The 72,089-nt window shown below is 36.9% G+C and overlaps 2 protein-coding genes across 2 annotated transcripts; one reads left to right on the top strand and one right to left on the bottom strand.

The window, feature by feature from the left end:
• Positions 1-47,393: 47,393 nt before the first annotated feature.
• LOC120092106 lies at positions 47,394-48,978 on the top strand. The gene is made up of 2 exons (XM_039050314.1): positions 47,394-47,584; positions 48,067-48,978. Exons 1-2 carry the CDS (start codon positions 47,563-47,565, stop codon positions 48,390-48,392), a joined length of 348 nt encoding a protein of 115 aa, XP_038906242.1. The 5' UTR covers positions 47,394-47,562; the 3' UTR covers positions 48,393-48,978.
• A 1,440-nt stretch (positions 48,979-50,418) lies between these two features.
• Positions 50,419-59,916, bottom strand: LOC120090188 (probable rhamnogalacturonate lyase B). Its single transcript, XM_039047720.1, has 17 exons — positions 59,791-59,916; positions 59,559-59,686; positions 57,648-57,723; positions 56,725-56,846; positions 56,544-56,594; positions 56,266-56,385; positions 56,036-56,155; positions 55,809-55,944; positions 53,665-53,835; positions 53,403-53,558; positions 53,226-53,332; positions 52,662-52,752; positions 52,108-52,249; positions 51,869-52,025; positions 51,659-51,775; positions 51,448-51,574; positions 50,419-50,945 (listed from the first exon to the last, which is right to left on the bottom strand). The coding sequence occupies exons 2-17, from the start codon at positions 59,669-59,671 to the stop codon at positions 50,706-50,708; spliced, it is 2,046 nt and encodes a 681-aa protein (XP_038903648.1). The 5' UTR covers positions 59,672-59,686; positions 59,791-59,916; the 3' UTR covers positions 50,419-50,705.
• Between the last annotated feature and the right edge of the window lie 12,173 nt (positions 59,917-72,089).

Below are 72,089 nucleotides of genomic sequence, written 5' to 3'. Positions count from 1 at the left end.
GCAAGAAGAGACCTCATATCTGCTAACTTAGCAGCCAAAGAGGCAACGGTAGGTTGTGCCTGCGATGTCTCGCCATCAATGTTTTGGGGTTGGGTAGAAGTGCCTTCACCCAAATCGCGTGGGTCATCAACATGCGGCAGTGGAAAGGGAAGTTGCAGTGATGATGATGAAGGTGATGATGGGGCTGCTGGAAATGCGGTTGTAGAATCTGGGGGAAGGAGAAGATTGGTAAAGTGCTCAGGAAGGGATGAAGAAGGTTGTGCGGGAGGGCTTGGAGGGCGGATTATCAAAGGTAAAGGGTCCAATGTCTCTTGATCATGCATTGGTGATTCTTCGACTTTATTCTTTCCTTTGTCTTTTATGCGTTGTCTCATCAGCTTGGGTTCTTGCGGCACATTGAGATCGATGGTGGGCCTCTTCAAAGGGAGCTCAGGGTAGTGTGGGGAGAGTCTTTGAGGGCATCCTCAGAATTCTTGATATATGAGGTCGTGGACTTCATGCATGGGTTCTTCCTCAATGCCTACCAACCCAGTGGATAGGCATAAATTTGAGACCGTCTATGGGAAGAAGTACCTATGTGCCCATTCAAAGCTCTGGAGACTGTTGGCGATCAACTGGCCCACGTCAATTGGAATGCCACGCGCAATGTAGTATGCGGCCATGACGCGATCCCTTGAAACTGTCTTGTCATGCGTTGTTGGGATCAGCCGCTTTTTAACCAAATAAACCCAAAGATATCCCTCTAAGAGAAATGACTTGGACGCCAGGTGTTCGGATGCCTTTTAATGAAACCATCCACTTAGTGCCCTGTTGCGTTAATGTTTTCCAGCGCATCTTTCAATCTGCTCTTCAGTAGGGTCATCAATGATTTTGTTGCCCGGTGCATTCGAGTTATCCTTCATCTGTATAGTTCATGAGTCCCTTGCGCTGAAAGACACCATCTCCCCTTCATGGTGACCACATCCTTGGTGCCATGTAGCCGTCCGTGGTAGAAGTCGTACCTTTGGAATGACAATGGATGGGCACTGGAAAAACATGTCTCATCCATGTTCTACTAATGAGCTCGTAATCAAGTCTTGTAGTGGAGTTGGCGTGGGGAAAAAGCCCATCTCATCACATATCATCGTTCTTTCTTCTTCTTCCTTGATGGACGCCCTTGGCCAATGCGGACTCGCTGCTTCTCCTATTACTGCTTTCCCTTGTCAAGGCCAACGTAAGGCGTATCTTTGCTTTTGTTTTTCTTTCCCACTCCTTGTATTGTTCCTCCTATTCGTCAACAGTTCTTTTGCCTTTTTCTCTCTTAGGCGCTGAACATTCGCTCGGTGCTTCTTCTTTTTCTCCTCTTTCTTCTTTTTCTCCTCTTCTGCCTTCTTTTTCCTTTGTTCTTTTTGCCTCTTCTCTCATTTCTTTTTCAAACTCTTGTTCCAAACTGCTCAGAGGCCAGCAAAATGTGTTTGATCCTCTTCCAGCCTCCTGATTCCTTCGACTCTCGATATTTCATTATTGCAGCGCACCTTCTCAATCTTGTAATCTCTCCCTTCGACTACCTTCTGCATGATGAGTCATCATTTTCTCTTACTTCTCTTCCTCTTCTTTTCTCCTCCTCTCCTACTCTTCTAATATGTCAATCAAAATTGGAGGGTCAACGGTTGACCCTTGCAGTGAATTCTCCTTGCGACACCGCATCAAGAGGGTAACATTTCTTCTTCTCCTTCGTCAGTGCAACTGTTTGTGTGTTTCAGGTTGCGCTGGTTCTCTGAGTTAGCTGATTCCCCCTTGTCCTCCCTTATGGAGGTGGATCCCCATCTAACTCTGGGCTCGCACCTCTTTTTCCTTTCTTCTTCCTTCTTCAGGCGCCTTTTCTCCTGCCTGCGTTCTTTTCATTCACTCCTTTCTTTCATCTTCTTCAGTCGAGCCTCTGCATCTTCTTCATCCTCCTTCTCTTTCATTCTGCCCTACTTCGATGGGATTTCTCATCTCCTTCAGCCTTTTTTTCTTTGCTCTTCTTCTTCTTCTTCTGCTTCTCAGCCACCTCCGGCTGCTTCTCTGCCATCACTTTCTCCAATGCAACTCTGGAGGGTCCTTCATAGGATTCTGCATTGGCAGTCTCCTTAGGATCCACGATGGCCAGAGTGCTTTTCCTTGACTCTTCCTCCCTCGCCTCCTCCGTAGGTAGTGGTTGGTTCACAACCCTAGCCTCGGGTAGTCCTCCTCCTTACTCCAGGTTGCTGAGAATGCTCCCAAACACCTTCTTATCGTCTTATCTCTTCCTTTCACTTTCAGATGAGAGTGTTGGGAGTGGGGTGCTTTCAGAACTCTGCCCCCTCTTGAACTGGAGTGGCCTGACTACTAAGGGGTTTCGTCGGGGTCTTCCGGAAACTCACGAGAGCTTACAAGAGTGGCTCAGCGATGAAGACTGGCAGAACTGAACTTTCGGTTGCATTTTTGTGAAAATTTTCTTGATCACCTGCATCCTTCTAACAAGCGGCGGCTTGGAATCAGCAACATGCGGCAGCTTGGAACCTATAACACGCGGTGGGTTGGAATTGGCACCACGATTCTATGGCTTTTTTCTGATGAATCTGAAAATAGAAAAGCATTTTTGGTGTGGGAGATGAGGACGGTGACGGAGGTACGGCAGGAGTGCTTGAGAAGCTACCAGTGGAGTCACGAGAGGCGGTGGTGACGGCAGAGTTGGCGGAGGAGGATGTATTGGAGAAAGAGTGAAGACCGATGTCATAACCAAACTTAAGAGCAGCCATCATAGAGATGATAATCACCGAAATCATCTTGACCTCGAATTCAACCGTGGTCGGAGCCATGGGAAATGGTACTGCCAACAAAGTAATTGAATAAAGAGATAAACCAAATAATCAAGGGAGAGTGGGATTTTGAGATTGGTTTGAATAGTTTTTATAGGCTAAGAATGGAATTGGAGATACCAAAACTAAACCTATCATCAATATATTTACGCTTGATTCTCTCGTCTGATTAAATCATATCATATAAATTTGAGGCAATTTATGATTGATTAGTTGAAATTGTGGTGGTGATGCCTTGTTTGGAGCTTTTGTCCGAGGATTCCACCATGGTAAGATGGAATTTCATTTTCCACTGCAAATTCATATAATTTTAGTATCATTGTTCCTCCTCCTCTGCATGCAAACTCATATGCTCATATATATGGTAAGTGTTCACCAATATTTTTCTATATTTGAATTTTGAAATTTGTAACGATTTGATCCTCTATTTATCAATAAAATATTATTGAGTATTTTATTCAATAAAGTCATTGATATTGCATTTTATAATGAAAATCCAATAAACAAATCCATGGCTATAGTATGAATACTTTAACTTTATGTGGTGACATAAACAGGATCAAGTTATAGTTTATAGCCTAAATGGTCTATAAGTATATGGATGAAGTTGGGTATTTCATCCTGTAACACTATTAGATGCGACCCATTTCGTATACTGATACAAATGATGTGATCCACAAATCATTCATGTAGAGACATGTGAGTGGAGGCACCTTATGCAATGAGTTTGCATAAGACTGAACCTCAAAATAGTCACTTTTCTTTATAAGGACCATTTACTATTATTTCAAACTAAATGACCTAGGGTAACACGATCTTAATCCTGAGCTAACTATGAAGTCCTATTTATTTTTGGATTATCCTTTGATCTGCATAGGTGAGAGTAGTCCAACAGCACTACTCAATAACCCTTGCATTTTGGAGATAAGATCAGGTAGATAGCTGGGGACATAACTATGCAAGATGGAATTCACTCTTACCAGACATAGAGTTAGCAGATTGGTTGTTCTCTTAACTGTTGATGCCTAGTGTTGAACAACGGGGCCCCGTCCTCTCTTGGAAGAGTGGATATGATTTATAAATGGTATTACAAATCAATTGTTCAATAGAGGGTCAGTAGGACCTTAAGGTGCAAGATGTATTTGTAGGGGTAAAGCAGTAATGTTGACCTAGCTTTAAATACGAACGACCTATGAAGGATCGACTTACTAGTTATGGTTGAAATAGACATAATGCATCTACAGTGCGGAGAGGGCAACTATTGAGCTATAATGGTTTGCCTTGATAGTTAACAAAAAGTAACTAATGTGGTTTAAAGAGTTTAACTGATTAATTACAAATCGTTGGAGCTCATGATCTGTAGGTCCATTAAGTTCCTCTGCTGGCTCATAAATTGGAATAGCAAATTGAGTATTAATTGGATGGATTTTGGAATTAGGGTTATGAATTTGAAATATTCAAATTCAATTATTAGGATTTTCAATTTATTATATTTGATACAATTAAAAAAATGTTTAATTTAGATGAAATTAAACGAAATTGGAGAATCAATTAATATTTATTTAAATATGAAATTGAATCATATTGGTGGAATTTGTGTTTTATTAATTTAATATTAAGTTATGAAATTAATTTTCTATTAATTAAAAAGTTTAATAAATAGAATATTAGTTTTATATAAATTAGTTTTCAAATATTAAATAAAATAGTTTTATTTAAAAAGAATACCAATTTTATGAAAATTGATTTTTAAAAAACAAAATTAAAGAGATTGGATTTTTCCAATTTTGGGAAATTGGGGTTGATGCCCTAAAGTCTCGTGTTCTGTAGTTTGGAAACAGTTTGTACGAACACTTGTGTTGTATAATATATCATATTTACTTCATGTAAAAAATTTTGCTGAGTTGCATGTTTTATTTTTCTTTACCACAAACCATTAAATATAAAACCCATGGTTATCTATATATGTAACTTAAGCATATATGTGGTGACATACAAGTGGATCATGTCTTGAGTGATAACCAAAATGGTCTGTAGTATATGGATATAGGAGGATATAGGAGGGAAACCTTATCCTGGTAACGCTACGAATGTGACCCGCTTTGTGGAATGGTCCCAAGTGTTGTGACTTGTCACAGATGGTCTGATCCTGATCATTCGTGTAGGGAAAATACGAGTGGGGACGTCCTATACAAAGAATTCGTATAAGACCTGACCACGAAGTGTTAACGTCTCGTTCTATAACACCATTCATGACAGAGACTTCACTTCTCTAGGATGTTAGAATGTATGTGTTTTATTTCGGTCACGATGATATCGGAAAGATCCGACTGCGCTCATGGATGCTCTTCGTTAAGAGTTCCTTCAATTGGTATCAGAGCCAGGTTCTAATATTCCAATTTCATTCTTGCAACGAATAACATATACATTCTTGGTGGGTATGATAACTGGTAGAAATACAAATTATTATAGCTCAAATTAGTAAAAAAAATAGGAGAAAGCAATGGTAAAATAGACAATATTATGTTTGAAAGTGCCAAACTAAAAGGAATTGCAATCGCTAATGCTCGTCACATAAAAGCAGTTAATTTTCCTATTCTGTGCAGGTACAGTATGAAGGCACATATGAAATTGTGATCCAAGGGCACAATGCAACAGCGCGCTTAAATTTGCGATCGTGAGAAGTTTCTCAAAAGCGATCGCATAAAGACCTCACATAAAGGCGACAGTATAATAAATCATGATGGGACATAAAACTGATAACGGTCAATTTTGAAATTCAGTTGACAGCCGTTAAAAACCATACTATTGCAAGTACATTGAACTTTCGGTGTCTTTCAGAGGTGCAACAGAGTAGGGAAATTAATGTTGCCCGACTTTGCAATCATTAGTAAGAAGAGATGCTTCACCTTGAAATCTATAAATACCCAATGCTATCAGAGAGAGAGAGAAAACAGAGAGGGAGAGAGCAAAGAGGCGAGGCAAAGCCAAGAGAAATCTCTTTTCGGATAGACCGAGAGACTGCTGGAAAACAATACAAAGGAGAGAAGTCCAACCCTTGCGAGAGCAAGAGTCTGCAAATCGGAACAGAGTTGAAGTGATAAAAAGCAGTGTAAAAGGCCATGAAAAGCAAGACATTGCTTACCTGGCTTGTTATTTCTCAATCCATTTGTTGTTTTGTACTCAACACTTTATTTGCAAAAATGGAAACTTCATTTCAATTTATGTTCAGTCTCTCCACACCAGACATGAGTAACTAAATTTGTGAACGGGTTGAGAAGTACTTAGTTAGCATGACTTAAGTTAGGCATTTTATGCGATCATCTTATCTTATGTATGCATCGTTCATCATTTGGAAGTACTTAAGAGAGTAGTCTAAAGATAGAATCTAGGCTTGAGAGAGTCAGATTAGATAACATAAGCAAGAGTAGAGACTTAGAAATAAGTATTATCTTATGCTTTTCATATACATCACATGTGTCCTAGAAATAGGAAATGTGGCAGTATGTATTGAGAAGCTAGTACTAATATTTGTGTATAGCATGATAGCATGACTTGTACACAATCTTGAGAAATGTTAGCTAAATCTCTTCTCAACCCTTTCATCGCAAACTTGTTATAACACTACGCTTTCAGCACTCTGCGTTCAATTCCACTGCATAAGAAAGTCTAAATCAAAACACCATCTACTTCTTTATCACCACCGCAATAGAACTAGAGAGTCCGTCGCATGTCTATTTAGTCCCTATGTTTGACCCTGAACTTATCAAGAACCTAAGAAGGCTTATACTTGGGATTTGTTAGGAAAACTTGTATGATCATCGCATCCAAGTCTCTCTACAGCTGAAGAATGAGCGTGTTCTTGGGCCATCGTAGAAACATAGATAGGGTCGACGACGGAACGAAGAACCTCTCTGTACTGTTTGCCTATCGACTCACCTCCATTCGTCCTCGGGGCTGAAGGCAAGGAAGTCCCATCCGGCAACTGCTGGCTGGCTTCAGATTTGGCTTAAGCTTCGGATTCTTAAGATTAGAGGGAAACAGGAGCAAACGAAGCATTCAAGCCCTCAACTGAGGAATTTTGTGGATTTTGGAAGAAATTGACTTCTTGTTTTGTGCCCCAAGATTCTTCCAATGTATCATTTCTGGGTCCAATGAAATTCATCAAAGCTTTTTGATTTGTTTACTCAACTCGTAAAGGCAAACAAAGAAGGGATCCGCCTCGAATCACTTCCACTTGACACCTATCGTGATGATAAACGGCTCAGAACGCCCCATATCTCGTGACATGCGGAGCATGGCTAAAGATGTTCAATTGGGTTTCCTCATTTCTAGTCTATCTGTTTCTATTTCTATATATATGGAAAGTGAAAAAATCATCCTCGACTGAGCAGTAGTTCCCCACGGCTGACAAATAGGAATTTAGTATAGCTTTGTTGGGGGTGAACTTACTGCTCCTGGCTGCAACTGAACAGCTAGCTCGAGTGTAAGGAGAGAGGTATTTATCCCCTCTGCCCCTCATCCCATGGCGAAGTGCGGAGATCATTTCTTTGGTGACTTTACTTCACATAGCTTTTCGTCTCCTTGATAGCTGGAAGTTCTCCAAAAGTATGAAAAGCAACATCATCACATCCACATACCATCGCATGATAAATCATCGCATCAAGTTTTTGGCGCCGTTGCCGAGGACAACAGTAGGAAGGATCTACATTGGTCAAACATTATGCAATCTTAGGGCAAGCATAAACTTAATGGCCCTTTCAATCTTCAAACAATTGAATGTAGGACAGCTAACACCTACAACGGTGACTCTTCAACTTGCAAATAGGTCCCTAGTACACCCCGAAGGAAAATTAAATGATGTCTTGGTAACAATAAACAAATTCATTCTACCTGCAGACTTCATGTCTTGGTAACAATAAACAAATTCATTCTACCTGCAGACTTCATTATCTTAGATTATGAGGCAGATAAAGATGTTCCAATCATATTGGGATGACCATTCTTGTCTACTGGTCATGCTCAAATAGATGTGAACAAGGGAGAAATCACAATGAGCATCAATGGAAAGAAGCTCAGGTTTAATATTATTAAGGCAATGAAGTTCCCAGAAGAGGAAGGCTTATCAGATTCCGACGATGAACACATTTGCGTTGAAGATTGGGAGTTCGAGGAAGAAAATGTAGAAAGAGAGGAAGTGACGACATCCTTAGAAACCTGCCATGCAGTAACAGAGATAGTGAACAATGAAGAAATGTTGAATTTGGATGAAGAAAGAAAAGCACAGAAGCCCTCCCTAGAGCAACCACCTACATTGGAACTAAAAACTCTACCAACCCACTTGAAGTACGTTTTCCTTGGTCAGAATGAAACCTTACCAGTCATCATATCCTCTGCGTTACCTGAAGAAAAAGAAACTGTGCTACTCAGTATTCTAAAGAAATATATTAGAGCAATTGGATGGACGCTCGCAGACATCAGAGGTATTAGCCCGACGTATTGCATGCATCGAATTCGGCTTGAAGAAAACGAGAAAGGCTCGATAGAACCTTAACGCAGACTGAACCCTGTGATGAAAGAGGTTGTCAAAAAAGAAATCATCAAATGGTTAGATGCTGATATTATATACCCTATCGCAGATAGCACGTGGGTTAGCCCCGTGCAATGTGTTCCCAAGAAGGGTGGGATAACAGTAGTTCCTAATACAAACAACGAGTTGATCCTCATGAGGACTATCACAGGTTGGCAGATTTGTATGGACTATAGAAAACTCAACGGGCGACAAAGAAAGATCATTTCCCTTTACCTTTCATTGATCAAATGCTCAATCGATTAGTAGGGAATGACTATTTTTGTTTCCTTGATGGGTACGCAGGCTATAACCAAATTATGATCACACCAGAGGATCAAGAAAAGACCACATTTACATGTCCATATGGAACGTTCGCCTTTCATCGCATGCCTTTTGGACTATGCAATGCGCCCAGTACATTTCAAAGGCGTATGATGGCAATCTTCTCCAAGTCCTTAAAAACTCAATTGAAATCTTTATGGATGATTTCTCAGTCTATGGGCAAACATATGAAATCTGTCTGTAAAACTTGGAGAGAATACTGAAAAGATGTGAAGAGACTAATCTGGTGCTGAACTGAGAAAAGTACCATTTCATGGTTAAAGAAGCAATTGCGCTTGGGCACAAGGTTTCAAAGAATGGGCTAGAGGTGGATGAAGTAAACATTGAAGCTATAGAAAAACTTCCACCTCCAGTAAATGTGAAAGCTTTGAGGATTTTTTTAGGACGCGCGGGGTTTTATAGAAGATTTGTAAGGACTTCTCCAAAATAGCTCGACCGTTGAATGCATTGTTAGAAGCTGATAGACCTTCTGACTTTGATCCACACTGCCTCACCGCATTCAAAGCACTAAAGGACGCCTTGACTACAGCACCAATTCTGATCGCACCCGATTGGGTGAAGCCATTCGAGCTGATGTGCGATGCAAGTGGAAATGTGATGCGGGAAATCTTGGCACAAAAAGTAAAGACAATGTTACACCCCATCGCATATGCCAGCAGAAAATTAAACTCGACACAGGCAAATTACATCACTACCGAGAAGGAACTTTTAGCAGTAATTTTTGCGATTGAAAAATTCAGACCTTACTTGATGGGATCAACAGTTATATATAATGACCAAAAAAGATGTGAAGCCTAGACTAATCCGATGGGTTCTCTTACTCCAAGAATTTAATATGAAGATAATCGACCGAAAGGGAACAGAGAACCAGGTCGCTGACCATTTATCAAGGTTAGAGAATCCTGAATTTGATCGCATCCAGTCAAAGGTGAACGCATCGTTTCCTGATGAGCAGTTTCTTAAGATTGAAGAACTACCCTGGTATGCAGATACTGTCAACTTCTTTGTCTGCAAACAATTTCCTGAAAACTACACATCCCATCAAAAGAAGCGGCTCATTCATGAATACAAATTTTACTTCTGGGACGAGCCAAATCTCTACAAAAGGGGACCAGACAAGATATTGAGATTCTGTGTTCCAGAGACTTCTTTCCAGTGCATACTTTTTCAATGTCATGAATCACCTATGGAGGGCATTTCGGGGGACAGCGCACAGTGGCAAAAGTTTTGCAATGTGGGTGTTACTGGCCCACTCGATTTAAGGACGCACGAGAATATTCCATGAAATGCGATAGGTGCCAATGTACTAGAAGCATTTCAGAAAAAAATGTGATGCCAATGAACAACATATATGAGGTGGAACTATTCGACGTCTAGGGTATAGATTTCATGGGACCATTTCCATCGTCAAATAGTCATAAATACATTCTATTGGTCGTCGACTATGTTTCTAAATGGATTGAAGCAGTTTCATGCATTGCAAACGATGAAGCAATAGCCTCTAAGTTCTTACAGAGAAACATCTTTGCTCGTTTTGGCACTCCACGTGCCATAATAAGTGACGAAGGGACCCACTTTGTGAATCGTATTATTAACAAATTGTTGATCAAATACAATGTTCACCATAAGATCACCACCGCATATCACCCCCAAACAAACGGTCAAGCAGAGGTTTCTAACAGAGAAATCAAGTCAATTTTAGAGAAGGTAGTGAATCCATCGCGGAAGGATTGGGCCATGAAGCTTGACGATCCCTTGTGGGCATATAAGACTGCTTATAAGACACCTATCTGTACTCTCTGGCACGATAAGTCCGCCTGTAACTTATGTTCACTCCATATCTCATCGAACATCCTTAATTATATCCCGCGGGCAGTATGTTTGACCAACTTGTTCGTATTTGGACTTGATTAAGTGTCCAATAACCTAACTTTTTTCTTGTCAATAATTACCCATTCTAATTTCAACAGACATGTACGTTCGCTTGGATATTTAGTCACTTTGAAGGAATCACGTTCGTTCTTTTTTTTTCGCACAGACCCTCCAGTTGCATTCCGCCACTGAATACCGAACAGTTAGCAAGCTCTTTGTTGACTTTATTACATGGTAGTCAAAGTTCTTTCTTATTGCAAGCATCGATAATTTAACTGACAAATCATATTTCGAAAAGAAAATTTGACTGACCTTTATATCCTCATCATTCAGACAATCATGAGATATTGTGATGAAGTCGTCATACGATGGGCCCTCTGATGGTCTGGGTATATCCACAAATGGTTAGGTTAGAATGATGGAACAAATTTGAACCGAAGGCATCACAACTGGTGGGATGAGAGCAAGCGGGGTTGGAACATGGATGTAAGGTGTTGGAGAAGTTTGTAATCCTGAAAATTGTCCATATTCATGTTCATTATCGAACTATGAAATACATCTGGGATTATTGTTATGACCAAACCAAGCTTCACTTCAGTCATCTCCAAGTTTTGACTGGTTGAAATGGGCTAGTCGGTTGGATTATAATGCTGGTACATATTATCTGTGTGTACTCCATGACTTTCGCAAGGTATAACTAATACAAATAACGACATTCAGGATGCATCATTGCCTTCTGAAAAAAGAGCTAAGGTCTTCATTGTCGATTATGTTGATCGGGAGAGTTGGGACCAATAAATTGTAACAATATTTGATGTGTATATCAAACATATCCGGATCGATATTCAGTCACTGGCGCATTACACTCACTAATTCACCGAATATTAAATCATTTCTGACTTTCTGACCTTTCATATGACCTCCAAATTAATTTTTTCTCACCAAATCATACGAAGATGCAAAGTAGCGTCATTGATCTACAATGAGATAAGCAAATCTCAAGAAAATATTTTAATTTATGACGGATCATTTATATATATACACACAATTGTATGCTAAGTTATAAACGATCGTGTAGTAATTTATAAACGATTGTTCGATGTAATGTAGGTGTCGTTAATTCTATCTACCCAAAACAAATGAAATTTATTTGTACTCTAACTACAATTAGAACTAACACATAGTAATAGTGGAAGTAAGAGGTCGATCCGAAGAGAACCGCAAATAATTGGCCTAAAAATTGACTATTTGAATTCCTAAATGCAAAAGATTAAATGGGGGGTTTGTTTGTTTTAAGAACTAAAAGAAACTAACTAAGCAAAAGACAATAATTGATATAGGAAATTTATTCTTGAGAGAAATAAGAAAGAGATTGTGAGATTCAATGGAAATTAAATCTTAGGAATTTTATATAACTAAGCAATTTTGTCATTGACTTAATAAGAAATCATGCAATTAGCTTATTAAATAGTTCATTAATAATAAATTCCTAATGCCATAATTAGCTAATTTCACAATTAACCCTAATCTAGGTCTTAATTGCTTCCTAGAGACATTTCACAACTAATCCCTAAATTACATTAAACTCATCGATTTTCTTAATTATTCCAATCTTGAAATGAAATGACTGAAAATTCAAGATTGATTACATGAATGTCTTGAATTAATAGATTCTTTAAAGAAAAGAGGAAAAGAAGTCCACATTTTCTATCAAGACTACTAATTCTTGGAACTACAATTATAATTTTGTTATAGAACCATGTAATTTTTGTATATAAAAATTGATTAACTTGATTCGTAAATTCAAGCTTAATCAAGTTTATTCTAAATCTCAGCAAGAACATTCAAAAGAAAGTAATTACATGAAGAAAGTTCAAGAAAATTCTCAAGAAAATTCCTAATTACAAAATACCCCAAGAAAAAAATTTACCTACTCATGGGTACAAAATCTACTCAATCTCACAGAAAAATTACAAGAATCGCTCTTGGAAATCGAAATCGCTCTCTAAAAATGTGTTTTTCTTCTTCTAAGTTTTTCTCTCAAGAAAATGATAGATTTTCTAAAAAATGATATCTCCCCTTCTGAAAAACTGAATTCTATTATATCTACAGGAAGTCATCGCGGCGCGTGCGGATGGGTCGCGTCAAAATCTGGAAAGAAGAACAAGTGCATCGAGTTTTTCTATTTAATACTCGCTCCTCGATACTCAACGGTCAATACTCGATCATTGGCGCTCCAGATGCTCTTTACTCGATTGCCTTAACTCGATGGAAAATGAATCAGACTGAACTCAATAACTCGATGGGATATGGTTGGATACTTGATAGTCTGTACTTGATTTTTTTAATAGTATTCTGCTAAATACTCAGTGCTTGATAATACAATAGCTTTACTTGATGCTCTCCTAGGCGTTTACTCGATTCTCATGCTTTTTGTTGATTTTCTTAATCATTTTTTTTAGTCTTTTTGGCACAAATTTCTTGTAATGACTCTAAAATGCTTCTGGGATCGTTTAATACTACAAAATTAGCAATTAAAACAAATAATCAACACAATTTAGGAAGAATTAACATAGAAAATATACATCCTTTAAAAACCAAACAAAACACCCCCAACTTAACTCTTGGTCGTCCCGAGCAAGCCTAAATTAGAAATATGCATAAATACAAGCAAAAAAATGAAACTTTTTTTTATTGTTTAATCAAAGTTTCATTTTTTTATTCAAAAATTGACAAATTCAAGTTGATACACCTTCATCTTCACATCCAAATGATCTATACATTCAAGTATCTTGCTCACAATGAATTGATTTTCATCTCTTTTCTTAACAATCAAGGAAATAAGGATATATGTAAACATTTCGAAATTCAAAGTTTTTCTAGCAAAAGCTTGAAGCTTATTTTGAAAAGAAAATGTTGTTTTCGTGTAAAATCATAAAAGAAAAGACTATCTAGTTTTAGTTTACTTAAAGGAGATATCATACTTTCAATTCCTCTTCACCCTACACTGGCCCGATTATCGTTCTATGATGTACCTAGATTACATTAGATAGAGGCAATTCTAATACAAGGGTGCCTTTTAAACTCATACACACAAAACATAATTGGCATTTCTTTTACTTAGAGGGACAACTTTCACACTTACACCATCGGGAACCTATCACTCTTTTCTCACACGCCCTAACAGAAACACGATGAAGGTAGTTCTTTTCACCTCTACCCACGCACACACACACACATGTTAGTGAAGGTTATATTATTTTGTTACGTCAATTGGCAAGCTTGTCCCCCCTTTTTTTTTGTGCTAGCAATTTTATACACTAGGCCCTTTTTATTCCTCTACGTCTAGACTTTGAAAGAGTAATATAACATGCAGCGGAATAAATCAAAATCAATAAGTACTCTAACTACTCTTAATTTAAGTTTTAAACATGTTATTCAAGTAATATTCATAGAAGGTTTGAAGCAAACTTTACCTTTGAGGAAAACTCCACGAATTCAGCAAGAAATCCAGAAATTTGAGCTTGAACCTTTAAGTAGACCACCATCAAGATCTTCTCTACTAATCTTAAGGAGGATTGTGTGGTGGGGACACTCAAATTGAGCTGAATTTTGGATGAACTTAAGTGGGTTTTGTAGGTTTTCACAGTAGTAGTTTTCTGTTTTAAAATCACAGCATCTCTACTAGATTCTCAGCATGGAGCTTCAATTTATAAGTTGAAAATTTCATGGAGATGGTGTTTGCATGGAGGCCAGCTCCAGCTGCACCAATTTAATGAAATTCAAGTGGGATTTGATGATTAACCATTTAATCACAAAGTGGATTTTTCTAAAAACATGGAAAAATCCACTCAATCCAATTTTATAATTTTTCAATCAAATTATTTTAAAATGATTTTATATTTAAATATTATTAATTTTTTAATCAAATTATTAGAAAAGTTTTATATTTAAATAAAATTATTTTATTTAATATTTAGTTTTACAAAATTAGTTCAAAATAATTAATTTAAAATAAAAATATTTTTAATTTTAATTAAAATATTAATTTAATATCTTAATATTAAATTAATAAAACCAATTCCACTAATATGATTCAATTTCATATAATTAATATTTAAATCAAATTTTAAATATTAATTGATTCTCCAATTTTATTTAATTTCGATAAAATTAAACGTTTCAATTGTATCGTATACAATTAATCGAAAACCCTAAATTGAATTTGAACACTTCAAATTCATGACCCTAATTTCATCCAACAATATTCAATTTATTAATCCAATTTACGAGCTAGTAGAGGGACCTAATGGACCTACAAATCATGAGCTCCAACGATTTGTAATTAATTGGTTAAACTCTTTAAACCGAATTAGTTACTATTTGTTAACTATCAAGGCACACCACTATAACTCGATAGTTGCACTTTCTTCACTGTAGATGTGTTTCTGTCCATTTCAACCATAATCAGTAAACCCATCCTTCACAGGTCGTTTGTATTTACAGTTGGTTCAAAATTACCATTTTACCCCTGAAAATACATCTTACACCTTAAGCTCCCACTAACCCTCTATTGAACAACCGATTTATAATACCATTTATAAATCATATCCCTCTCTACCAAGAGAGGGCGGGACTCCGTTGTTCAAGACTAGACATTAGCACTTAAGAGAACATCCTATCTGCTAACCCTAAGTCGGGTAGGAGTGAATTTCATCTTGCATAGTTATGTCCCCAGCTATCTACTTGGTCTTATCCCCAAAATGGGAGGTTTATTGAGCAGTGTCGTTGGACTACTCTTACCTATGAAGATCATAGGATAATCCCAAAATAAACAGAAGTTCATAGTTAACTCAGGATTAAGATCGTGTTACCTTAGGACATTTTAATTTGAAATAATCGGTTTTAACAGTAAACGATCGTTATAAAGAAAAGTAACTATTTCGAGGTTCAGTCTTATGCAAACTCATTGCATAGGATGCTCCCTCTCACATGACTCTACATGAATGATTTGTGGATCACATTATTTGTATCAGTATACGAAATGGGCCGCATCCAATAGTGTTACCAAGATGAAATACCCAACTTTATCCATATACTTATAGACCATTTAGGCTATATACTATAACTTGATCATGTTTATGTCACAAGTTAAAATATTCATATTATATCCATGGATTTATTTATTGGATTTTCATAATAGAATGTAATATCAACGACTTTATTGAATAAGATACTCAATAATATTTTATTGATAAATAGAATGTTTAACACAAAAAGTACGAACTGCGAATTCTAGGATATTCCCAACAGACTTGCCTCTAAAACAAAATGGTTGTTCTTATACCAAAGATTGTCCTACCGGAGTAACAAAGAAAATTAAGTACATATGGCATTTCTAAGAGTTTAAAGGTTCTAAACAAATCTAAAGACTAAGTATTTAATTTTTTTTAATGAATTAAAAAGAAAAGAAAGTTTCTTTTGAAAAATGAGTTTCAAATTTTCATTGAAAATCTAAAATTTTGTTTGTATCCTTACTAGAAAGAATGCATCATCAAAATTTCATTGATAAGAATCAAGAGATTGAGTAAAAGCAATTAATGCATAGAACCAAAGTGAATGAGATTCATGAACATGCAAATATGAATTTATCAATTATGATTTTATTGAACTCAAGGCAAAAATAGTCTTATGAAGAATTAAAGTATTCAATAGACATATCTATTCACATATAGCAAAATCTATGTAATCAACAATTTATTAATCCCGAGCTCAGATGCCTGAGGAATCCAGTTATGCAAAAAATTTAGGGGGCTATTTTAAGTTCATCAAAGAATAGTCACAAGAATAACAAAAAAAACATGCATTGTTTATCCACCTCTAACTGAAAGATGGAACATTGTCCTTAATGTTTAAAACAAGCAAATGAATTCAAGTGAGCCAAAAATAGGGATGTAGAGAGAAACTTCCATGGTTTTGTTGTTGATCATTTATTTGCTTGAGAGAGACTTTCCTTGTTTTTGTTGGTTTTTTTTTTTTTTTTAATTTGAGGGTTCCTTTTTCTTTTATTGAGATAACCTACAAAGAAAAAGAAAATAATCAATTATTCTATTTATGCTGAAAATAAGAAAGAAAAAAGGAATGAAAAGAAAGAAAAAAATAAAAAGAAAGAAAAGGAAAATAAAATTCGTCCTGTTTTTGAAAATTTTTATCGTCGTTTTCTCGATGCTGGTGAAGAGGGGTATCATGTGTACGAGGGATTAGCTAAACGCAAGTCCTTTCTTATCAAACCTTTGTCATGAATGATTTTGGTTTTCTCTTTGTAAATTTTTGAGTTTTCATAAGCATTTCTTCTTAGTTCTTCTAATTGTTGCAATTCTAAGAGTCTTTCCTTTCCAGCTTGGGCTAAGTTCAAATTACATTGTGTAACCGCCCAATAGGCTTTGTGTTCAACCTCTACTGGGAGATGGCATTCTTTGCCATATGCAATTCTATATGGGGTTGTACCTATAGGTGTCTTATACGCGATTCTATAAGCCCAAAGTGCATCATTTAATTTTGAACTCCAATCTTTTCTTTTCAAATTCAGAGTCTATTCTAAAATGTTTTTCACTTCTCTATTTTAAATTTCCGTTTGGCCATTTGTTTGGGGATGATACGGGGTTGCTACACGGTGGTGAACTCCATATTTCCTAAACAATTCTTCTATGGTTCTATTACAAAAATGTGAGCCTTGATCGCTAATGATGGCCCTAGGAATTCCAAATCTATGAAGATGTTATTTTTAAGAAATTTTGAAACGATAGATGAATCACTCGTTCTAGTGGGGATTGCTTCGACCCATATGGAAACATAATCAACCGCAAGTAAAATGTACAAGTATCCAAACGAAGAAGGAAATGGACCCATAAAATCTAAGCCCCAAATGTCAAATATTTTGTATACAAGAATGGAATTAAGGGGCATTTCATTTCTTTTAGATAAAGATCCAGATTTTTGACATTTTTCACATGATTTGCAATATGCATAAGAATCTGCAAAAAGAGAATCCCAGAATAGTCTTGAATCTAAGATTTTTCTAGCAGTTCTTTTTGGACTAAAATGACCACAACATGCTTGTTCATGTCAAAAAGACAAAACAAACTCAAATTCTTTATCAGGGACACATCTCCAAATTATTTGGTCAGAACAGAATTTCCATAGGTAAAGAGGATCCAATACGTAGTATTTAGAGTCGCTTTTTAGTTTAGACTTTCTAGACCAAGACATGTTAAGAGGAAACTTAACAATTACAAGGTAGTTTACCATGTCAGCGTACCAAGGTAAGATGAAGACATCTTGAAAAGATGTTCGTCTGGGAAGTATTCTCTAATTGGAACTAATTCTTCTTCTTGCACAATTCGGCTCAGGTGGTCGGCTACAAAATTCTTAGATCCTTTTCTATCTTTGATGGTTATATTGCACTCTTGTAAAAGAAGGATCCATCTCACAAGTCATGGTTTAGATTCTTTCTTCGTCATTAAGTACCTGAGAGCGTCGTGGTCAGTATAAACAATAATTGAAAAACAGAGTATGTAAGATCTAAACTTATCTAAAGCAAAAATAATGGAAAGAAATTCTTTTTCTGTTGTGGAATAATTGATCTGAGATGAGTTGAGCGTCCTTGATGCAAAACAAATTACATGGTGTTTCTTATCAACACTTTGTCCTAGTACCGCTCCCACTACTAGGTTTCTAGAATCACACATGATTTCAAATGTAAGCCCCATTGGGGTGGTTGAAGTATTGGAGTTGATGTCAACTTCTCTTTATGTGTGTCAAAATCTTCCTTGCATTCTTTTTTAAGAAGGCTAGATAAAGGGAGTGCAATTTTGGAAAAGTCTTTAATGAACCTTCTGTAAAATCCTGTACTACCAAGAAAAGAGCAGATGTGAACCCCAAATCCTAATTTCTCTACTTGAGTAAACTCCCTACTAAGACTAGTGTGGTGAGTAAGTTGATATGGAAACTAGTGTGTAATGGTAGAGAAAAGAGTGGAGATTAGAAGAAAAGAGGGAATTTGGAAGTTTGACTTTTGGAAAAAATTTGGAAATTTGGCTAAGTATAGAATTTTGTGTGTTGATGCATTGGAAGGGTGGTGTTGATGCGTTGGAAGGCTTATTGGTGATGGCATGTGGCTAAAGGAGGAAAAATGGAGGTGACGTGTTGGAAGGCACAGGGGTAGGCTAGGCATGAGTTGGAAGGCTGCCCATGCGTTGAGCAGCCTCGGCCAGATTGCCTTGCCATGCATTAAGCGGCCATGCCCATGTGTTCAGCACCCTACCGAGCGGCCATGCCCATGCGTCGAAGCTCCCTGCCAAGCATCAATGTGTCGCGCACAGCCTGTGTGGCCAACCATGCCCATGCAGCCAAGCGCACAGCCCATGCGACCAAACACGCCCATGCAGCCGAGCGAGCGAGCAATGGCTAGCCTATGCAATACGCCCATGCGTCAAGCGGCCCAGCCTAGGCAGCACGCCCATGCATCGGTGGCCAGCACCATGCGCCCATGCCAAGCAAGCCGTGCGATGCTACCTAGTGAGCCATGCGTGAGGATGGACGGTCACCCTATGCGTTGGTGATGGCTAGCTCTTGTGATGGCTAAGTTGGATTGCAATGGTAGTAAGTGGCTTGCTATGCATTGATTATAGGCTATGCGTTGCTTGTGGACTATGCATTGAACATCCAAGAGTTGGACGCATATAAAGGATGAGATCACCTAGAAAACGTCATCAAACCATGTGTCTTCTTAGGAGGAAGCCTTAAGCCTTAAGAATTTGAGGTGGATGCATCAGAGGACATGCAATTTGAAGCTCATGCTTGGCTACATAGGAGGAAGACACTTAGATTGCGCTGATAAAAAAGATGTGTTGGTAGTGTGAGGGAGAAACACTTGGACACGCAGCCAAGTAGGTGGTGTCGAATTTGGAGAAGGTTTGGATGCCTATAAATAGGACCAAAGACTTCATTTTTCAGATCACAATTCAAAATACATTTAAAAAGAGTAGGAAAGTTGAGAAACCTTGCGTTGAGAGCAAAATCCATGCGTTGAACATAGAATTCCAAAGAGGACGCATTGGACAGTGAAGTCTGGAAAGCAGCATCAAATTGGGACGAGAAGTTCTCCCAATTTACTCGTACGTTTGGAGTGATTCTAAATCCACCTGAAAGCTATGGAGGTCTAGTTTTCAGGGTAGGGCTGCTGGAGGAAAATCTGTAAGGGATCGGGCTGGAAACTGAGAAGAAGACAGAAGGGTCAAGCTATCGGATAAGCTTGGGCCAGTCTTGGAGATTCTGTGATTCCAGCCAAACCACGAGGAGTTATACACTCAAATTTTAGGGTAAGCTTTCGGAGACATTTTAGAATATGTTTGTAGAAGGAAGTATCTCAAAATAAGATCTAGAACTATGACTAATCTGAGCTATAATTTGAATCTGAATTTTAGGGGTGAAAAGGGAGCCCGAGGTAGAAAAGGAACTACTAGAGTGAAAAGTTCCTAAGCGATCGAGGTGAGTGACTAAAACATTTTGACTAAAATTTTTGATTTACAATGTTTTACAGAAAGCATGTTTTAAAGAAGATTATTCTCATGCCAGCTAGTTTTACAAAGTGATTTCCAAGGAAACCATGATTTATGTTTTAAACGCATGCATGTGTGGAAAGTTTGTTGAAAAGCTATTTATATGTGTTAAATATACCCAGCATGCGTTAGTATCTTTAAAGCTATGTTTTTATATGTGTTATACTTTACATGCTTTAAAGAGAAAGTCATTTATGACTAGTTTTACTTAAAACGTGATACCGAAGGACATTAGAGAAGGTATCCGCCCAACTAGATACTGAAGGACATTTGAGAAGGTATCTATTGGTACTGAAGGACGTTTGAGAAGGTACCAAACCAACCGGATACTAAAGGATGTTTGAGAAGGTATCCTAGTAGCTCGATACTGAAGTACATCTGAGAAGGTATCTAAACAGAAGTACCTAAGGTATGACAGTACTTAGTATGGCCACGTGCACGTAGGTAGTTAGAGTCAGAGATTGAGCAAAAGGGTTCTCTCTCGACTAGTAGTTGGTGTTGGGATTAGTTTTACCCAAAGTGGGGTTACTTTCAACTGAGAAATAGTTTCACTGTTTTATGATTAAAACAGCTTTATATACTTTATGCTTGGAAAATGTTTATATTGCGGTATAAGGTACTGTAGAAAGCTTATATTTCAGTTAAACCTGTTATTGAGATTTTTGCATGAGAATCAATTATCTTTCTTAAGTCACTCACTGGGCGCAAGCTCACCCCATTTTCAATTTTTTTCCTTTCCCCCAGGTAGCAGTCAAATCCTCAGAAGATAAGCTCTGCATCTGCTCTGCCACTAAAGGATAAAGATATTTGTAACCCGGGTAGGTGTATACCACGGGTAGGTGTAGATCCCCAGATGGAAGATCGAGTGTTTGATAGAATCGCTCAGAGATTGGCGGCCAGTGTAGGATTGATTCAAACCGATCCAGAGAAGAAATTCGGCGTCGAGAGGCTGAAAGCTTTAGGAGCCATGACATTCGATGGAGCAACAGATCTAGTAAATGCTGAGGTCTAGTTGGACTTGATTGAGAAATGTTTTAAGGTTATGAGGTGCCCTAAGGACTGTAAGGTCAAGTTAGCGGCATTCTTACTGCAAAAAGGGGCTAAGAAGTGGTAGAAAGTAATAGAGGCTAGAAGGAGTAGTTTGGAAACTATGACTTGGTTTGAGTTCAGACAATTATTTGAGGATAAATACTACCCTTGTACTTTTAAAGAAGCGAAAAGGGAGGAATTCCTTAGGCTAACTCAGGAAGTGATGACGGTTGCTGAGTATGAGCAAAGATTTACTGAGTTATCTCAGTATGCCCTTCCGATCATTGCAGAAGAGAAGAAGAGAAGTAGAAGATTTGAGAATGGCCTAAGAAGGAAGATACGTACACTCGTTACCTCTACATCCAATTGGGTGAATTTCACTCAGTTAGTTGAGACCGCTATCCGAGTAGAGCAGAGCGTAGCGAGGGCAGATATACTCCAGCCAGATGCGGGATAGTTTAGGACGCCTAGAGAAACAAGAAGTAAGAGTTTTAGACCCCTATTCTCTAGACAATTGGGTATGAAGATTTTTGGAGGCACGAGCCAACAAAGTTCACGTCGAAAGAGGTCAAGACCTGCAGCTGAACCGAGTGGTAGAATGGTATCAGGTCGTGCTAGTGAGTCCGTAGCTAGTACAGGAAGGAGACCACTTTGTGTAAACTGTGGTAGACCCCATACAAGAGTATGTTATGGAAATAGGAATGTGTGCTTCCAGTGCGGACAAACGGGGCATTTCAAGAGAGATTGCCACAGCTAGGTCATGGAGCACAGAGTGAGCAAAGAGGAGTTACCCAGACATAGACCAACCTAGAGCGACCGGAACTAGAAGTAAAGGATCTGGTGTAGCTAAGCAGAAAGAGGTAGCTGGACGACCCCAACAGCAGCAGCAGTAGGGTAGGGAAGGTTAAGAGGGTGGTCTGGGGCAAGGTGTGATAGCAGATTCCATAATATTTTCAGGATAGGGAAGGTTAGCTATGACATTTATCTTAGCCCTATCAACTTCTATGCCTTTAGATTATACAAGGTGTCCTAACACGATTCCATGTGAAGCCATAAAATGACATTTTTCATAATTCAAAACTAAATTTGTTTCTATGCATCTTTTAAGAATAAGGCTCAAATTGTGTAAACAATCTTCAAAAGAGCTACCATAAACAGTGAAGTCATCCATGAAATTTTCTATGTATTTTTCAACATAATCAGAGAATATGCTCATCATACATCTTTGAAACGTACTTGGGGTGTTACATAGTCCAAATGGCATTCTTCTAAATGCATAGGTACCATATGTGCAAGAAAAGGTAGTCTTTTCTTGGTCCTCCTGTGCTATAGGTATTTGATAGAATCCAAAAAAACCGTCAAGAAATAAAAATATGGCTTTCAGGCTAACCGTTCAACCATTTGATCAATAAAAGGAATAGGAAAGTGATCCTTTTTTGTTACCTCGTTTAGCTTTCTGAAATCTATGCACATTCTCCAACCATTCTGCACTCTCATTGGAATCATCTCACCTTTTTCATTCTTCACAATAGTCATGTCAGTCTTCTTCGGTACCACATGTATGGGGCTTATCCATTGGCTATTTGGAACTGGGTAGATTATACCGGCTTCAAGTAGTTTAAAAATTTCTTTGTGCACTATCTTCTTTATGGTTGGATTTAACCTTCTTTGAGGTTGAATGGTCGCCTTGGCTCTGTCCTCTGGAACTATTCTGTGCATGCAAAGGGATGGGCTTATCCCTTTGATATCATCCAAAGTCCAACCAATTGCCTTTTTTGTAGATCTTCAAGGTTTCCACCAATGTGCACTCTTGGGAAGATGTGAGTTCTCTATATATTATCACTGGAAAGGCTTTTTCATCTCCAAGAAAGACATATATGAGGTGTGAAGGGAGAGCCTTAAGTTCGATCCCTTGAACCTGAGATTCAACAACATCATTATTAGAAAATTCATCATTCAAATTCAATTCATTAGATGTAAACAAAGAATCAATCGAAGATTCATCATCATCAAGATCAATAGAAGGGCTAAACAAACAATCCAAAATTTCATCTGTATTCAATAACAATTCATAAAAAATATCACATGTGTCTATAGAGTAAAGGGACAAGTTTTCCTCTGGAAATTTCATTGCATCATATATATTAAAAGATTTTACTTCTCCATCAAATTCAACTAACAAAGACCCTTTATCTACATCTATTCTAGTTTTTGCAGATTTTATGAAAGGTCTTCCAAGTAGAATATTAGAAGAGGAGGTAGAGTAAGGTTCATCCATTTTTAATATGTAAAAATATACAGAAAAGATTAATTCTCATACTCTCAACAAAACATCTTCAACAATGCCTAAGGGTTGAATATATGACCTATCAGCTAATTGTATGAAAACATTCGTTTTTTGTAGGCCATTCAATTTTAGATCTTCATAGACATGAAAGGGCATTACATTTATTGATGCACCTAAGTCTAGCATGGCATGAGTAATTATCCTGTCTCCTATTTTGCATGGTAAAGTAAACATACCCAAATCTCTACATTTTTTAGGCATATCTTTTTTAAGAAAAGCAGAGACATTCTTGCTAATAGTTATTCTCTCCTTTTCCTTCCCTTTTCTTTTCTTAGTACACAAGTTCTTTAGAAATTTAGAATACCTAGGTATTTGTTGAATCGCATTAAGAAAATGGATATTAATTTGTACCTTTTTTAACATCTCAATTAGCTCATGGTCAACATCTTCTACCTTAGGCCTCACTAGTCTACTAGGGAATGGAGCCTTTGGTACATATGGTTCTACCTTAAGGGGAGAATAATCACATACTTCGGGAAAAATAGGAGTCTCTTTTGGCTCAGTTACCTTGCTCTCTTGTTCTTTCATTACCTTTTCTTGCCTCTTGGGAGGGGATTGAATCGAGGTTGCATCTTAACAGGAAGATGGGATTTCTTCACCACTTCTTAGAGTGATCGCACTCAAGTTTGCATGCTCCGGTTGAGTGGGAAGTTTTCCAGAAGATTTACTCTCAAGCTTGCTTACCATAGTTGCACGTTGTGTAATTTGAGTGCCCAAGTTTGTTAAGCCCTTTCTTGTCTCTTGTTGAAAGGATTTAGTGTCTTGTTGAGTTGCTTGGTCTCTTGATGAAGTTGAATGTTATCCTTTTGCAAATTATGAAGTTCCTATTGCAATTTTAATGAGTGGTCAGCAAGAGTTTTTACTACGTCTTCTAGAGACATACCTGAAAAGACTGAGGAAGATGGTGGGTTACAGTTCTAATATGGTCCTTGAGATCCCCACTTGAAATTGGGATGATCTCTCCATCCTTGGTTATATGTTTGACCATAGGGGTCGTATTTTCTTTGAAATCTACCTATGGCATTGACTTGGGCTTGTGGGCAAGCCTCATAATTGTGATCGATTAATCCACATGCCCCGCACGGTATGACTTGAAGAAGGCCTCCTTGGGCTACCTGAGTAAAAAGAGACATTAGATTAGATACTTGTGATCTAAGCTCACTTACCTCACTAGATTGAACAACAGAGTTATCAAGAGTCCTTGTCCAAAAGTTCTAAGACTTCTCCACCATGGTTGATATGAGTTGGCTCGCTTCGGTCGGTGTTTTGTCTGCTAGAGCCAAATCGGCTGCTGCATCTATATTGCTTCTCTCGAATGGGAGTAAATCTGAATAGAAATATGAATTAGATATTGCTCAGAAATTTTATGGTGTGTAAAAGATGCACATAACTATTTGTATCTTTCCCAACATTCATACAAAGATTCTCCTACACTTTGTTTATGTAAACCCCGAATTCTACATTTTCTATATAAGTATGTTTAGCCATGAGGATTTTATGTTAAATAATTGATAAGTGAAATTATGGTTAAACACAGGGAACTAAGAAGAAAAGAAGAGAAAAAAAAAGATTAAAAGATTAATTAATTAATTTTGGCCGAATGCATTTAATCATTACTGAGTGAGGTGGCAGTTTGATAATTCGTACATGGGAGGTGGCCGGAAGTATAAAAAGGAAGATAAATTTCAGAAGCTCGATTTTGGCAACTAACTTGAGCGAATTAAGTGATATTTATGCCATTTGAAAGCTGGGAGAATCTAGTTTTTGTGGTTGGATTTGCGGAGAAAGATCACACAGGAAGAAGGTCGAAAACTGAAGAAATTACAGAAGGGCCAGGTGCTCGGATTAATCAGGGCCAGTGGTAAAGATTGGACGCTCCAGGCCAAACTACAAACAATTTAAGGCTGAAATTTAAAGGAAGTTTCTTGAAAAGAGTTTTGGATTTTGGGTTATAAATTTCTAAAGTTGAAATAGTAATTCGGTGCATAAATAGGCAGCTGCTTGGGAAGATTAAGCAAGTAGCTCACTCGAGGGAGCGAGAGCGAGACAAAGAAGATGTAATCTCGCTCAGAATGAAAATCTCCAAGGAATTTAATAAGGAATTATGTCGTTTCAAGCCAAGAGGAGCTGGGAGAAGCCTACAAACCATTAAGAGCCCAGACGAATTGTGAGTGACTAAAATGAACTTAATGTTTTCAATATTTGTGCATAAAAGACCATGAAATTTCAGTAATGTTTGATGAAAAGTTTATACGTTCTCAAGCAACAAATGTTTTATGAATTACATGGCACCTCTTCTCCAGCATGTATATGTTTTATCGCATGCTAAGGTTATATGTAAATTCATTACAAAAGTTAAGCTTCTATGATAAAGCATGCGTTTCCAAATAAAGGCTATGATTGAATGATTCATAATGTAAACATTTTACTTTTAAGCTTGATTTGATGCTAGAAAAGAACATGGTACTGAAGGACTCGGAGAAGGTACCTGGGTAATAGTACCTAAGGTGTTGACAGTACTTAGTAAACTCCATGTGCACATAGGTAGTTCTGAATGAGAGGCAAAGGATGGGTGATGCGTTATTTTATGAGGTGAAATTATGGAATGAAATGCGGTGATGGAAATGTGTTGAGCAACAAGTTTTCTCAATAGAATCCAAGTATAAACCCCACTGAGTTTCCTGGTAAGTCCAGGGTTGGACTCAGGGACTAGGGAAGACAGTATGCGGTGATAATTTCTAAGAAGACTTTGCGGTAACCAAATAATCAAATAGTTGTTTGGGTTGTTGTTTGCGGTATAAAATAAATGTATGCGGCGGATTTGAGAAAAGATCGATTATGCAGTAGATACATTGAGTATGCGGAGGAATGAGTTGAGAACGTCTTTTGCTAACGTTTCCCAAGAATGCGTCAAACTATGAGATCATGCTACACTCATGCGACCGCAGATCATTTTCCAATGCAAATGCGGTGCTCCTAGTTCTAGGACGCATGTGTTGAATGAAATAATGTCCATAGAGCTTATNTTTCATTTCGAATCGGCTTCCATCAAGGGCAGGCCTCATGATTCCTAGAGAGAAATCATAGAGGTTTGGCGATGCATAGTCCCAAATGGGCCTATTACGATCATTTTCCAGTAGGATTGGATTCGCCATGACGTTGTTTCCGTTTGGTGCTCCGTTTCCAGGCTGCTCCGCCATATCATCTTTATCTGGTTGTTGTTGTTGGCAGCTGTTTCTTAGTCTTCATCAGGACGTCCTCTCAATCTCCAGGTCATAATTCGCCAGAGATTGAGAGCTGCAAAGAAATCAGAAAAATTACCATTAGCACACTGAATTTCCGAAGTCCCCGGCAACGGCGCCAAAAACTTGACGCATTATTTTATGAGGTGAAATTATGGAATGAAATGCGTTGATGGAAATGTGTTGAGCAACAAGTTTTCTCAACGGAATCCAAGTATAAACCCCCTGAGTTTCCTGGTAAGTCCAGGGTCGAACTCAGGGACTAAGGAAGACAGTATGCGGTGATAATTTCTAAGAAGACTTTGCGGTAACCAAATAATCAAATAGTTGTTTGGGTTGTTGTTTGCAGTATAAAATAAATGTATGCGGCAGATTTGAGAAAAGATCGATTATGTGGTAGATACATTGAGTATGCAGAGGAACGGGTTGAGAACGTTTTTCGCTAGCGTTTCCCGAGAATGCGTCAAACTATGCGATCATGCCACACTCATGCGACCGCAGATCATTTTCCAATAAAAATGCGGTGCTCCTAGTTCTAGGACGCATGTGTTGAATGAAATAATGTCCATAGAGCTTATTCCTAAGACTCTACTCTTTTCCTATGCGATGATGTAAGATGCACACAAAGACAAGGTGACCACACACAATCATATCCTATCTCTAGGATACATGTGATGCGTTAATAGCAAATAGTGTTTATTCCTAAGCTTCTATCTCTTGATTATGCGTTCTAATCTGACTTTCCCGAGCCTACATTCTAACCTGACTTTTTCAAGCCTAGATCCTATCCTTAGACTACCCTCCCGAGTATCTCTAATGAACGAATGATGCATACATAATACAAGATAATCGCATAGAGTGAAGATCCTCAGTTATGCTAGCTAAGTGCTTCTCAACCCATTCAACAGATTTAGCAACACATACGTAATAAACAGAGAGTGAACAGATATAAAAAAGTAAATTCCATTTCTATAGATGAGTTTAAGTACAAAATGACAATGGAAGATAAGGATAGAGAGCCTGGTAGTAATCCCTTGCTTCCTAAGGCTTTTACACTGTCAACTCTATTCTGTTCAAAAGATATTCCTGCTTCCGCAGGAGCTGTCCCTTTCTCTAATCTCGACGCTTCCGGCACTCTTCCAAGTTCATTGAAACGATCTCTCGACACAATCTCGCTTCTCTCGCTTCTGCCTTAAAATAAAAGAAACTCTAAGAACAAGACTATTCTAACTATGGAGAAAGTTATCTAAGTGTTCGAACTCTTTTTCTAAAGGTTGCCTTCGGTATTTCTAGAGTTTCGGGGTAAAAGGCGTCTTCTCTCTTATGATTGCACCGATGGGATGACTTTAATTCTCTGTCTGATGCGCTGAATATTTGTCATCGAAAATCTGAGTGTACTTGCTATCGTTAGCGGCCTGTCAACTTAATTCGGACTCGACCGTCATCGGCTTTCTGTCCCATCGTGATTAATTATGCTTTTCACCCAGATGCGCCCACCAAGTTGTGCCGGCTCTATGTGGCAATCCTTCTTGAGCAGATACTTGCGAGCACAAATCACCGAAAAGCCTTGCGGTAACACTGCATTCGACCGTTGATTTCTCGTGATCACACTTTCCGTCTTTTGTCAACGCATATCCTACACAAAAATACAAAAGTTAACTGTTTTTATGCGATGAACGCATGCGACTGCAATGTCATGAACTTAATGCTTTTTGGAGGCAATCTTATATATTTTATCAACGCAAACCTGCATTGTTTAATAACTTAGCACTATAATAACATGAATTTTTGCCCGTTATCACACCCCTAAATTTAAACATTGCTTGTCCTCAAGCATAAGCTAAAGATTTCTTTTAGAAAGTCGACCGTAATCTCTTTTCCTAGATTTCTCAAGATACTTCATTTAGATCCTATACACCATAATTTCCTTAATTCTTATTCAAGTCTCTTCTTAAAATATTACTAAGATCTAGGGTTCGTAAGTTTAACCTTCAAAAATACTTTCTAGATTCCAAGACATCGCGTGATTTACATCAAAAAAACTTTTTCACTGGGGTGTTAAATGATTTTATCCTTGCATATTTTTTACATTATTATTTTTCTATGACCTTGCACTGATCCAAGTGCCTCGCCTTCGTTTTGGCTTGCCCCCACATGTGTCATGCGGACATCCAACTACGAGCAAGGCACACTTTCTCAGACAAAACTCATACCTACATGGCAGCGGAGTTGCGGTCATTTATTTATGCGTTGATCCTGATGACTTAATTTCGTTTTGGCTTGCCCCCAAGTGTGCCATGCGGACATCCAACTACGGGTAAGTGCCCTTCACAACTTAACTCTTATCAACATGGGTTTCCCCATTGCATTGGCAATGGAGTTTTTATTCTCAAAATGTTCCTCTTTTTTTTTTATAGAGCTAAAAATAGCAAGGTCGAAAAAAAATACCTCACCCCCAAATTTAAAATGCGACAATGTCATCATTGCCAATAGATTGAAAGAAGTCATGCGATGTTCTTAGAAAGCTACGTAAAGAGTCAATTTGAAAGAAAGCTAGCAGACCACTAACTTCTAGAAATATTTCATGAGGTGACTGTCCTAAAATTAATTTGACTCTAGTATATACGAAAAAAATAAAAGCATGTGTTTCATCATTGAAATCATACTTGGCAAAGAGAAAGCATTCAGTGACTTATGATAACTTGTAGAAATACAAGTTATTTATGCCACCTTATCTAGATATTGCAGCCAAAAGATAGTGAATATGCGCCGATTGTATTAAAATTAGCTTAGAATTACAATAATTATAAATTATCGCAATTACACCCACTAACATCTTTATGATGGAAGAAAAGGAGATTTTTACTCTGTTTTACAGAAAACCGAGTCATCACTTGCATTCAAGGCTCAAGAGAAACTGATCAACACATATCTGTCACATTGTGCCCGTCAATCAACAATGAAGAGACGATTAACGCAATGATGCCGTAATGCGACAGTCGATCCAGAGCTGACTTTCAAACGCATGCAGTAATAAAAACAACACCGCATGTGAACTCACGATCAAAAGATGCAGCTGAGCAATGCAAAAGTGGAGGATTGAGACACGTGTACAACTAACGGTTGTGCAGAATTGACGGTCTGATTGCATAATAGAAGGAATAATATCCCTCCATCTTTGGAATTTCCATAACAACAAGTGGGGACCACAAGGCCAGAGTCAAAGATCCTCACCTATAAATACCCCATAGATTTCATAGAAAAGATATACTACTGGATACGGGGCTAATTGCTGCTAAAGTGTTGAGAGAAAAGGCTGAGCTGAGTGCTTAACTGAAGAAATCCAGGAAGAAGATGAGACAAGGCCGAGAGGTGAGTCTCAATTCTATTCTGCCAAATACCCGCCGAGAAGCTCTGTGTTGAGAACCCTGCTACCGGTTGAGCAAGCCTGAGAGGGAAGCTCATCCATCCATCTGATCCATCTAATCCGGCAAGCAGATCTCCACCCTGTCTCTTATACACATCTAGATGTGTATAAGAGACATCCCTGCTACCGGTTGAGCAAGCCTGAGAGGGAAGCTCATCCATCCATCTGATCCATCCAATCCGGCAAGCAGATCTCCACCCGAATCGATGCCAAGACGTTGGCGCTTGTTTGTATCTGTTCTATCTCTTTTCATCATTGTATTTCACTTTCTTTATCTCTTCATTCACACACCATGTATCAAACGCATAATAGATATATTAAATGTTTCGATTGCTTTCATATTCCATTTTCTGTCTACTTCCGTTCCTCCGTTAATCACTTTCTCCATGATGTCTTTCTTAATCCCCTGGTAATTAATATGAATTAAACGAGTACTTAACTTGTGTTAAAGAGATAACTGCGTTTAGCTTAGGCATGCTAGACGGCATCTTCACCTGTGACAGCAGAAGTGAAGATGCCATTCTGATCTATCGAGAGAAGGTTAGACGAATGCATTAACTAAAGCGAGTAGTTCTTCCAGACATGGAATCAACCTTGCGTTCATTACATTCGTCTCTGATTCACCACAGACATGTGGGAGTGCGGCCAATCACTGAAAGGTGTACGCCAAGAGAAAAGTGGAACCGTACTTGTAGCTTCAACGCAATTAAGAAACTTGCGCAGTTTGTATTTGTTATCTTTCTCTTTTTGTTTTGTATATAAGACTTGTCGCCACATTCCATGTTCTTTACATAACCTTCACAGCCAGCCTAGACCCCAGCATCTTGTATCATGAAGCCTGTATCTTGTATCATCTAGCTTAGGTTTACTGTACTTATTTCATTATCGCATTTTTACTACTTTCTTTTACTTTATCGCATTTTTATATACTTGTTCAAAACACTCTTTAAAGATTGAAAAACCTGGTTGCATATATCACGAACGTAAGGAAACTTGTGACAACGCATGGCATACTACAAGAACATTCATAAGTAACGCAAATCTAGAAGTAGTATCGCATCATCTCGTGCATAGCAGAACATATCTTTAGCATCAATATCATTGCCAACAAGTTTTTGGTGTCGTTGCTGGGGATTGGTTAACGGTTTATTGTTTGAGTGTGTTTCTGGTATTTTGCAAGATAAATCTCATTGTACTGGCTGTTCAACAGAAAGAGCAGCTTAACGGTTTATGAGTCTTGGTGCTGAACCAAAATTCGAAGTTGACCCTGAGATCGAGCGTACTTTTCATGCAAGGTCACGTCAAAATCGAATTAGGCGAAAGAAGGCAACAAGCATGACGGAAAACAATGATAATGTGGTACCGGGGGTTAATCAAGTGGTTGTTCGACTAGCGCAGATTCCTGTCTTCCTGGCTGCTGATCGCAACATCCCGATGAGGAATTATGTGGCACCCAATTTGTATGAATTTTCGCCTGGAATCTCAAGGCCTACTATGGTGGAGAACGCGTGGTTCGAGATTAAACCGGTCATGCTACAAATGATTCAAAATGTCGGGCAATTCCGGGGTCTGCAAGGTGAAGACCCGCACGCCCATCTGACCAGCTTTGTCGAAATGTGCGGCAACTTTTCCTTACCTGGCGTAACCCCATAAAGTATAAGACTTTATCTGTTCCTTTACACCTTGAGGGACGAGGCTAAGAGGTGGGCTCACTCATTGAAGCCAAATGAGATCACTTCATGGGAACAGCTGGTACAACAGTTCATGAAGAAGTTCTTCCCACCTGACGTCAATGCAAGGTGATGAAAGGATGTGCTGAACTTCGAGCAGATGGAGAATGAGACCCTAAGCATCACCTGGGTGCTATTTAGGAGACAAGTGAAAAATTGCCTGCATATCGAGATCCCCGATTGCGTTGTGTCTTGATGGAAACTTTTTATAATGGCCTGAACTGAGCAACGTAGGCTGTTGCTGATGCCTCCGCAGCAAGAAGTTTTATGGATAAAATATACACAGAGACTAAAGTTATCCTCGACCGCATCTTGCGGAATATGGATGACTGGATCGACGATGGATATGGAGGCCGAGGCGCCGAGATAAGGAAAAATGAAACAGCGATTGTCCTTGTGGAAACGATGACCACGTTGGCCACTCAGATGGCCGCGGTGACCTCGATCCTCCAGTCAATGGCAATTAACCAAGGAGCCATTGCTCAACAATCAGCGCAACCTGCTGCACCGGCTCAAGTGGTCGCAATTAGTTATGTTAATTGTGGAAGGGCTCGCGGAGCTAACATGTGCCCATTGACTCTTCAGCAAGTATGCGCCATCCAGAATAACCTCTTCAGCAATTCCTATAATCCGAGCTGGAGGAGCCATCCTAACTTCGGTTGGGGAGGCAATCCCAACCAAGGGGGGCCAGTTAACCATCAAGGAGGCAGTAGAGGGAATCCTCATTTTCACCACAATCAAGGGAAACCAAGGCAATCGCACAACCAACAATCATCATCATCGAACACCTCAGGAAGCTCATTGGAGACACTACTGAAGCACTACATGGATAAAAATGACGCAGTGATGCAAGCGCAGGCGTCTTCAATAATGAATTTGGAGATCCAAGTGAACCAGCTGGCCTCTAAGCTGAGAAGTCGAGCATCGGGAACTTTGCCCAGCAATTCAAAAGCCCCGGGATCTACATGAAAGGAGCAATATCCTTAGAACATTGGGTAGACAAGTCTGATCGCCTGTAGAGATGGGGATTGCGATCACTCATGACAACGCAATTTTCGGTCCATATCTCACCACTATGTTTAATGCTTTCTTAAATTTCTATCTATTTGAATTCTGAATTTTGTCTTTGATTCCCAATTTAATTCATTCTTGACTTTATGAATTTATTTCCTCATTTATTTTCTTTGCATTTAATTCTGTCTCGTCTTTAATTCTTTGAGTTTTTATGTAATTAATGCATTGAGCTTTAAATGGTGAATGATTGAGTAATAAAGAGAAAATTTATTGCCGCAAGTCATAACAAATTACGATGATGAAAAAAAATAATAAAAATAATAAAATAATTAACAACAAATATGCAAGGCGATAATGGACGCATCTCAAACTAATAAGAGATGCTTTACGTTCACCTAACTCAACTGTATTGAGTTAAGGGGTGTGTTGCGCTCATATATGTCATTTGCCCGTCCTTAGCTAAATGCACTATGTTGAGGTATCCTCCAGAAATTCGTTTAGTTAAGGGGTGTGTTGCGGGGATATATGCGTTGTTGCCCGTCCTCTGCGAAAATGCATTTGCGTTGGTGAGCACAATGCGTTAATCTTTTTCTTGCGTCCATTCAAATAAAATATTAAAGAAAATTCTTTTTGTAATTTGGGGGAAGTCCAATCGTTTCGTATCCCCAAGCAATTATGATTCAGCAGATGAAAAGACAGCTTTATTTGAAATTCCATAAATGAGGGAAGTGGAACGACGCGCCTTTTGAGCTGTTCGAAGCCTGAAAATGAATTGGCTTATTCGAAAAAAGCTTTGTTCTTCGCCGCAAAAATCGCGTTGGGCCCACCACGGCCCAACCTATAAATAGAGTTCATTCCCTCGTTGGGAAACTTTACCTCATTTTGCAAATCAAAAACCGTAGCGCCTTAGCATCCAGACCTACCTTCTTCCCCAGTAGCTCAAGCAATTTACTAGTCCTCCCAAGTTCGTATCCATGGCTGACCAAACTCTCAACCAATCTGCTTCACCATCCACCCCTGACCAAGTAGCCATGTGAGAGGCAGCATTTTTGGCTGCCAGTCGCAGACTCGCCACCCAAGCCCACACTGTCCCCAGACGCGATGATACGGAGGTGTTTGGCAACATTCTGAGTACCTTGGAGCTATGAGGTGGACTGCCCGAGGAAGGGGTTGTAAATCAACCACTACCTACGGAGGAGGAGATGGTGGTGGTGGGCGGATGAAGTAGTGGTGGCGGAGGCAGTGGCGATTGAAGAAGAAATGGGAAGAGGCGTTCTGGCCCTAGAGATTCTTGAGGTGACTGCCAACGCAGAAGCCTATGACAGACCTCCAAGAAGAGAAGAAAAAGAGATTGCAATGGAGGAGGCCAAGGAGGCTGAAGTTGTGTTGGAGGCCCCAGAAGTTGCGTTGGAGGAGGTTGTAGTAGAGGCACAACCAGAAGTGGCTGAAGAGAAAGAGAAGAAGAAGAAGACCAAAGGAAAGAAGGTTGGGGGGGGCTGAATTTTCCCATCATCGCAAAGAGAAGAAGAATAAAGATAAAAAGGATGATGATGAAGATGAAGAGGCCAAAAAGGAAAGAAAGAAGAAAAGAGAATACGCCGGCGTGAAGAGTGGCACTTGAAAAAAGAAGAGGAAGCGAGGAAGGGGGCTGCGAGCCCGGAGATAGATGGAGAATCAACCTCCATAAGGAAGGATAGGGGAAACGGCACAGTTGATGGAACCGGCGCAACCCGAAACAACGCAAATGGTTGCGACCGATGAAGGAGAAGAAGCAGAGGGTACCCCCCCTAATGCAGCGTTGCAAGAAGAATGCGCCGCTAGGGTCCACTATTGACCCTCAGAGATTAATTTTGGCATTGGAAGAGAAAGAGAGAAAAATAAAAGAGGAGGAGGAGAAGCAAGAAAAGATGGAGAGTGGCAAGCTCATTATCGCAGAGGGGAATAGAAGAAGAAGATTGGAGTATGAAGAAATGCGACGCAACAATGAGCTTGCCAGACTTGAAGGGATACGAAAGCGCGAGAAGGAACAGCGTCTATTGCAGGCCTCTGAGCAATTTGAAGAAGAATTTGCGAGAGAAGAAGGAGAAGAAGAAGAAGAAGAGAGGAGGAAGAAAGAAGAAGAATACAGATTATTATTGGAAGAGAAGGAGAAAAAGCGCGAAGCTAATAAGCGGCACTTATACAAGAAAAGGGGAAAAGAACTCGCAGAGCGCGAGAAAAAAGAACAGCACAAGGAGCAGGAAAAGAAAGAAAGACAAGCAGCCCGCCTTGCATTGGCAAAAGGCAAGGTGATCGTAGAAAGCAGCGAACCCGCACCAGCCAGGAAGCATTCATCAAAGAAAAAGGAGAATGATGACATGTTGATCGAGATGGGCTTCTTTCCTGAGCCGAATCCACTACCTGACCTCATCACGAGCGTAATTGTGGAACATGGATGGGACACGTTTTGCCAGTGCTCATCCATCATCGTGCCTCAGGTAGTGCAAAACTTCTACCGCAGGCATCTTCATGGAAACAGGGATGCATTGACCTTTAAAGGAGAAACAGTCTCCTTCAGCGCAAAGGACATCAACGAAATTTATCAGACGAGGGACAACCCTAATGCACCAGAGAACAAGATTATTGATGATCCCACAGAAGAATAGATGGATGATGTGCTGAGGGTATTAACGCAACCGGGCACGAAGTGGTCGGTCTTGCTCAAAGGCATCTGCACTCTAGAGTCCAAGTCCTTGCTACCGGAGGGAAGGCTCTAGGTTTACTTGGTCAAGAAGCGGCTGATTCCAACAACATACGACAGAACTGTATCAAGGGATCAGGTCATGGCCGCATATTGCATTGCTCGTGGCATTCCTATCGACGTAGGGCAATTGATCGCAAAGCAGATCAGAGCATTGGTGGGCATATCCGGGGGCAGTACTTCTTCCCGTGGATAGTTTCAAGTCTATGCCTGTCTATGGGTGTAGGCGTTGATGAGGAGCCCATGCCAGAAGTCCACGGCCTCGTTAACATCAAAATCTTGAGGATGCTTCTCAAAGACTCCCCGCATTGCCCCGAGCTGCCAGCAAAGTGGCCTACGATCGATTTGAATGCGCCACAAGAACTAAGGCCTAAGAGACAACGAAGAGAAGACAAGGGAAAAGAGAAGGTCCAGGAGTCACCAATGCAAGATCCAGTACCTATGGACCCTCTTCCCTTATTTATCTGGCCTCCAAGCCCTCCGAGCCCACCAGCGCAACTCTTTTCCCCTCTACACGAAAATTTTACCAACCTTCTTCTTGTCCCCAACTCTCCAATTGTTCACCCAGCAGCCCCTACTTTACCATCAGCTTCATCACCACAACCCACTATTCCCCCGTCGCATGTTGATGACCCACGCGATTTGGGTGAAGACACCTCTGCCCAACCCCAAAACGATGCTGGCAAGACATCGCAGACACCACCATCCTTCACCTCCATGGCTATTGAGTTAGCAGAAATGAGAACCCTCTTCTCTCAACAACAACAGCTTTTCTCTTAACAGCAACACTTCTTCAACCAGCGATTTGAGGTAGTAATGGAGCGCATTAATGATATTCAGCGCAGTGCGGCAACATCAAGGGAGGCACTCATCAATATGCAGTGCAGCATGCATAGAATCTTTCTGCACCAAAGACAGATTGTGGAGCGTAACCAAGAATATTTCAATTTCTTCATCGTATATCTGCATGGTTCGATGGTGCCTCCGCATCTTAGGCAGCACTTATTGTTTGATGATGCTTCTTTTGCACCACCTCAACATCCTCTACCAGATCCCCCTGCTCCTTAACCTTGATATTTACATTCTCTTCAAATATTTTTTTTATGCGGCCATTCTATATTGTGTATTTAATTCATTTATTCTTTATAAGTTAATCAAATTCATTGACTTGTATAGGCAACAGAAATTTTTGTATTGCATTCATTTATAATTACTTGTATACTTTGTTAATATTCAATACAATTGAGTACATATTCACTCTACTTTTTGCCTGTGCCTTTTTCTTTATCATCCTTTGTCAATATTTACGATATTCTCAATCTTTTACTTTTGTGTTCATCATTGCGTTGCTATGATGTATCATATGTTTATACTTAGAAACATTTCCCATATCCCATACTTAGTAAATTTTGACTAACACATAGTTAATTCTTAGTTTAGTGGTACTTTACCTTTTATCTTTCAAAGTTCTGCTCAAACCTTCTTTTTGAAATTTTCTTCTAAGTGTTTGTCTAGTCTATCCAAACAACGCAATGAGGACCTTGCTCATCTTTAAATTTGGGGGTGGGGAAGTTCTGAGCAGATGAGATCAAGAATATGCAGTATTTAAGAAAATGCGTCCATTTTCTATAAAAAAAAAATTATGCAAAACTCCAATGTCAGCACAAAGGAAAACATAAAAAATATTCCTAACCTGATAAGAGTTTAGTTGTGAAAGAAACCTGCTCGTAGTTGGATGTTCGTATGACACTCGTAGGAGAAAGCCAAAACGAAGGTAGGTTTCCAAGAACAACGCAGTATGAAAAGAAACAATAAGGAAATAAATAAAAAATAAATAAAAGAAAGTAAGAGACAACTCCTCTGAATATCATGAGTTAAAGATGAAATTGGCACACAACCGTAGTTGGATGTTCGCATGACACCCGTGAGGACAAGTCAAAACGAAGAATGTAACCATGATCAACAGTCTCTAAATAAATGACGCAAAGTTTTGCTCACCGCATATAGATACATCAAGTGGTTTTGACAAAGAAGAGATAAACATTCTATTTTGAAAACTAGAAAAGCATCGTTGAGCAGAATTTGTTACATAGAAGAATAAAGTAGGGCTTTGTTACGAATTAGAAGGATAGAAGGAAATTGCGATGTCAAGTAATGTGCCTAAGTATAACATTCGGAGTAACCAATCATCGCAAAAATATAGCATAGGAATTGAGCATGATTGCCTTAGTAGAAGATATGTTTGAGGACAAGCATATATCTAAATTTGGGGATGTGATAACTTGTAGAAATACAAGTTATTTATGCCACCTTATCTAAATATTGTGGCCAAAAGATAGTGAATATGTGCCAATTGTATGAAAATTAGCTTAGAATTACAATAATTATAAATTATCGCAATTACACCTACTAACAACTTTAAGATGGAAGAAAAGGAGATTTCTACTCTGTTTTGCAGGAAACCGAGTCACCGCTTGCACTCAAGGCTCAAGAGAAACTAATCAATGCATCTCTGTCACATTGCGCCCGTTAATGTAATGAAGAGACGATTAACGCAATGACGGCGCAATGCGACAGTCGATCCAGAGCTGACTTTCAACCGCATGCGGTAATAAAAACAACACCGCATGCGAACTCACGATCGAAAGATGCAGCTAAGCAACGCAAAAGCGGAGGATTGAGACACGTGTACAACTAACAGTTGTGTAGAATTGACGGTCTGATTGCATAACAGAAGGAATAATATCCCTCCATCTTTGGAATTTCCATAACAAAAAGTGGGGACCACACAGCCGGAGTCAAAGATCCTCACCTATAAATAACCATAGATTTCAGAGAAAAGATATGTTACTGGATACAGGGCTAATTGCTGCTAAAGTGTTGAGAGAAAAGGCTGAGTTGAGTGCTTAACTGAAGAAATCCGGGAAGAAGACGAGACAAGGCCGAGAGGTGAGTCTCAGTTCTATTCTGTCAAATACGCACCGAGAAGCTCTGTGTTTAGAACCCTGCTACCGGTTGAGCAAGCCTGAGAGGGAAGCTCATCCATCCATCTGATCCATCCAATCCGACAATCAGATCTCCACCCGAATCGGTGCCAAGACGTTGACGCTTGTTTGTATTTGTTCTATCTCTTTTCATCATTGTATTTCACTTTCTTTATCTCTTCATTCACACACCATGTATCAAACGCTTAATAGATATATTAAATGTTTTGATTGCTTTCATATTCCATTTTCTATCTACTTCCATTCCTTCGTTAATCATTTTCTCCATGATGTCTTCTTAATCCCCTGGTACTTAATATGAATTAAACGAGTACTTAACTTGTGTTAAAAAGATAACTGCGTTTAGCTAAGGCATGCTAGATGGCATCTTCACCTGTGAGAGCAGAAGTGAAGATGTCATTCTGATCTATCTAGAGAAGGTTAGAAGAATGCGTTAACTAAAGTGAGTAGTTCTTCCAGACATGGAAGCAACCTTGCGTTCATTACGTTCGTCTCTGATTCACCACAGACATGTGGGAGCGCGGCCGATCACTGAAAGGTGTACGCCAAGAGAAAAGCGGAACCGTACTTCAGCTTCAACGCAATTAAGAAACTTGCGTTGTTTATATTTGTTATCTTTCTCTTTTTGTTTTGTACATAAGACTTGCCGCCGCATTCCATGTTCTTTGCATAACCTTCACAACCAGCCTGAACCCCAGCATCTTGTATCATGAAGCCTGTATCTTGTATCATCTAGCTTAGGTTTACTGTACTTATTTCATTATCGCATTTTTACTGCTTTCTTTTACTTTATCGCAATTTTATATACTTGTACAAAACATTCTTTAAAGATTAAAAAACCTGGTCGCATATATCACAAACATACCACAATAACCTCAAGCAGTCCCTGTGTTCGACCTCGGATCACACCGAGAAACTTGCGGTGGAATTATACTTGGTTCCAACGTAAGAAAACTTGTGACAACGCATGACATACTACAAGAACATTCATAAATAATGCAAATCTAGAAGTAGTATTGCATCATCTTGTGCATGGCATAACATATCTTTTAGCGTCAATATCATTGTCAACAACTTACTAAATTTATCAATGTTAAATGATTGCGACATCAAAGAGGATGTGGTGATAAAATTTTTAAAATTAAAAATGTGATGTGATAGTACAGAATTTGGAATAAAGTCAAGGAAGAATACAACCCCCAAATTTGCGCTGTCGCCCGCATTATTTGTTGACGCATCATGCTTTGCGGCGATCTTCTTTCTCTAGATTGTGGCGACGGAATAAAGTAGTTGTGACTTCGTGTAGCGCCTCCGCAACCGTATACCTTGATCGTTTGCAAAGAAAACATTGAGAGGGTCAAATAATATTAAAAAAACAGAATTAACAAAATCGCCTTTTTTTTATAAAGAAGTAAATGAGTAAATATGTGATAACAGATAATAACAGGGTGATGAAAGTTCATGAAGTATTGATGTAGAGAAAGGATATTCAAAAGGATTGCATCCCTGATGAGATACTTAGGGACTACTTATGTTACAGTGCAAGCTGGACTTTTTACGTCCACGACGACTTTTTCTTCTTTTCTTAGTCCTCTAGAATCTTGACTGTCTTCATCCGGAGCTTTTCCCTATTGATGTTCATTATGATTTTCCCCTTGTGCACATCAATTTGAGCGTAACCGGTCAAGAGGAATGGTCGTCTCAATATGATGGGCGTATCTTCGTCCACTTTACAATCCAAAATGATGAAGTCTGCCGGCAAGATGAATTTATCAATTAAGATTGCGGCATCTTTCAACTCTCCTTCAGGGTGTATTCGGGATCTATCCGCAAGTAGGAGAGTCTCTATTGTGGGCATGAGTGTGCCTACATTCAATCGTTTGAAGATTGATAGCGGCATTACATTTATACTCGCCCCAAGATCGCATAGTGCTTGGCCACTGTAGTCCCCTCCAATAGAGCATGGTATTGTGAAGATTCCTGGGTCGCTCATTTTTTGTGGGATCATAGCATTTTGCGTTACTGCCACTGTCGCGATCTAGTCTTCATCATTTTGTTTCTCTTTCAACCTTTGCGGGACTGGTGGTAGTTGGACTTCCTCTATCTCATGTTCTGAAGGCTTGAGGGTGGACGTAACTTCGGGGTTCATCTTCTCGGGCTTTTATGAATTATAAGTCAACGGGTCCTCGGTTGTCACCGCATTCAAGTTGGTCGCGATGGGTTTCTCCCTTACTTCCACAGTCATTTTGTCGCTTAGCCAGGAGATTGCTAAGCATTGTTCCTTCCCTGTACCCCCAGCGTTGCGAGGAAGCTCAGTTGAGCTCAGAAACGCTTCTTGCGGTCTATTTTTGAGCTCGCCCGCAATTTGTCCCAGCTGAATTTCAAGATTTCGAATGGACGTTGCTTGATTTTGAAGCACTGATTCGTTCTTCTCAATGTACTACTTCAACAAGCTCTCTAAGGACGAAGATTGCAGTGTCTATGAGCAACTAGCTTGGTTATGCGTTGGACCGTTTGTTTGCGGGCAAAATCCGGGTGGCCCTTCTTTTTGCGCCACTAGTTGAAAGCTTTGTTGCTGATTTTTCCACGCGAAATTTGGGTGGTTTCTCCACTGGGGTTGTATGTATCAGAATAAGGATTATTCTTTATGAAGCATACTGACTACAGATTTTCTGGGCATTCTTCTATCAGATAAGCGTCTCCGCAGATGACACAACTTGCGGTCGTTTGAGCAATTGCATTGACTGCCCCTTTTCGCTCCCGTACTATTAATTGTGTTGCCTTGTATCAAACTCATCATTGCAGTCATTTGATTATGTAGGGATGCAATGGCCCCGTTGTTCACATCACTATCTTTAATTCTTAACCTTTGATCGCTTTCTTGCCAGTCCTCATGATTTTTGGAAATGCGATCAAGTATATTTTTTACCTCCTCATATGTTTTGTCAAGAATACCACCGCAGTAGCGGTCTGCAAAGCAAGGTTCAGTCCTTGGTAAAAAATCTCAATCTGTAAGCAGTCTGGCAAGCCGTTATGTGGACAGTCTCTTATCAGCCTCTTGAATCTCGCCCAAGCATCGCTGAGCAATTCGTCAGTTCTTGTTCAAAATTCGTTATTAATTTCCTTCTCCTAGCATTCTCGGTTGGTGGGAAATATTTCTTCATGAACTTTTCTTCGACCTATTCCCATGAAGTGATCTCCCCCGGTTCGAGAGAATATGCCCACTTTCATGCCTGATCACACAGAGAAAATGGAAACAAAGTTAGTAGAACTTCTTCGGTAGAGATGTTCAGGAACACAAAAGTGTTGCAGATTTCTATGATGCTCCGAAGGTGAGCGTGCAAGTCCACGCCACGCCTTCTTCCGAACTGTCCTGTAGTCTGGATCATCTGCAGCATCACCAGTTTCATTTCGAATCGAGATCCATCAAGGGCAGGCCTCATGATTCCTGGAGAGAAATCGTAGAGGTTTGGCGATGCATAGTCCCAAATGGGCCTATTACGATCATTTTCCAGTAGGATTGGATTCGCCAGGACATTGTTTTCGTTCTGTCTCTTATACACATCTAGATGTGTATAAGAGACAGGGATCATCTGCAGCATCACTGGTTTCATTTCGAATCGAGATCCATCAAGGGCAGGCCTCATGATTCCTGGAGAGAAATCGTAGAGGTTTGGCGATGCATAGTCCCAAATGGGCCTATTACGATCATTTTCCAGTAGGATTGGATTCGCCATGACGTTGTTTCCGTTTGGTGCTCCGTTTCCAGGCTGCTCCGCCATATCATCTTTATCTGGTTGTTGTTGTTGGCAGCTGTTTCTTAGTCTTCATCAGGACGTCCTCTCAATCTCCAGGTCATAATTCGCCAGAGATTGAGAGCTGCAAAGAAATCAGAAAAATTACCATTAGCACACTGAATTTCCGAAGTCCCCGGCAACGGCGCCAAAAACTTGACGCATTATTTTATGAGGTGAAATTATGGAATGAAATGCGTTGATGGAAATGTGTTGAGCAACAAGTTTTCTCAACGGAATCCAAGTATAAACCCCCTGAGTTTCCTGGTAAGTCCAGGGTCGAACTCAGGGACTAAGGAAGACAGTATGCGGTGATAATTTCTAAGAAGACTTTGCGGTAACCAAATAATCAAATAGTTGTTTGGGTTGTTGTTTGCAGTATAAAATAAATGTATGCGGCAGATTTGAGAAAAGATCGATTATGTGGTAGATACATTGAGTATGCAGAGGAACGGGTTGAGAACGTTTTTCGCTAGCGTTTCCCGAGAATGCGTCAAACTATGCGATCATGCCACACTCATGCGACCGCAGATCATTTTCCAATAAAAATGCGGTGCTCCTAGTTCTAGGACGCATGTGTTGAATGAAATAATGTCCATAGAGCTTATTCCTAAGACTCTACTCTTTTCCTATGCGATGATGTAAGATGCACACAAAGACAAGGTGACTGGACACAATCATATCCTATCTCTAGGATACATGTGATGCGTTAATAGCAAACAGTGCTTATTCCTAAGCTTCTATCTCTTGATTATGTGTTCTAATCTGACTCTCTCGAGTCTAGATTCTAACCTGACTTTTCCAAGCCTAGATCCTGTCCTTAGACTACCCTCATGAGTATCTCTAATGAACGAATGATGCATACATAATACAAGATAATCGCATAGAGTGAAGATCCCCAGTTATGCTAGCTAAGTGCTTCTCAACCCATTCAACAGATTTAGCTACTCATGCGTAATAAACAGAGAGTGAGTAGATATAAAGAAGTAAATTCCATTTATATAGATGATTTTAAGTACAAAATGATAATGGAAGATAAGGATAGAGAGCCTGGTAGCAATCCCTTGCTTCCTAAGGCTTTTACACTGCCAACTCTATTCTGTTCAAAAGATATTCCTACTTCCGCAGGAGCTGGCCTTCTCTCTGATCTCGACGCTTCCGGCACTCCTCCACAATCTCGTTTTTCTCACTTTCGCCTTAAAATAAAAGAAACTCTAAGAACAAGGCTATTCTAACTATGGAGAAAGTTATCTAAGTGTTCGAACTCCTTTTCTGAAGGTTGCCTTCGGTATTTATAGAGCTTCAGGGGGAAAGGCGCCTTCTCTCTTATGATTGCACCGATGGGATGGCTTGAATTCTCTGTCTGATGTGCCGAATATTTGTCACCAAAAAGCTGAGTGTACTTGCTATCGTTAGCGGCTTGTCAACTTAATTCGGACTCGACCATCACGAGACACAGTGGTGGCGAAGGAGGATGTACTGGAGAAAGAGTGAAGACGGATGTCGTAACCAAACTTGAGAGCGGCAATCATAGAGCTGTTGGTACATATTGTCTGTGTGTACTCCATGACTTTCGCAAGCTGTAACTGATACAATTAATAGCATCCGAGATGCATCACTGGCTTTTAAAAAAGAGATAAGGTCTTCATTGTCGATTATGTTCATCGGGGGAGCTAGGACCAATAAATTGTAACAACATTTGATATGTATATCAAACATATCCGGATTGATATTCAGTCGTTGGCGCATCATACTCACTAATCACTGAATGTTATAACATTTTTTACTTTCAGACCTTCCATGTTACCTCCAGCATAATTCCTTCTAGACTCATCCCAATTTTCACCAAATCGTACAAAGATGCGAAGTAGCGTCATTGATCTACAGTGGGATAAGCAAATTTCAAGCAAATATTATAATTTATGACCGACCATTTATATACACACAATCGTATACAAGCTATAAATGATCGTATACTAAGTTATAAACGATCCTGTAATAATTTATAAACGATCGTGTAGTATTTATAAACGATCGTGTAGTACTATATAAACGATCATTCAGAAATTTATATACGATCGCATATACAACACTAAGTATACGATCATTTATAAATTACAACACGATCGTTTATAGATTACTACACATCGTTTATAAATTATTACACGATTATTTATAAATGACTGCACAATTGTTTATAACTTAGTATACGATCGTCTAGTAATGCTAAACAACACTTATATTGTAATGAACGATTGTGTATATATTACTACACGATCGTTTATTTAATGTTGAACGATACTTATTATGATAATAATTTGGGACAAGAAATATTGTAAAATATCACTTACATTGTCTCCATTTCTAAATCTGACGATGAAAGCGATCAACGAAGACGTTGGACTGAAACTCTGGGAGAACACTCCAAGAGAACAATGGGAGAATTTCGTGGGGAGTTCAACAGTAAGTGATTACTGAGAGTGACTTTCCATTCTGTTAATACCAATGTTATTAAATGCTATTGATAGAATATTAGTTGGGAATAAATGCTTTGGTAGAATGTTGGTGTTGTATTGAATACACATAAAATGGTTGAAGGAAGAAGATGGAAGGCTTTGGTCAAAGGATTTTTAAAACTGGGGGTAATTTTGGAATTTCGCATGGACAAAAGGTCAGTGGTAGAAAAGTTTTTAGGAAGAGATCATTAGTAGAAAAATTTGGAAAATTTCACAAAATGACCCGAAACCCAAAAATTTTTCTACCAATGACTTCTTCCTAAAAACTTTTCTACCATTGACTCTTTGCCCATGCAAAATTCCAAAATTACCCCCGATTTTTAAAAAGCTTTCAGACTGTTTGGTGAACGCGCGTCTCTACGAATACTTTACAACGATAGGGTCTCCCTCCATTTCGTTCATTTCCTGATCGTTGAGAGAATACTAACCGATCAAATAAAGAATACTAAGCGAGCGTTTAGAGAATATTAAGAGAGCGTTTAGATATTACTAAGCAATCAGATAGAGATTACTAAGCGATCATTTAACTAACTATCATGCGATCATTTAGACATCTGTTATGCGATCGTTTACAACTGTTACGCGATCGTTTAGATATCCGTTATGCAATCATTTGGCTAACTGTTACGCGATCGTTTAGATATCTGTTGTTCTGAATATGGTATATACATAGGGCATGAAATGCATCAAGGAATATACTTGCAACAATCTTTGCAATTGAGATGTGACGATCTGATATAATCACTAAATTGGGAACGTCTCCTATCGAAACCTTCAAATGAGTCATGAACCAAGTCCATGATGCATCACTCTCATCATCTACAATACTGAAGGCGATAGGATATATGTTGTTATTGTCATCGATACACGTTGCTATTAACAACATACCTTTATATTTCTCGTGCAAATGGTTTACAGTTGAGTGTGTGCTTGCTGCTTACGCCGAACCAATCTTCCTAGTCGGACACAGACAAGAATGGGTTTGAAGACCATATGTTGGAGATTTTGAACCAATTCTACCACCGCAAAAGGTAGCAAGTGTAGGTCGACATCAAACCATCAGGATACCTTCAATTAGAAAGGAGCCATGACAAATACATAGGTGTACACGATGTAGTCAGAGAGGACATAACAAGAAAACGTGCATATAAACATTGACAATACCTGACACTGGCCCATTTAGACTAAAAAATATGTAATTTCTTGGGCAATCGCTTAGTTTTTTTTATGTACGATCGTTTAGCAATTTATTTGCTTAGTTAAATGTACAACACTAATTATACTGTACAAATTTAGCACAAATTTATCTAAATGATCGCTTAGTTATTTATTTGCTTAGCTACTTATTTGCTTAGTTAAATGTACAACACCAATTATATTCTACAAATTTAGCACAAATTTATCTAACGATCGCATAACAAAAACTAAACGATCGCATAACAAAAACTAAATGATCGCATAACAGATATCTAAACGATCGCGTAACAAAAATTAAACGATCGTATAACAAAAATAAACGATCGCATAAACATATATCTAAACGTTCGCATAACAAAACCTAAACGATTGTATAACAAAAACTAAACGATCGCGTAACAAAAACTAAATGATCGCATAACAGATATCTAAACGATTACGTAACGAAAACTAAACGATCACATAAAAAAAACTAAACGATCGCATAAACAGATATCTAAACTATCGTGTAACAGTTAGTCAAATGATCACATAATGGATATCTAAAAAATCGCGTAACAGTTAGCCAAACGATCACATAACAGATGTCTAAACGATCGCGTAACAGTTAGTTAAACGATCGCTTAGTATTCTCTATACGATCACTTAGTAATCTCTATCTGATCGCTTAGTAATATCTAAACGCTCACTTAATATTCTCTAAATGCTCGCTTAGTATTCTCTATCCGATCGGTTAGTATTCTCTCAACGATTAGGAAATGAATGAAATAGATGGAGACCCTATCGTTGTAAAGTATTCGTAGAGATACACGTTCACCAAACGGTCTGAAAGTTTTTTAAAAATTGTGGGTAATTTTGGAATTTCACATAGACAAAAGGTCAGTGATAGAAAAGTTTTTAGGAAGAGGTAATTGGTAGAAAAGTTTTTGGGTTTCGGGTTGAAATTTTCCGTCCATCTCCTCTCAAAACTACTTTGTGGTAGTTTTATCTGCCTGATGGTGAACACTCGTCAACTGTCAAGGGTCCTACAATCCAGATTAAAAAATGGTTAGATATAAACAATCAGATTAAAAAATGGTTAGATATAAACAAAAGGCAAACAGAAAGAATATTGTGAAGGAAGATGTCTCTATTCCGTCTATGAATGTCTATGGTGTTCGAATGTGTGCCGTTTCAACTCCCTCTGCGAGTAAGATTGGTGCTTCAAGGTCGATAAATGGTATCACGTTCTAGCTCTAAGAACACTGTTGTTTCCCAAAAAAGAGAATCTCTGTAAACAATACTGCTCTCAGCATGACAGACTTAGTCGGTCAAGGTATTGAAATCCAACCCAATTTTGCTCATTCTACTTTAAGTAGTTCATCTGAGTCCATGCATGATTTTAGGGTTGTCAGTCGCGATAGTGAAGGTAGCTTGCATGTTTCTGGAGAAACCTCTATGCTAAGTTAGATGAAGTAAGGGTTTCTGGATACCTCAATATTGTTAATCCCATTATTTTTGTTCATAATGTTGCTGTTCACAATGTTAATCCGAGTAATGTTCAAGAAAATGTTGGCACTTTATCTTGCCATACGCTTGAACAGTTTGTAGAGTCTGTTATTTTATCTGTTGAGAAGGATAACTTGTCTGTACATCCTCATGATGCTACTTGTTTGCCTAGTTTAGATTCGTCTAAAATGTTTACTAGTCATACTGATGTGTCTGATTTGCACACCGTGTCTGTATCTGCTAAGGTTACTGTTATTATTACTCCTGAAACCAACAATCCAGTGACTTCTGTTAATGTTCCTCTTGAAGTTGATGATGATGATGATGTGGTGGAAGTTATGTCTCTCGGTGGTAAGGATATTTCTGGAAACATGATCCAGGATGATACTGATCAACAAGCTTCTCTGAATGAAATGAGTTTTGACGTTAACATTCCTCTGGAAAGATTGATCAACAAGAAGAAGGAATATGGTAAAGAGGTTGCTGTATCAAGTTCAGGAACAAGTGACAATGCCTTAATAAAAGATCTTGTGCTTGAACTAACAGGTGGGGTAAGGAAGGCTTGGCCTAAGAATGGTCAATTGATGACCTTGATCTTAGTGTTACGTATGCCATCCTGCAGAAAATTGGCATAGCTAATTGGTGCCCTCATCAGATCATTCCAGGCTTTCTCTGTCATTGGCCAGCTTGTTGTATCAAATAGGGAAGTCTATTCCATTTAACTATGGTGCCTTTGTTCTTAATTAGGTCAAACGTCATATTAGCTTGCATGCTCTTAAGTTACCCATTCCCTATCCCCGTTTCATTTGGGGGATCCTATTAGCCCAAAAACTTGACTTGCTATTTGTTGATGAGCCATTGGGTCCTTTTCCAGCATTCCTTACTCTTAGTTACAAGTCATTTCAAGGCCATCACGTTCCTGACCTCACTCCTCCTCCACCCATTAATAATGTGGATGCCCTGAGTTCTTCTATGATTAATTCACCTTTTGGGAGGCATCTTCGGCAGTAACTGGCCTACGAATCTCGTGATCTGTCTGTTCTGATTCAATGTGCTTCTGAGAGGAAAACTGAAGTGGATGTGCTCGTTCAGATGATGTGGGCTGCGATGTCCAGTTCTGGTGGTGCCTCTACTTCCAGAGATGGATGACTCTGCTGACTGGGATGACTGAATTTCTTGTATGTGTTGGATTTTCCAACTTTTTTTATTACAAGTCAGAAAAAGGGGAGAACAACGTTATGTTTGTGGTTTGGCTTGGTTCTTTTATGGTTTAGTTCGGTTATGGATTGTTTTGGCTATTATGGTTTGGTGGTTGTTTTTGAACTAACTGGTTTCTTTGTTCTATTGTTGGTACTTTCTCTTTAATAATATGATTCTCATATGAATTTAATGGTGATTTTCTTATATTTGTATTGAGTATTTTTGTTGGTTCTCTAGAATTTCTGTGATTAATAGTTCTGCACTGGTTGTTCTATCTTAAAAAATATTAGTCAAAGAGAAAGTTTGTTAGAGATTTGGAATTGGCTATATTTGTTGAAATTGCTTTGTCTTTGTTGTAAGAGTTGTCTTACTGGTTCTCAAGAATTGTTTCGTAGGATGTCTCTCAAAATGTTGATCCTGCAGACTACATTTTTCCTATCCTATGATTTTATCTCTTAGATATTTTTCATATTTATACTCTGTAGATTTTGAATGGAGTCTTTTCCTTTTTTTGTTGAGCTTATTTAGGAGCAAGTTGCTGTCTTACTAGGGTTGCTGCTTTGAGTATTTTGTTTGAACCTTTTCGATTTGTGTGGTGGCCAAACATTGTAGTTATATATCAATCTCTATGATTGCAATTCAGAATTCGTGTAGATCTTGAGTTTGTGTGCTAGATCAATGTTGAAGCTTGCTTTGAAAGAAGATTGTCTTGATCTCAAGGGGAGCCTAAGACATCATTGCTTGAGAAGAGATTCTCATACTTAAGGGGAGCCTAAGTTCATCAGGTGATGTGATCTCACCAGAAGTAGGAAAGTTTACAGTTGAGAGGGAGTCTCATGCTTAAGGGGAACCTAAGTTTCCTTAGAGGAGGTCTCACTCTTAGCAAGAGCCTAAACGATCATTCATTGAGTTAAGTTATTCATGTGTCATTGTATTTGTCATCTATTTACAGATAAATATAATGTTGTAATTACTTGACTTCATATTAGTAAAAGTATCTTTCCTCGGCATAGTGTCCCTCACTACAAGAAATCTCTCTTCTTTGAAGAATCTACTGTTTCTCTCGTTCCATAGACTTCACAAAATAGCAACACTCTAAGTCTATCACAAGTATAGGCTTCCCGTCAAAAAAGGTAGATGGAGGAGAAACTTCTTGATGGACTCCTTCCAACCCTAAAAGCTAGTGAAGCTGTAGCCAATCATCTAAGAAACCAAGCCAACATATGATGAGTGCAAAGAGGGAAGCCCCAGGTTTTGCTATCAAAGAGGGAAGCCCCAGGTTTTGCAAAGAGGGAAGCCCCAGGTAAGGTTTGGAGAATTTGAGAAAGAGTTTGAAGGCCATTTGATGATACTCGTTCAAATTTTCCACAATCTACATGCTAGATCATATTATTTGATATTATTGGAACATGCATCGCAATGACAAGGTTAGAAGAATAAAGTACCGAATACACAGCAACAACAAAAAGGGAACTTTGATTAAGAGCTCAAAAGAGCTTTCCGATGGAACAGTATACATATTTAGCATCGATATGTTGCTAACAAAATGGTATATCTCGACCATGACAATAAATGCAACCCATGAACAATCTAAGGGGCCACATTTACCAACTAAACTAATTCCTGTACTTCTATTTGCTAAATTCCTGTGGTTTTTCAGCTAATTACTTTTCTTTGATGCTATACATAATTTGTAATCTCAGAAAATATAACGATTAAAAAATTGTAAAATACTGTTCAGGATTGGATCATGTTAGAGGTGGAGCTTCAAGTCGAATGTAGTCATACATGAGACCTTCGAATGGGCTTTCGCTTCTTGCCTGAGTGAGATAGATGGAGTTGTTCCATTGCAGAAATTGATCGCCAGGGAAAGGTATGGAATATAACCAGTAAAGTCCATGAATGCCATGCCTTGCGATCGCGTTGTCCTTTCCAATCTTCCCTGTCGAGAACGCAGCCTGCTCTGATTCTTGATCGTTTAATCGAACCTTCAAATCAACAATAACAGAGTATTAGTTGAAATGAATATTCTGCCTGAGACTGCAGATGGGAAACCATGGTAAAGAACTAAACCTATGGCTTGTTTTGTTGGTTGGAGTTGAAGTTACAGGCTTAAATTAGTATTCAAACACTTTTCTATTTTGGTTCAAACATTTTAGTCTAGTATCTCTGCCTTTAAATAAATATTTTGCCACTAATTTTTGCATATCATTTAACATACGTAAGATGCTTTTCTATTTTAAGAGATTGTTTTAATCCTTAATTTTATATAAAGTTTTATTTTAGTCCTTGTAATCTGAACCACTCACAAAAAGTAAACTAAATCCTCACCAAAATAGACGCTTGATTTACCATGTACATACGACATAAAAAACTTTTTATGTGTAAGTTTTCATAATAAAAATTAATAATGCGAAATAAAACAATCTTTTATGTTCAGTGGAAAAACGTTTTTCATGTTAAAAAAATACTCAGCACACACAATAATACCTGTAATTCGCATTCAGCAGCAGATGCTAATGCAATTTGCAGTGTGTAATTTGCCGTTTGATTCACAGATTGCAATAAAAATCTGATCTCCCAAGTGGTCGCTTCGTATGTTTGATTTCCCACATTCCTGCAAAGAAAACCCTAGCCAAATGTAAAGAGGAGGTGAAAACATAAAACCACAAAAACGTCGACAAAGCAGCAAAAAACTTACCTATTAACATGAGCATAGAACCAATCCTTTGTATAATCATCGACACCAACGGTAAACACAAGATCATTATTTGGATACATAGCCGCATAACGTTCCCACAAACCATATTGTCTGAACCTGTTAACCAAAGCCAAAATTTCAACATCATTAAATAAATGTAACGTTTATTGAGACAAAGAAAATAGCTTAAATAAAAATAGTAAAACGAACTTGTCAGCATGGTTGTTGTATAGTTTATTCATGAGAGTCGGATAAGGGTCGGGCACATAAAACTCCGCTGCAGTGCGGTCGGGAATGCCAATCTCCCAAATGGTTGGGCCTTGTCTCGGTGGATCAAACACCATCACTTCCAAACTGATTTCAGACCCTACAGAATGAATAGTTGGTTGGTTTGGTTGACTTTGATTTTATTTTTTATGAAATGGGATTAAGAGAGAGTTATTTATTACCAAGCTCAATTGTAATATTTGCCTCGTATTTGTAGTCTCCAATGAAGCCAGGGACAAAAGCGTACAGACTGTAAACCCCAGCTCGGATGTTATTGATTAAGAAGTTGCCGTGATTGTCAGCTCGAGTCCAGAACTGATAGCCCTGAAAAAATTTAAGCGTAAAAAATACAGCACATCTTCGTTTGAGAACTCTTTTGGAAGCACTTTTTTTTTTTTTTTTTTTAATCAAAGCTTCCTTATGGGTGAACAATAACTTGTAGGTTTTGTGCAGACTTTTCGAACATGGTTTAACGTTTTTTTTTTTTTTTTTTTGAAAGGTATTGTAATTAAAGTGTGAGGTGGGGGAATCGAACCTCAGACGTGGTTTAAGTTCATTGGTCTATGTTTAATGTATTTAATAATGAACTGAACCTCTAATAACATTCTTTAGCTAATAATAATAAGCTACATCCGAAAGTTAATCATCCACCGAAACGGAAGGATAATTAACTAAATTAATATAAGAGACTCAAAATTGTAGCACAAATGAAAGAGAAAATTCAAAGAAAGATTACCTTGGTTTCCATTTGCCAAGATCCCACAGGACCAGGCAATGCCAATCCAACGAAAGCATTACTCGCCCACATAAGTCGGCTACTGACATACCTGGTGGAAACAATACGCATATGCATTTTCAGTTAAAAATGTTTTAAATTTAATCACAAGTCAGAAAGAAAAGATTTTTGTATAGATGAGACAATCCTAGCAAAGTTAATCACGAACGACCCAATCCTATAAAACTAATAAAAATTAACATTCTGCTTGCGTCATTGAACACCCACATCCTTTGGAATGAACTATTGACCATCACGAAATCATTAGAGCCCTAACGCAATTTTCATTTAATCACCAATTAGTCGAATGTTGATTTTTTTTTAAAAAAAAAAAATCTCGATTAAAATGGATATTCATTAAACCTCCTATTATTTGGCGATGGGAGGGACATCCCTAACGTAATAGTACATTGTACGTCACCAGAAGATTAGTTTTCATTCATTTTTAAGGATTGGGTCATTTCGCAATAACACACCAAGAGATGGGTCGTCGGTACAGAAACCGACTGAAAGACAGAGAAATACCCATCATAGACTAATAATCGGCCTGCGACGCTCCCTCTTTGGGCAGAAGAAGGGAAGTCTTCTGATTGAGGAAAAGAGTAGGGCCACTCGTTGATTTCTATTGCCAACTGTGAGAAGATGATGAACCTTAGTTGAAATTGCTCCTTCAAAATCAAAAGAGGCAGAGGGAGAAGGGACCTGTTGTTTGGCATCTTGCCACAGGGATAAAGAATCCTCTTCAGGGGAAACAGAGTTGAGATAGACAAAGACAGGGCCGAAGACCTTCTTCCAGGGCTCTCCAGCTGCAAATCTCATACCAATGTCCTTTCCAGCGTAGTGGGTGCTAACGAACATCTGTGGTGCATAATTTCAAGTGAAGGCATTTTCACAAACAGTTGGAGGGTGTCTTTTGGTTTGGGTGGAAATGGCAATTGTTTAGAGGAGGGGGGGGAGGACTTACGGAGAGAGTGATGGGGCCGGCGTGAGAGGTGAGATCCTGCTTGACCGGACCAGCGACACGGAACTCGTCGCTGGGAGTGATCATCCAGAATCCCACCGGCGGATCGCTGCAGATCCAGCCGTGAACTTGGTTGTCCTTGTCCTCTGTTGAGTACTGGTACTTGTCATCCACCTGCACTCACAATCCCTCACATCAGTGAACATTCTCATTAACGGTTTGCTGTTGAAGTACAACCTAACTTTTCATCTTTAAACTCGGATGGGAGTTGGAGTAAGAAGTTGGTTATTTTTCCATCTTTAAATTAAATGAAAGTTAAAGTAATGAGTTGGTTATTATAATTTTAGATTATTACCATTGTTTTATAATAGTTTGTGTTTGAAATATAGATTATTTTAGATTGGGTTATAGTAGCATATATTTGAGGTAAAAATTATTTTGGTTTGAGAGGGAAATAATAAATATTGTAGCAAATAATAAAAAAATGATCAATGTAAAATATTAAAAACTTTAACAAATGGGATTCAAAATTAAAACCGTCCAACATTTTAGATCGAAATGTTATTACTGCTCATTTTGGCCTTAATTGTATTTATTTAACATAGATAATATTGTCAAACTTAATGACCATAAGATCTACACTAAAATAGATGGATAATATTAGACTAGTAACTTATAGTTTTAGAAAAGAGTCACCAAAAACTTATAAAATTGTATTTAACTTAAAATCAAATATGTTCCAATCATTTTAGGTTAAATTAACCCAAAAAAAACTTCTAAATTGTAGAGTTAATTTCATTTATGTCCTTAAATTTTAAAATGTTTAATATTCTCTTAAAATTTAAAATATGATACAAAACAACCAAGGAGATTTTGCTATTATATTTATAGATGAAAAAAATGTGCATATACTTATGTGAACAAATTTATAATCATATTATTGTCTTCCTCCTTTCAACTTCTCCCTAATTTTCCGTCGTTTTGTCTATGATTTTTCTACTATCTCTAACATCTAAATTTAATTGTCGTATATGCTTAGATTTGTTCACTTAATTAAGCAAACATAAACAAACACAAATTTTTATCCATGAATTTTATGACAAAAAAAACTTAATACTTTAAACATTAAAATGAAACCTTTTAAAGTTGAGAGGTATAATAGAAATTAACTCATAATTTAGGGATATTTTTAAAATATAACAAAAATTAATACATTTTTGTTTCCGGTAAGTTTGATTTGATTTCTGAATAGCTCCTGAAATTTCAAAAGAGCCACAAGTTTAGAAAAATGCTCTATATGGTTCTATACTTTAAAATTTGTAATAATTTAATCCTTATGGTGGAATATCTCATCTATTTTAAGTGTCAATTTTTATTACATAACGACTTAATCTTTATAATTTATAAAAAAAATTTGATTCCCAATTAGTTTATCAATCTAGAAAGGTAAGAGATTTCATTAAATATTAATAATATTTTTCAGAATAATAAGACTAATTAAGTACAAGAACTAAATTGTTATAAAATTGAAATTAAATAGACTAAGTAGTTACCAACTAAAGTTTAGGGATTAAATATACAGAAGTTAATGGTGCAAAGGTGTTTTCTAACCATTTTTTTAATGAGTTGGCTATAGTAATTATTTTTTAAGAAAAAAATCAATTTATTTCCCTAAAAAGTTTGAGATTTTAATTGATACAACTTCAAAGTTTAGAAGTTACAAATTTATTATTTTCCAATTTATTTTTCATGTAGCATTCTTCTCTTTTCCCACTCAACTCTCTTCCCTCCTTTTTTTTGTATTTCATTTTTGTTCGTTATTTACCAATTTAGAAAGATAAGAGATTTCATTAAGCATGTTTGTTGTCGTCGTCACCGCTATGCTATATTAGCACCATTCGCTTGAACAATTAGACATCCAACTTATAATCGCAATGACCCAATTGCAAGAGCGAAGCTCTACCAATACTACCTAGCCACATCTAGTCATCACATTAGTACTCCAAATGCCACTTAATCTAATCCACGGATTATAATAACCAAATTAGTACTCCAAATGTCCCTTAATCTAAGATTTAATCACTAAATAAGTTTAGTATATAACATAAGTACATAAATTGTTATGTTAAATGAAATGGTAAAAATACCTCTCCTCTGAGTTCTTGATTGGCAGGATTAGTCAAAAGAACAGCCTCAGGATAAGCCAATGGCTCACCATTTTCACGGTCTCCCATTGTTGGCATCACTCTTTGCCTATCGTCCGACACAGCCATATAATCAAACCTAAAATGAACAAAACTCAAAAATTAATTGTATCGTACCTCAAAAAACAAAGAAATAGGTGGCGGTTTTTTTAAAAAAATTTATTTTTTACATTGTGCTTTGAAGCTTGTAAACAATCCTAACTTGATCCATTTCAATCTGGGGCCATCCAATGGGCCTCTCGAATATTGCATAACTATAAAATCCAGAGCTTCCTCTCAGCAATACGTACCTGCAGATATCAACCAAACCAACAACAAAACAACAAAACGACGTCACTTTTGCTTTCTATTGTTTGTTGCTTTTCCTTCTAAAATTAATTCCTCTTTTCTTAATTCCCACCTTTTGTCCACATTTACAGGTGCCGTCTCGTTCCCAACTGCAAAACTCCAAGTTTTGTTAAACGATATTTCAAGTTGCTCCTCGTTCGCTATTATCATTTCAAAACTCTCTCCTTTTAATCTAAATAAACAAATAGAACACCAAATAGTAAATATTATAGCAAAAAGGATTTCAGATAGTATTTATTATATTTAATTATAGGTTATAATTATAATATTATACACACCACTATTATATTTGGTGTCCCGAATCATCTCAATAGGTTTTAGTTTTTATACCTGTCGGTGGAAATGGGTTCGTCTGGGTTGTTCCATACGGCGTCCCAGTAGCTGTATACATCGTATTTAGCAGTTAATTAATGGAAAAATTAATACATGAATTTCTTAAGATTTGTTTTATTGTTATTAATATTATTGTATATGCATTTATTTAGGGATAATAATAACAATGAATAATTACCCTCTGTTTTGCTCTTCGTTTTTGGTTTCGAGAATGTTGTCGATTCCATTGTAGCTTAATCCAACGATGTCGCCATCAGGAGTTGAAAGAGTAACTTGGACAATACCATTGTCCATTATAACCTGAAATAATAATAATAATAATAAGGTTTAAATCTTATTTTAGCCAACTTTGAATAATGTTTTATTTTGGTCTATAAACTTTTAATAATATTCGTTTTAGTCTTTGAATTTTTAATATTATTTTATTTTAGTCCTTCAACTTTAAAAAATGTTTGTTTTAGTCTCAAACTTTAAAACAAATGCTTATTTTGGTCCTTTTTATATTAAGATTTTGTTAACTTCTTAAATGTCGAGATGACCTCTATTTTAAGATGATTAGACTACCAAATAAGTTAGCTATGCAAAAAATCTAAAGTTCAATTTTGAATAAAGTCACAAATCTGGAGAATTTAAAAAATATTTTTAGTTCAAAATTTTGGTCATTCAATATTTTGGTGTGTTGGTTGTTAGCATTTTATTTCACCTTCATTTTGCTAGATACATTTAAAACTCTCTCAAATTTCAGTTGAAGGGTCAACATAATTTTAATAGTATAGACTAAAATAAACATTTTTGAAAAGTTTAGAGACAAACGAATGCTTCTGAGAAAATTTAGAGATAAAAATAAAATAAGATTCAGAATTTAAGTACTAAAATAAAATCTAAACCTAATAATAATCATAATAATAAAAATTTGTTAGAACATATATATTTTAAATCAATAATAATGCAGAGGGTATTGGTGTTTGGATGCAGAAAAAAAATTTATAATTAGATGAAAAATGATTTAGAAGAAGTTTAACTCAACAATAATTAACATAATCTCTTTTTATTCGATCACTTATCTCCTCAACTAAAAAAAAAAGTGTATTAATTACTTACATATCCACCTTGTCTGTGTAGTGTGACATTGAAAAGCCTCGAAGAATTGTTGATGTCCATGTCCCTTAGGTATCTCCTACAAGTTGGAATCACGTGAATGTGAGAAATTTGGAAAATAAATAATGCCAAATAAAGAGAGGCCCGCGTTTGTATTTGTTCATTAAAAAAAGTGTTTATTAGAGTCCAATTAGAGTTAAAATTGATATAATTGATTTAAGTTAATGAAATTCAAATCTAAATTAAATTGATACAATGTTTCAGAAAAAGGTAAATTAATACAAGTTATTAAATTATTAAAGTAAAATGAATTTTATTTTCCCAACTATAATTGACCAAAGTTGGAAATTTAGTTTAAAGAGAAGTTTGGAAGACTCGAAACATAATGGCATGGGACTTTCCAAAATAGTGATTCATTTCCACAGGCCAAAAGTTTGAGGTTTTTTGGTTGTATTATACCGATGATAATGTTTGCTATGCCAGGTGGCATTCAAATCCCACTAAATATCAAAAAGAAAAAGAAAAAGAAAAAGAAAAAACCCTATTTATATATTATGGAAAAATAGAAAAATATAACTTTTTAATGAGTCTAAACTCAATTTAGCCTCATTTCAAACATCACTCTATTAGTGGTCCAGCTTTGAATTTAATTTCAATTTAGTAATTGAATTTTGAAATATTACAATTTTATAATTCAAAAATAATTTTCAAGATTTACATTTTTTTCACATCGATTTTTCATTAAATATTATTCCATATTAATATCTTTTAATTAATTAAAAAAATTAAATTATTAAAATTATTTTGCATTATTATTAAAATTAATTTTAAGTTTTCATTATATAATTATTTTAAATTAATTAATAAATATTAGCGTCAAATTTAATTACGATTATTTAATAAGAAGGGAGATAAAAATATAAATCTTCAAATTTAACAGTTAAATAAAACAAAATTCAAAATTAAAGAACTAAAGGTATAACATTTTAAAATTAAGAGATTGAATTGAAATCATTCCAAAATCTAAAGACTAGAAATTTCTCCCCAAGGAGGAACAGTAAAATTGTCATACCGGACAGCTGTCTCATTATTATTGGTCAAAACATTGAAAGGACTAAAAAGCAAAGAACATTTTAACCGCAGGATTCCAGTCCCAAGAACTCTGTCCCGTGACAATGTGGGTTCCAAAAAAAAATTAATAATAATTAAAATTTAAAATTAATAGAGCGAAAAGTAAATTAAAAAAAAAAAAAAGGAAAAAAACATAAAATTCCTGTGGCCATAAGGGAATCATTCTCCTCTATAAGATTAAGTATGTGAAGTTTAAATTATTTTTCAAACGTGACTAAACAATGTGATTCAAACATAATTCGACATTTATAGCATAGTTCCTAAATTTTTAAAAATAGGTTTAAAAAATCTTTCAAATAATTTTATACTATTATTTTAGATAACTATATTACATTTTAAATTAAAAGAATAATTTTTAAAAATCACATCTTCTCTAAAATTATTTTTTTTTAATTTTTAATATCATATATTTATTTTTTAAAAAATCAAACAAAAAATACTTCAAAGATTTTTTAAATCTATTTTTTTAAATTTGAAAACTAAAAATCTACATTTTGAAAACTCGAAAACTAAATAGACTTATTTTTATAAATTCGAAGACAAAAGAAGTACATTTTTTAAAGATCAAAATGCACATACTCTTCCAAACTTAAAATTAAAAATGTAATTTTTCCAAAAAAAAAGGAAAACTATATTGATTCACATCATCCTCAACCTCTGGTTCAGCTCTGCATGCATTTATCTTGCAGAAAGAACCAGAGTCCAGCAACTCAAACATCAATTAATATATATATTTATAAAAATATTTGATAAATGTAAGAAAATGTAGATAAATTTAATTACCTTATTGGGGTGGTCGGAATCGGACTCCGGTAGCCATTGTGGTCGAAACAGAACAAGAAGAAAACGGCAGCCATGGCTGTGAACCAGAGGGCCAAATTACCCCATAGCTTCATTTTTAAGAAATTAAACTGGAGAACAGAAAATTAAAAAAAAAAAAAAAAAGTTTAATTTAATTGAAAAAAAAAAAAGAACTCCCAGGATGATGAAATTGAGAGAGGAATAATTTAATTACCTTTGTTATGGCAAGCAGTTAGCTACAGTAAGAGCGTTTTTAATTCTCTCTTTAATGGACTCAATTTAAAACCAAAAGAAGGTAACTTTTTTCCTTTCTTTTGGTTTCTTCACAATTTGGTTGAAGCTGTCACGTGAATGTGTGTGTGTATATATATATATATATATATATATATATATAGTTGAGGCCTGATGAGCTGACATAGACATTGATTTCCATTTCTTGTAAATGGAAGATGAGAAGAAATTATGTATTTTCCTATGTTTTGAAATTGGAATTTCAAACGCATTAATTCGTAATGGGGTTTTGATATTAAACCAAAGTTTGATTCGATTGGTCAAATTTTGGATCAATTTAACATTTAAATGTACATTTGTGCCTAACTCTTCTCCCAATGAAAAAAAAAAAGATCATAATTGTAACTGAATTTTGAAATTTTAGTATTTAAGCCAAAAGGGATTGCATTATTTGTTTTGTAAAACTATATAACATGATTGAGCCTAAACCTGCAAAATTTTGCATTCCAATTTTCGATACAGGTAGGTAACCTTTTCACAAACGCAACGATTTTCTTTTGAATAATAATTAAAAAAAAAACTTGGATGCTTTATTTAGTGGCACTTATTTTGGTGTATCTCGATGAATTGTCCAATAAAATTATAGACATATGATAAATATTTTTTAAAATTTTTTATTTTATTTAATATTTTTCTTTTATGGTAAGAAAATCGGATGCACCTGGAAATTATACTTTTTTTTTTTCTGCAAAAGGTCTGTATTTTTTTCCCATTTTAAGACTTGCTTTTTATATAGGTTGATTTTCTTTCTCTTCGAGTAAATGGCCGTTCATAATTATTAGATTAAAGCACTACTTCCTTTTTGTTTAATTTTAATCGTACTTTTAATAAATCTTGAAGTTAATTTTTATTGAAAATGTTAATATATGATAACAAGTTTTTTAAAAAATAAACAATAAATGGATATTGAAAGTATAAACGTGAAAAATAGATGTTTGAAGATAAAAAACTAAAATTAAACAATTTTTAAACTAAGGACTAAAATGATATTTTAACCTCTTTTTTCTTGTACCAATTTGGTATCTAAAATTTTAAAATTACAAATTTAGTCTTAAAATTTTAAAATTTTTAGAATTTATGGACCTACTAAACATAAATTTAAAATTTAAAATTTTATGAGACATGAAATTCAAATATATATCTAATAAATACAAAACTAAAAATTTTAAAATTCAAACACTAAATCGATATAAATTTTAAAGATTAGTTAACATTGTTTTAGATAAACAAAATATTTGAAATAGTTTTTCAAAAAGAAAAAAAAAAAAAAAAAAAAAAAGGAAGGGATGACATCAAAGTGAAACAGAATGGAGGTTAGCTTCCCCAACCTTAACTTCGTAATGAAATTTCAACGCTCATTAATTTATATGAACAAGGGAATGAAAGCGAGTTTGTTTTGGAGAGTGGGTTTTTTCCGTGAAGAATATTCCTTTTGTTTTTTTTTTTTTTTTTTTTCCTTAAAAGATAAAATTTGTTATGTTATTTGACGATTTTTAAACAGTTAGATTAATATATAAAATATAAATAATTAGTTTAAATCCTATTTTAGTTCATCGACTTTGAATCTATTCCATTTTAGTTCTTGAACTTTAGAAAATGTTCATTATAGTTCCTAACCTTTTTAAAAAATATTTATTTTAGTCCCTACAAATAAAATTATGTTAATTCTTCAACTTAGGGGCTCGTATTTTTAGATGACTATGCTTTTAAAGGTATTAAACAAGATGAAAGTGAAGTAAAATGTCAACAAAACTAAAAAACCGTCTTTTAAATTCTCCCGTTTTAACAGCTTATTCAAAATTGAAGCTTTAGACTTTTTTTAGGGTAACTAACTTCTTTAGTATTTTAATCATCTAAAAATATAAATCACTCGTCACTTCATTAAAGAGTTAACCAAATTTTAATATAATAAAGACCAAAATCATCACTTTTTAGAAGTTCGAAGATTAAAACTAACCATTTTAAAAATTTTAAAGACTTACTGTGTGGAATCAAATTAAGATTTAAACCTAAATAATGTGTTCCGGGTGCCATTTGAAGGGGCATAGTGTTTATTTTCGAGAGAAAAAAGAAGAAAGGGAAGAATTTGAAAAGGCAGCTGCCCACTATCTCGGTTACCGCACCATGGACAAGAACCATCGGCGGCATGACAATTGACACGCAACAAAGCCTTAATAATTGGGTAATGCGAATGCCAGTGTTGTTGGTGACAGGCTCAAGGGGGCACCCGTGACGCCCTTTCATCGCCAAACAAACGCAGCCCAAAGTAATGCTCTCAAAGGAAAACACACCGCCGCCCCTCTTTGTTGGCCAAACCATTCGGCTTTCCCTTCACAAACATTCTTTTTTTTAGAAAAAGCAAATCCATTGATATATATTGACTTACCCATATCTATATCTACCTCTATATTTTCCTGAAATAAAGAAGGCCAAAATCAATTAATAAACTTGGATTAAATCACAAAAACTAAAAAAAATACTAAATAAGATGTTATGTTTTATGAGGTAAGATTCACTAAATTTAGTGAATATATGTTTGACACACTACCCAAATTCTATTTCTAAAAAATTATGTGATTTAAATCGTGTAAATTCTGAAAACAACATTTTTTTATATTTTATTTGAATCCAAAATTTAAATTTTAAAATTTAAAATGTGGAATTATACTATAAAGATAAAATCATTTAGAAATATAGTATGTCATGTTATAAAACAAATTCATTTTAAAAAAAATAAATTAGATTAAATTTCAAGTTTGGTCTCTATGATTTGAATAAAGTTAAAAATTAATCACAATTTTAGAATTTTGTTCATGTTAGATATAACTTTATATATAGTTTATTAAATCCTCTTAAATAATCCCTACCATATGAACTATTTGTTATGAAACTTTTATCAAACTATGGGAATACATTCTAACTCTATAGCATAAGCATAAGATCTAAATTTTTAGATACCCTAAATCATAGGGATCAAATTTTCAAATTTCTTTTATAAATTATATACTATTACAAAACAATAGTATTATACAATTTTTTTTTTTTTTTTTAAAGTATTGTAATTAAAGTGTAGAGTGAGGGAATTGAATCTCAGACCTTGAAGTCAATAATACAAACACTATGTAAATTGAGCTATACTCTTATTGACAATAATTATACAATCTTTTTAAAACATAAAATATGTTCATAAATAAATTCATAATAATTCATTATCAACTAATATTTATTGCATAACTACAACTAATTTGTTTAAATTAGAATCTAATTTTTGAATTATGCTACTAAACACATATCTGATAACATGAAATACAACTCTATTTCATTTTATCCCTTGTTTTCAACTGTTTCTAGATTATTTACCAAACAGACTCTAAATTGTTGTGATTTAAATAAAAAAGAAACAACAAGCTTATTTAAATCATAGACCACTACTTTAAACAATTATATCACTAGCTAAAATCAAATATATGCATTAATACACTTATAATTAGTATTGGATGTTTTGTAAAATAAATATAAACGTTATAATTTGTAAATTAAAATTTGGACAAATATCAATTTATATCCCTAAATTTTGGAGGTTGTATCAATTAAAACCCTAAATTAATAATTTTTTCAATTTAAACTCTATACTATTGTAACTATATCAGTTTACACCATTCTTCGGATTTCAATCAACCAAAAATGTGTGAAACCTATAATTTTAGTCAATTAAACTCTTAAATTATTATAAGGCAAACAATTTAAACTCTACATTACAATTACCTTTTAAAATCATTAATGCATTAATTCGTAAACCTGTATAGACTTCATCATATGTTAGATTAACACAATGGAGGATTATAATATATGCATTGACGCTTTTCAAATAAAATTATGTCTAAAAGGCTATATTGATTCATTTATGATAGTTTATCGGGTTTAATTAATATAATTATAAGTTTCACACGAGATTTTTTTCAAACAAAATGTAATTGAGAGTGTAAATTGATACCATTTACAAAAATTCAGGGTTTAAATTGATACAACCCTTAAAATAGACCTATACCTGATTAATAATTAAGATGGTGTTCTAGATTTATTGTAACTGATTTGATGATAGATATTATTGTTCCTAATTCTTTATGATTTTCATCATCATCTTCTTCTTTTTTCTTATTTTTCCCGTTGTTGCTCTCTATTTTTACAACTTCATGAATTTTTTTTTAATTGAATCACCCCCACCATCTTAGCAATCAATAGAATGCCGCCACATTTCTTCAATAATTTCACTTTCAATTCCTCCAAATTTGGAGAATCATCAAAGAACAGATCTCCGTTATTCACTATTTCTTACCATATTTTTCAACTACACACATACTTTTACAAATATTATTAACACTAATTTGATATGTGAATCAATTAAATAAAAATATATTTTACAAATTTCTACTTATAAATATTGCACTTAATGTAGACAAAATACTATTGATTGACCGTCATTAATAAAGAGTTATCGATGTTATTTCAATAAATGTTATTGATTATGTTATGCCATCAATAAAGAGTTATCAATATTATTTCAAGAAATTTTATTGATTATGTTACCTCATCAATAAAGAGTTGTCGATGTCATTTCAATAAATGTTATTGATTGCGTTATATTTTATTTTGTCTTGATAACCCTAAATCCAATAAACTAACATCCAAAGTTGTCTTATGAGTTTTGGACAGTATGTGGAGAAATATGGAGATCAATATTCAAGATACAATCTAAAGGATATAGTATAGAGATAAGGTTGGGTATCTTATTCTGGTGACATGCGAGTGGAGGTATCCTATGCAATGAGTTTGCATAAGACCAGACCGTGAAATAATAACCACTAGGCATAACAACATTGACTAGTTAGGTTTTTATTTCAATAGGATGACTAGGCAACTTAGTCTTAATTCTGGGTGTATTATGAACTTTTGTTCACGAAGGATTGTTCTTTGATTTGTATGGGTCAGAGTGGCCAGTTCGTTGACTCAATAAGTCTACCATTTTGGGGACAAGATTGAGTGAGAAGCTAGGAACATAATATTACAAGATGAAATTCACTCCTTCCCCACTTTTGGGTAAGTAGATGAGTGTTCCCTTAAGTGGTGTCTCCGAGACTTAAACAAAGAGTCCTACCCTCTCACTTGCCCAAGAGGGTTTTTGTTTACTGGTTGGATCGTAAACATATCATTCATTAGAGGAACATGAATACTTAAGGATATAAAGGTAACCCAAAGGTAAAATGGTAATTTGACCCCATTGGTGTTACGAACACTCGTGAAGGATTAACTTGCTGTTATTGGTCTATATTCGTGGATATAGAAATATATCTACAGTAAGAAGAGTACAACTATGTGTCTTTAGTGGTGTGTACCCTAGTTAACGAATATTGATTAATGTGATTAATGAGTTTAGACAATTAATCTCATACCTTTGGAGCTTCTGATCGGTCCATAAAGTCCCCTTATTGGCTCACTAGAGGATATTGATGAGGAATTATTTCAATTGTTCAAATCAATTGAGGAAATTGTATATTGATGTGGTTGATATATAATTGATTATAGATGTGATCCGTAATTCAAATTATGTAAGAGAGTTATATTTGAATTAGATTCAAATATTAGATTTATATAAATTAGATTCCTAAAGAGATATATACATATAAATATGTGACATTTATATTTTAATTAATTCTATGTTAAATATGATTTGATATAGTTACTTAACTGATTAATTAATGGTTAATTGATTGATTAAGTAATGATAGAGAGGTGAAAAAAATATAAATATGTGATGTTTATATATATTAAATTAGATTTAATGTATGGCTATTTAATTAATGTGTCGATTAATTAAATAAGGAGTTACTTAACTAATTGGCACCAAGGGTAAAAAGGGAATTACCAATGACGGGTAGAAATGTACGTTATTATAGGCCTTTTATTTAGAATTATGAGAGCTGATAAGAAGAATATGTGGCGATTATACTAAGAATTCATGAAAAAGTGAGCTTGCGTCGATCAACAATGAAAATCTCGGCTAACCCACTATTATGCGTTATTTTGCGTCCAAATGTCTATTTTTGTAGCTATCGCAGGAATCGATTGCTTGCGGTGAATCTCACCATCATAGAGGCAATCACATACATTCGACGCATGGATGTTGCTGCCATTAACCGCATGCGTCCATCACATAGAGGTTGCGACTAGAGAGTAATAACCATACTAGAGGGATGAATGTAAGGGCGGTGGAATGCGATGATACTTCGGAAACCAAGCATGAACACATATCTTATGAGTATCAAAAGGTGATGTTGACATTTCACCTATCACGCCATTAGTAGCAGAGATTCAGAGCAGGTCCATCACGCCGTTAGCAGCAGAATTTCAGAGAAGCACCATTAATGTTGTCGGCGATCGAGCTCTATAAATAGAAGCCTTGGAGCCCAACTTCAAATGATCTGAGCTTCTGCCTTAGGGTAGATCCTTATGATCACAGGTGAAAGTGTGAGAAGATATTTTGGAGAGTTCTTCATTCCTCCTACCATTCCGAATGACGACTGGAGCTTCGCCAGAGATAGATCTCGAGAGAGACTACTCCAATGCCCATCCATGGTACCATTGGCAGCCTTGACATACATTTGATGGAAGCAAGACATTGCCCATCTGGCCCTCCATATCTTTTTTATCTCTGTGTTGTATTACATTGTGGCTTAAGAGATTAATACATATTATGATCAATGAATTTCTTTATTTCCTTCGATTTCATCTTCATTTACTTCATCTTATCATCCTTTACTTTCATTGCAACGACTAAATAAGATTGACATATGAAGCATGTAGCAAACTACCGAGAGGTGTGCATTGCGTGGATATTGTGAGAAAACAGAATTTGCTTAGTGTAAGGTTGTAGCAATGCTTGTCTATGAGTTGATCAACGGCGACTAAATGCCTGAGAGGGTAAGTAGTGGAACGTATTAACCAAAGTAAGCAGTATTCCTAGATATAGGAATAATCTTATGTCAACCATGTTTTATGCAATTATCTTGTCTTATGATCGCATCATTCATCATTTGGGCATACTTCGGAGAGTAGTCTAAAAATCAAATCTAGGCTTGAGAGAGTTAGATTGGAATGCATAAGCAAGAATAGAAGATGAGGAATAAGTTTTGTTTGCTATTACACAGCGTATGCACCCTATAGATAGGATATGAAAGTATGTGGTCACATCGTATGCGTCCAGAAGTAGGATATGGTGGTATGCAGTCACATTGTTTATGTGTGGGAGCATGTGAGCAAAAATAGAGACTTAGACATAAGTCCTATCGATACTATTGCATATGCATCGCATGCATCTTAGTCAATTGTGTATAGCATAATCGCATAACTTGTGCTGGCTGGGGTTACCCTTGCGATCAAGCTTATTGATGCGGTGAAGTCATCCCCTCCACCATTTTATCTATTTTTCTATGCACCTTATTACGCGTTAACAGTTGTCGTGTCTCTAACTCTCATAGTCATACTTCTATTGCTTAATCTATTTAGCTAGGAGTAGGAGTAGTGTATAGTCTTTAAACTTCAATATTCTTTTATTCTTCGCCGCAACACATTACTTCATAACATTTAGCTACAAGTCTCTGAGTTCGACCTCGGATCACCCTGAGAAACTTGCGATCTCGTTATACTTGGCGAGAGAGCAAGAAAACTTGTGGCAGGAACGCATGGTCATCGCATAGATTCTTAGACGCATATTGCCTACCCCTTAGTCCAACACATGACCAGCAACGTATGGAGAACAAACAATGAACACATATTTATTTACTCCATTTTCCACGCATCAATTTTTTGGCACCGTTGCCGGGGACTTAGCAGCTAATAGTTTGTTGAGTTTTGTGTTTTTGCAGGCACCCTTTTTACCTTGGGAGTATTGTAGCTTGTGCGACCAAGTTGCAAACAATATTTGAAGTATAGGCGATGCGCCGAAAGTCAGTATTGACCCCAAGATAGAAAGGCATTCAGTCGCATGAACTGAAAGCAGTTATAAGCACGTGACGACCAACATGCGCCCAACAATTGCCGGAAGTTCCAATAGTCAGGGCGAGCCTCTTGACCTAAGTAGTTGAGATCAATCTCCTACATGGAAGACTCCTTGCGGTGGCATCACTCCAATTTCTCCAGGGACGTCTTCTACTCTATCTTTACCTTCTTTCATAGTTAGTTTATTTTTATTGTTATTTTGGATATGCGGCTTCTTTCTTGGATGTGGTGCATTCGCTCCTTGTAGGTGCTGCAATAATTCTCCTCGGTGCACAGTTACAATGGAAGAATCCTCTCCATCATTCAACGCATGGCTTTGATCGCATGAATTCTAAAGCATGGTCGCAAGTGTTATTCTACTCGAATGTTCTTTTCTTATTATCTTGTACGCATTATCCTTTTGAAATTCTCTTTTGACCGCTCGCCTACCTTTGTGTTGATAAATTAGCATCTATGATGGTTCGTATAATTCACTACATTCACTAACTAAAAATCGCAAGGCTCACCTCACTTTTAATAGCTTCTTCAAGGTTTGACAGTCTAAGTTTTGTTATGTGTAAACCTCTGCTCAAACATTTGTTACCGCATTCCTGATGAGTTTGTCTTTAGTTTTTCGGCAAGAGCGTTATTGCTCTCTAAGTTTGGGGGTGGCAGTGATCCCAGAAAATGCATTCATTACATTGTGATGCTTCTTCAAAAAAAAAAAAAAGAAAAAAGAAAAAAAAATGCTCGGGAATAAAAACTCCACTGTCAGTGTAAAGGGGAAACTCAAGCTGATAAGAGTTAAGTTGTGAAAGACACTTACCCGTAGTTGGATACTTCGCATGACACCCGTATAGGTAAGCCAAAACGAAAGTAAGTAGCCAAGATCAACGCATAAGAGTAACTCCTCTGTTTGGCGCAAGCTCAAGGCACGCAACCTAGGTTGGCTGTCCGTATGACACCCGTGGAGGCAAGCTAAAACGAAGAGCGTAACTAGGTTCAATGTCGCATGCTAATAATAAATCGTAGAGCTTGAATTGTTTTAAGCGAACACATTGTTAAAAGCTAAAAGCAAAGTTGCGGGGCATGAGTAAAAAGTTTTTGAGCAGAGCTTTGCCGGATTTAAGCTTAAAAAAAGATCTCTTTGAAGAAGTAGCAAAAGTTGAGAAGAGCATTGCTGCCAAGGTTAGAGGTATGAGTAAATTATATTCTGAGAGGCTGGTCATCGCAAAGGAAAACCAAAAGGTGAATTATAAATTTCTTAAGTATAAAGCATGCTTGAGGACAAGCATGATTCTAAGTTTGGGGGTGTGATGACGGGTAGAAATGTACGTTATTATAGGCCTTTTATTTAGAATTATGAGGGCTGATAAGAAGAATATGCGACGATTATACTAAGAATTCATGAGAAAGTGAGCTTGCGTCGATCAGCAATGAAAATCTCGGCTAACCCACTATTATGTGTTATTTTGCGTCCAAATGTCTATTTTTGTATCTATCGCAGGAATCAATCGCATGCGGTAAATCTCACCATCGTAGAGGCGATCACATACGTTCGACGTATGGATGTTGCGGCCATTAACCGCATGCGTCCATCGCATAAAGGTTGTGGCTACAGAGTAATAACCATAATAGAGGGATGAACGCAAGGGCGGTGGAATGCGATGATACTAACTAAGCATGAACACATACCTTGGGAGTATCAAAAGGTGATGTTGACATTTCACCTACCACGCCGTTAGTAGCAGAGATTTAGAGCAGGTCCATTACGCTGTTAGCAGTAGAATTTCAGAGAATGACCATTAATGTTGTCGGTTATCGAGCTTTATAAATAAAAGCCTTGAAGCCCAACTACAAATGATCCGAGCTTCTGCCTTAAGGCAGATCCTTGTGATCACAGATGAAAGCGTGAGAAGATATTCTAGAGAGTTCTTCATTCCTTCTACCATTTCGAGTGACGACCGGAGCTTCACCAGAGATAGATCTCAAGAGAGACTACTCCGTCGCCCATCCATGGCACCACCGGCAGACTTGACACACATCTGATGGAAGCAAGATATTGCCCATCTGGCCCTCCATATCTCTTCTATCTCTGTATTGTATTACATGGTGGCTTAAGAGATTAATACATATTGTGATCAATGCATTTCTCTATTTCCTTCGATTCCATCTTTATATACTTCTTCTTACCATCCTTTACTTTCATTGCAATGACTATGTAAGATTGCTAGAGTATCACATACTTAATCATGCAGCATAGACATATGAAGCATGTAGCAAACCACCAAGAGGTGTGCGTTGTGCGGGTATTGTGAGAAAATCCTATTTTCTTAGTGTGAGGCTGTAGCAACGCTTGTCTATGAGCTGATCAGTGGTGACTAACTGCCTGAGAGGGTAAGTAGTGGAACATATTAAGCAAAGTAAGCAGTATTCCTAAAGATAGGAATAATTTTATGTCAACCATGTTTTATGTGATTACCTTGTCTTATGAACGCACCAGTCATCATTTGGGCATACTTCGGAGAGTAGTCTAAAAACCAAGTCTAGGCTTGAGAGAGTCAGATTAGAATGCATAAGTAAGAATAGAAGCTTAGGAATAAGTTCTGTTTGCTATTACACAGCGCATGCACCCTATAGATAGGATATGAAAGTATGTGGTCACATCGCATGCATCCAGAAGTAGGATACGGTGGTATGTGGTCACCTTGTTTATGTGTGGGAGCACGTGAGCAAGAATAGAGACTTGGACATAAGTCCTATCGACACTATCGCATATGCATCGCATGCGTCTTAGTCAACTGTGTATAGAATAATCGCATAACTGATGCTGGTTGGGGTTACTCTTGCAATTAAGCTTATTGATGCAGTGAAGTCATCCCCTCCACCATTTTATCTATTTTTCCATGCACCTTATTACGCATTAACAGTTTCCGTGTCTCTAACTCTCATAGTCATACTTCTATTGCTTAATCTGTTTAGTTAGGAGTAGGAGTAGCGCATAGTCTTTAAACTTCAATATTCTTTTATTCTTCGCCACAACACATTACTTCATAACATTTAGCTACAAGTCCCTGAGTTCGACCTCGAATCATCCTGAGAAAATTGCGATCTCATTATACTTGGCAAGAAAGCAAGAAAATTTGTGGCAGGAACGCATGGTCATCACATAGATTCTTAGACGCATATTGCCTACCCCTTAGTGCAACGCATGACCAGCGATGCATGAAGAACGAACAATGAATGCATATTTATTTACTCCATTTTCCACACATCAATTACCTGGAGAAGGGGTAAACCCTACTCCTTATATAATCATCTTATAGCCCGTTTAGGGCAAGAATTGATTTTGTGAAATCAAAACCATAGCCTTCATAAAAAATTTTCCTCTACAATTCTTCTTTTTAATCTCTCTACCTCTTCCTCTTCCAAGGGTTGGGGACTACTCATCCAACTCTTGGAATTCCTTAAGAATAACAAAGTGTTCTTGTGGTAGTATCGGTGATTGTTGAGGACACGTTCATGCAAAGATCAAGAGGAATTTCGATGTGCTCAGAAGTCTACAAAGGTAAGAAAAGTTATTCCCTCTTGCTACTCCTTCATAAAGCATGTTGGAAAATATTAGGTATGATGTTTATCCTTTTATTCTATGTTTTGCTTGCTGTTTTTGTTACTTATAAAATGAAAAAAAAAAAAAACTGAATGCAAGGAGATCCCATCTCTTTCGGTCGGGATTCGATCCTTACAATTGGTATCATAGTCAATTTTTTGCATATTGGTTTTTAACATTTTGGAAACAAAAATCAGAGTAGAAAAGGTGGGTTCATAATCTGCATTTTGAATGTAGGTTTGAAATATTGAATATTTACAATTTTGACACTTAGGTTTACATTTTCATGTGATTAAAATGTAAGGATCTGTTGTTTTTGTGCATTTATGTTTTACTATCGAGTTTGTAAGTCTATGTCGATCGAGGAGCAAGTGTTGCTGAAGAAAACGGTGAGAAAACGAAGGTGTTCGGTCCAAGTTCAAGGCAAAACGATGCAAAAATGTTGCATTCTGGAATGCAGCGTCGCAACACTGCTATCGAAGCATTGCAATGCTAGGGGTTAAGGGGAGACGGACATCATCCGCAGTAGTAGCGTTGCAACGCTCTGAACTTCTTAGACGCACGCGAGTGTCCAACGG

This window comes from Benincasa hispida, chromosome 11, assembly GCF_009727055.1.
Source record: "Benincasa hispida cultivar B227 chromosome 11, ASM972705v1, whole genome shotgun sequence".
In the NCBI taxonomy this organism is placed as follows: domain Eukaryota; kingdom Viridiplantae; phylum Streptophyta; class Magnoliopsida; order Cucurbitales; family Cucurbitaceae; genus Benincasa; species Benincasa hispida.
This window is presented reverse-complemented; position numbering and strand designations above follow the sequence as displayed.

Excerpts from the sequence above, each read along its gene's own strand:
- LOC120090188 (XM_039047720.1), bottom strand. The coding sequence starts at position 59,671 with ATGAAGCTATGGGGTAATTTGGCCCTCTGGTTCACAGCCATGGCTGCC. Across the intron at positions 56,847-57,647 it reads TACACAGACAAGGTGGATAT|GTTATAATGGACAATGGTAT; the intron begins GTAAGTAATTAA and ends TTATTATTTCAG. Across the intron at positions 52,026-52,107 it reads AAATATTACAATTGAGCTTG|GGTCTGAAATCAGTTTGGAA; the intron begins GTAATAAATAAC and ends TTCATTCTGTAG.
- LOC120092106 (XM_039050314.1), top strand. The coding sequence starts at position 47,563 with ATGACAGACTTAGTCGGTCAAG. Across the intron at positions 47,585-48,066 it reads GACAGACTTAGTCGGTCAAG|TTGATGATGATGATGATGTG; the intron begins GTATTGAAATCC and ends TTCCTCTTGAAG.